We start from the raw sequence: 65,131 nt of genomic DNA, 5'->3' as shown, positions 1-65,131 counted from the left end.
TTTCACAAGCATGTCAAAGAGGGGATGGGAAACGTTGTCCATGACGGCCTCTACTTTGGACACCATTCTCCTCTCAGCCACTACCTCCAGGGGTCCAGATCAGACCCAATGACAGAGCTTGCTCTTCTGATTAACTTGTTCAGCCTGTTACCATCCCCTGCTCTAATCCCAGAGCCCCTGCATAGCATAGCATCTTACTGCATAACTTGAAGGACCTGAGCCTCCTCAAGAAGTAAAGTCGGCTCTGGCCCTTCTTGTAGATGGCCTCAGTGTTCTTAGACCATTCCAGTATGATTATGTGTATGAGTCCACTATCTCCACGCCACTCCCATGGATGTAGACAGGAGTAGGTTGGACCCTTTTCCTCCTGAAATCTATCACCAGCTCCTTTATCTTTGCCACATTCAATTGCAGGTGGTTCTCCCCACACCACTCCACAAAGCTGCTGACCAGTCCTCTGTACTCTTCCTCCTGCCCACCCTTGATACATCCCACAATTGCAGAGTCGTCTGAGAACTTCTGCAGGTGGTACAACTTTGAGTTGTACAGTATTTAATGTCCTTTAACATGAAAAGGAATGAAACACTGAAAACTGTACTCATGTTTATTCTTTAAACCAGTAAGTATGGAAGGAAACCAGAATACCTGCAGGAAACTTATGCAAACACAGGTAGAACATAGAAACTCCACACAGATAGGAATTGAACTCAGGGCCCCAGAGTTGCAAGTTAACAATGCTAACCATCATGAGACTGTGCCACCACACAGTGGAGTTACTCTGGTTTATTTGTGAACTTGAACTAGAACTTTATTCCCATATGTAACCAGTACATGTACTGGTACAATGGAATTCTTACTTATAGAAAGTCTCTCGATGGTTAAAAAAGTGTAAAAACACAAAGTGCAGACAGCACAAGACAATAAACAAACAAACAGATGTTTGTGCTCCACAGGATTACTAGTGAAGCTATCGTTCTGGTGGCCCTGTAGAAATTATCCTGCTGGAGGATGGAGGTGCCTGGTCAAGTAATCCTGCTGAAATTCACTAAGTGCACCTGTCCTTGGAGATCTACAGTACTTTGTTTGATCTGCTTCATTAATCTGTCCTTTTGCTTTGTCCCTGAAAGGAGTTATCCTTGTAGAGATACTGAGAGAGCTGCTAAAATTAAGCTACCAGTTGAATTACTTTCAATGAATTACATCCAAAAAATGCAGCAAAGCACTTTCCCTTGTTTTTTATGTTTTGTATAGCCTTTTATATTATATACTTTATTATGTAAGCTATAAGCTCTATATATATAGCCAGCGCTTTGCATTTTAGCTTGTGGGCTTACTTTCATATATTTGTATGTATCAGTAAATCATACTCTTGTACTTCTAGTGACTAATAAGTTTCTAATTGGTGACTAATTTTTTTGCTATAAATATTTTCTTAAAACAATCCATTGGTTTTGAACTTGTCCTCAGCTTAGTTATGTTTAAAGAAATATAATACAATTTTATGATATGTGTGTTAGTTACAGACTACATTTAATGTAATACTTTAGGTGGGTAGCTGCATCAGCATGTGTAGGCTGCAAAGGAACAAGTAAAGGTTTATTCCATGCTGAAAAGAGACACAATGTTTCAGCTGTGAAGCCTTCTTCAGGTGTGCAGAACTCTGTGTCTCTTTTTTGTTCTTTTCAGCATGGAAAAATATATAGAAAATGTGTCTCTTACCATTTACTGTAGTCTGGAAATAACTAAAGCTAGAAATTTTGTTATGTAGTATTTTTCAGTGTTACGGTGTATTTTACCTGTTAAAGTATAAAAACAGGGGCTATATATGCTTCATAATCAAAGAACTAAATTATTAATTCCATTTACCTCTTACATTTATAGATTAAACACATTTTCAGTGGTAGAACATTTTTGTTTTTCTGAGAGATGATCATACTGTCATGAATGACCTAATAGGGTGACTTCTATTGAACTAGAGTATGACTTTTTAACAGACCTAATGAGATGCCATTTCATAAAGTATGAGTTTGTTTTCTCTCCATCATGAGTTTTTACTTGGGTTAATCTCAAGAAAGTTTGGACAACAATTTATAGAAAACTGCACAGACCTTCAAATGCAGAGACTACCAAGTAAATAAATAATGTCAATTTCAAGTTTTGATCCTGCTGCAGATGGCTGGAAAAAAATAGGTCATTTTTTCAAAATATTGTTTTTTCTGCTGCTTATTATTTTGACACTCACTCCATTGTGTTTACCTTTTTGGCCTCTTGTTGTGCTTTTCAGTCATGTGCATTTCTTCATGCCTATAAATGATTTAATACTTACTGTAAACTAGAATACAATCTATGTTTAAATGTCTCTCTGCAAACCCGGATGCCACAAAATAAATGAGAGCCCATCTCCCTATTCTAAAATGCACCAACCAAGCAGGAGAGGCTGGTTTAATCTGAGGGATTCTTCACTCGGGAACTCCATATTCCCTAAAAGCTACAGAATAGCAAGCTATTTTAGCAAAGGTTCAAATACGTAGATCCAACCGGGTCTTTTCAGAGGACTTCAAACAAGGACCTCTCGGCTAGCACACGCTTCCAGTGTTTCCTCCCCACCCCCACTTCTTGTGGTCTCCTTGTGGTTGCACAAGGAAGTAAACATCTCTTGGTCTGAAGCTCTAGGAAGTAGAAATATTGACAGTAGTTACTGTAGGTATTAACCATTGTGTCTAGATTCCTTGACGACTCCATTGTCACCTTCTTCAGCCTGCAGCAATATGATAAAATCAGATTAAATGAATGCAATTAATATGTAGTATTTACTAATGGTATAAGCCTTAACAAGTGACCTAGAAGCATCAAATCCCGATATTTTTGGTTGTAGAGAAAAACAAGAGATCTGTAGTCCTTTAGACATGTCTAATAAGTGAAATTTTAAATTAAAAAAGTTACATATATTATCTATTGTTGACCTGTGAGGCAGTGTTTGCAGGTCTGAATGTTCAATTCAGTAAAATGCGTTTTTCCTGAATCAAAAGACAGATCTTTTGAATTGTGCAATCAAGAGGTTAAACTGTTTGTGCTTTTCTGGATTTAAACAATCTGTCTGACAGTTTCAGAAGTAATTAAACCACATGCCCAGTTGCTGTATAATCCAAATGCCCTCACCCAAGTCCACATTAAAACCCTTGGCAGACAGAAGACAGACGATGGGAAATTGTGACACTATTATGAAGCAGAATTTCTAAGTAGAATTACAGACATCTTTCTTAACAGATCATGTATTCTGTAAGGTAACAACCACAATTCCTTTGCACTGGTTTGTAGATTTCCCATGCCATTTTACTCATGGAGGAGAAGAGTGGTACTGTAAGTGAAATCACAAGACATATTTGTCTCTCAGACTCTTTTTTCCAGTTAAAAACTACACAGTAACTGCAGAGTATCTGTCCTTCAGTAGTCATGACTAGGCTTGAAATGCTGGAAGTGGTACTGAGAACTAATAGGGCCCTGATTGCTTGTACTTAGAAATTGTACAAAATGTAGCTAGCACTTGATGCATGAGTAATACACCAGTAGCCGATACAATTAAATAGCCTTTTTTTGGAATTAATCAGTGCAGTTCTATTGTCATGTTTAACACACTCATGTATATTATAGCAATATAGTGTTTTACTCAGAATTATTTATTATGTATTAGATCTGACTAGAAGGTAAGGTCAGAATGCTCAAGATTTCTAACACTCTTATTAGAAAGTAACTAAATCCATTTACTTTGGCTTACCAAGTCTAAAAACACAAAGAGTATATTTCAGTCCTTGCAATTAATTAGTCTTTTTGGTATTACTGAAAACATAATTGAGAAAACAAATATAAATTAAGTATAACTCCTTTTGGGGTATTAATCCATACTTGTGTACAGTAAACTCTGATTTGAAACAAATTTTGAACAATATATGAATGCACTCATACAGTATGTCTGTAAGGCACAAGATTGCACAGCACCATTTTAGAGGGGTATAGGCAGTGCAGAGCAGCAGCATTACCACCACATAGCCAGAACCCATCAGATCTCAGTAGCTATGCAAGGCTGGATTTGGTCAGTACTACAATTGGAAACTATCACACCCTCTGCAGCCAGAGGGCGCTCCTTCTCTGTCCTGTCTCTCATTTCCGGTTCTTGGCTGTCCTTCCGGTGTTTCTCTCTCTCTGGGGTTATATATTTCTGGGGCTTTTATTCTGCCTTCGCTCAGCATTGATGTTCGGATGTCCTGAGACCCGCCTAGCACCAGGTCGCCCCACGTCCGCTACCTGAGGGCATAGGTTTCTACACGGCATTCCCTGAACAGCTGAACCCGGGCTAACCTCAGTCTCGCCGCTACGCATAGGGTCTTTCCGCTCTCCTGTCATTCCACAGTTCGTCCTTTCCGACATCCGTGACAGAAACGTCTAAAGAAAAGGAGGTTGTTGCTGTAAGTGGTGTTGGTGAACTGGTAGGTGGTACTCTTCCCTTTACACAAGAATATCCAAACGAATGCCCAGTATGGTGACTGTGCAGTAAGGCGAGCAGACATGTCTTTCAGATGAAATGTTAATTGGAGGGGTGTTATTAATGATCCCATGATACCATTTGAAAGAGTAAGTCTGTTTTCCCTAATGTTTTCCTTATCAATCATGGCCTCCTAATAATCCCCGTCTATGAATCGGCTTCATTACTCTGTTCTCCTCCCCACTAATAGCTGATGTGTGCTGAGCGTTCTGACCCACCATGGCTGCTGTTGCATCATTCAGGTGGGGCTGCACACTGGGGGTGGTGGAGGGGAGTCCCCATTACCTGTAAAGCGCTTTGAGTGAAGTGTCCAGAAAAGCGCTATACAGTATAAGTGTCAGGAATTATTAATTATTATTAATGTCTGCACTAAATTCCAATCTAGCCTTGTCAAATCTGTAAATGCTCCCAATTAATTCAAGTAGTGAAGCAATTTTTCATTTCCTGGTATACTGTATGTAGCGTGGTTGCTGGTGCATATTGGCTGCCATGTGTCACCCAGGTTGATGGTGCACTTCAGAGGTGGAATCTTTTGTTTGTATAAAGTGCTTTGGAATGATAAGTACCATATAAAGGTGAAGAATTATTGCTATCTGTTGTGTCATTGCCCAGTACAGCGCAAGTTAACATGTGAAGTCAACACTTTCTATGCTTATCATGAAGTGTTTACACAGGAGCCCACCAGAGGGGGCCAGGAGGAAAGCACTGAAAGGGTGTGTCAGACGAGAGGTCCTTGTTCTAGATCATCTGAAAAGAACCGATTGGATGTAAGTATTTGAAGCTTGCTATTCTGTAGCTTTTAGGGAACACGGAATTCCTGAGTTAAGAATCCCTCATTTTAAATTAGCTTTAGAAGGCAGCTTATCTCTTCTTTTCACCTCAGTAGGCAATATCTAAGAGTCAGATACTTGGGAGTGGTCTGTCATTTTCTGAGTGGTTGGTCTCTGAAACACCTTGTCTGTAAACTTGAAATGTACACAGAAAACTTGTGTGTTGTATGTAGTGTGGTGTGTGTATGGTCATTGTTAATAAATATTTGTTAAAACTAGTGTGCCTGAAGTATCACTCTTTATTGCAAAGCTGTGCCAGAGAACAAATAATTCTTGTGCCTCTGACTATACCAAGCACTCAAGTATATTCTTGGAGCAAGTCTTACAAGTTGGGGGTTATGATGATTTATTTTACTTATTAATTTATCTACTCAGTTATTTTTGTAACCTCCCATTTATAACAATATGTATCCTTAAGATGCAAAAGGAATTGAAGAAAATGGAAGACTATTTAGTGGACCATCCTTTTCCATCACTGCTTTAAGCTTGTTGTGCATTCATTATTTTAATGAAAGAAACTGAAAAAAACTCTTCTGTGCTTTCCCACTTAGACCGAAAAGTACTCCAATCTTCTTTCTAAAGAACGGTAGTGTACAAGTTCAGCATGGTGTATAAGAGCACTTTTGTCTTATTAGAGTATAAAATATTTTCCAATAATCTACAGCCTTATTATTTTTTGGTAAATGGATTTATGATTATGATGTTTTCTTTTATACTTGTATTTCTTCACAGTTAAGTTCATCTAGCTTGCACCTTATGCATGAAAACCTGTTTTGTGCAACCTCATTCTAGCAGTAATTGAAGTACACTATACATTAGTGACTAAATGCAATAAATGCTCTAGTTTAAAGAAAGGTTGTGGGCGTATAGGACATAATGTCAGGACACATAGCAGTGTCTAATTCATGAGAATGTTTTATAAAAAGGTGTTGGTGAATGCCTCGGATCAATAAACTACAAAAAACTGAAAGAAAGACAAGCCTTGACATTGTGGAACTCTGGTGAATATTATTGCAATTCACTTTGGAAATGCAGGACCTTAAATGCAATTTAATAAGGATGTAAAAGCAAGATTCTATGTATAAATTGTGTTGGCTTACAAATACAGAAACATTTAAATTATACTGTGGTTGGATATCCTTTTGTGCATAATACAATGAGTTAGTGAGAGGCATTGTGATAAATCCTAATTTATAATGCAGAAATTGTACAAAATTAATAATACTGTAGGCATCCTCTCACGAGGCACCAGTAAATGTAGGGGTTTGTGCATAACTGGGACAATTATTAATTGTAGCAGCAAGTCACAAAAATGATTCTTCTGATGGCTATTAGAATCCAGCCTTGCGGGATAACTCAAACAACGCACACACACGGGTACTAATACACGAGAATACATTTATTAATACATAAAATGTGTATATAACATAACAGATCTTATCGTGAGGGTTAGCAGAATACAAAAGGTATATATTCAATCATGAAGCGTTACAAATACCAAGAGGGACATACGTTCAGTATATCATTCATTTAGACCGTTTTGTAAATGAACTTGGTTACAACTTCTACACTAGATTCTCAAAAGCAAGTACAACACTCATAGGAATTAAATTGATATCAACTCTGGTTGAGGTAACAATTGAATTCTCGAGCGGTAATGCAGAATGTTGAATACTCATCCAATTTGTGTGGATTCAGATCTCCTGCAGACACAAAGAAGCAGTGGCAAGCTTGTTGCTGTCCAATCCACGCTCTCTGGCTCGGTGCCAAGCAGTGCTCAGTGCGGCTTGCAGCGATGCGCTGCTGATGCTCTATGAAGACTGGCTAGTTAGTGTTGGCTGAAACGAGCAAAGTTTGTGCACAGGAGAAAAGTGACTGCGGGTCCCCGCAGGTCAGGAAGAAGACCGGTTCGTTCCTGATGAAGCGCTAGTTCTGAATACTGATTCAGCTGTCCACAGTTCCGACCTGTTCACTTGTTGATCAGGTGAGCGTTCGTGGTGGGTTCACGAGGGCTAACCTTGGGTGGATCCTTTGGTTACGCACTGGCAACCTCCGTGCTCAAATATTAGAACAAAGGAAAGTCCTGCACTCGGACACACTGGCCGTTATGTGGTGGTCCGGGCTGAGTCTGAGGATGTTCAGGAGGAGCCCTGAGGCTGAATGTCCAGCAGGCGCGCTGCGAAAATGTCCCGCTCCTGGGAACTGTTCTACAGGCGCTCTGTATTGCCTGTTTTACCTGGAGGAAATGCTGGTTGTTCATTGGTTGAAAGTTTCATGGGCATCAGAGACCCACGTGGGGTTAACCTATCCTACCAGTTTCTGATTGGCTGATGATGAGTAACCATGCACTCTGACCTTAGGGTTGTAAACCAACTTTGAATAACACTTTCCCTTGGAATCTCAGACTTTTAGGCGCCAGAAATGACCATTTGTTAGAGTGGTTGATGTGTCTTAGTTTTGGGGAGTTGTTCCTTATCAGGACACTCTATCAGCTAGAAAAACACGTTAATTGTGAACCAAATGGAATGGCCTCTCTGTATCAAGCACCACTGAGATGAAAGAGAGAGGGACTGGCAAGGGAGCAGAAAACGTAATTCCTGTACTTAAATAAGCCTCACCGCTACAATCCTAATGACCTGAATCGAAAGTACAGTAGGATATAGAAAAGAGATATTCAAATGTGTAATGAAATGGAAAGGGTATAACATTAATACGCTTACAATTTAGTGTTCAGGACATTTTTATAATCATCTTTCTGTTGCCTTGAACTAAAAATGAACCTGGTGTAGCTTTGGGATTCTGACACAAACCATGACATTGTAATTGGGATTTAAAACGCCCAGTAATGAAAATGAATCTCTTTCTCTGAAATTCCCAGAGGGAGACATCTGAAATCTTGGTTACTACTTACTGTCAATTATTTACGAATGGGGCAATGACAATCCACCAATGAGAAATGTATTGGTTGGGGGAAACACTTTACTGTACCTGATGATGACATTAGCAAGTAATGTTATAGGTTATATTTAACAGCATATGGGAAATGCTCCTCTCACTCCTAAACCTGGTAAACTTCAATTAATCTGAGGCTGAGAGAAAAACCTACAGTATGTAAAACAGCATTCAGCCTATGACTTTCTCTGCAAAAAGAGAGGTCTTATAAGATCTCCCCTTTTGTCAACACTCAGAATATTACTGAATAATCAGAGTAGCAGCTACAACTATGAGCAAGCAAACTTTGTTCAGTTTCTTCCCAGCCTAAGTCTCAACTTCGATTTGGACATGAGTTAGCAAACCTGTGCTCAGTGAGAAGTTAGTTATAAATCCTTTATTCTCCCTGCACAACTGGATATCCCTGAAGCAGAGCCAGGAGAAGAGAATGACAACTGCAACCTGGAATCCAGTATTTTCTCTCTCTTTGTGGGATTGTTAAACTTCATCCGGACAAGCTTATTCGCCAGCATATACAGTACTTCTGATGAGTATTTATTCGTTATAACACTGTACTGTATATTTATTATCACTTTGTAACACTGGAGAATCTTTATTTTCTAAACAAGTATACTTTTAAAAAGTATTAATTCAGTGTATCTTTAGAGTAAATATGGGTTTATACATAAGACTGTTTATTTACAGGGCGACTAGTATATCTCCATCCATCCATCTTCTAAACACTTCTTAGGCAAGAATTCAGGGTTGTGGGGGAGTCAGAGCATATCCTGACAAGCAACGGTCACAAGGGAGGACACAAGTTTGGGACACCAGACCATCATAGGGAAGACACAAGAACACAAACACAGACATGCACACCTTCACACCAAGACCAATTTTCCCAGAAGCTAATTAACCTCAGTCCAGACACAAAAAACATGTTTTTGGATAGTGGGAGAAATAGAGGTCACTAAGAGGAAACCCACACAAACAAAGGGAGAACATATAGTACGAATTCCACACAAATAGCACCTCAGGTGTGACATTGAAATCAGGGGCATAACGCTACACGGCAGCAATGCTAACCACTGTGCCTCCTTGCCACCAACTACTTATTTCTGTTATTGTTATTTTTCTCTTCTAATGCCCAAATAATTGATCAGGCATTTTGTGTATCATGGCAAATTGATTTATATACTGTACACTTCACCTTTGTATTGGTTTGCACATGTTATTATGTTTAATTGATCATTAATTGTATTGGTCTGAAAAAAATAGCAGGTATTATGAAAAGTAGGGGGTGTTAAAACTTAATTGTATTTAATTTAATTAATTTTACCCCTTCAAGTCAGAGATTGAAGACCATTATGTGGCACATATTCTTTTATTCTCTGGTACATGTTGACAAAGTTATAATCAGTTCAAACATGAAAAAAACATATATTTATTCATGTGCAGAAATATACAATAATTACCCTGTATATAGCTATGTTAAAAATTATTTAAGAATCCTACTTTCTACACAGAAAATTTCAGAATTATACACTAGAGGCCAACTAGAGAAAACCTAGTACAAATGGATCCTACCTAGGACTAAATCTCCTATTATAAAACATGGATGCCTACAATTGACTGTGAACCAGTTTCCCTATACTAACATTATTTAACTTGCTAAAACAGGAGAGGTGTCTTTGGAACTCAGAATTTCCTAAAACAAGACTGCAAGCTCTCTTGTAATAGTGCTCAGAGTATGGTACTCTTTAGATTGCTCAACGTATCTGATAATATGACTGATTAGAAAAAGAATCCAGTTATATATATATATACAGTATATTTATTATTTACTCCCTGTCCTATTCCTCTACTCTATTCTTTCTTTTTCTCCTCTGTTTTCAGTAGATCTGACTACTAGTGACTATATTTATGCTGTGGTCCACTCCTATGGAAAATACCTTAATAACTGCTTTAGGATTGGCCCAGTCACTGCTGTTAATTGTTTAATATGGTCATCCATATCATTTAATGTGAAGTTAATTTGTTATGGGTTCGGTAATAGGGACCGAACCAGTGAGTGAACCCACTTGCAGGAGCGAACAAAGCCTAGTCGTAGTCCGAAAGCAAACCGTAGTCGTAGGAACGAGCCGAGAGTCCAGGGGAAGCAAGATATCCGAAAGGGAACGAATACCGAAGCCGAAGCGTGATCCGAAGTCGTAGTCCGTAGAGCAATCCGAGAATCCAGAGGTAGCCAGTGATCCAAAATAGAGCGAAAGTACCAATCCAAGCCGAGATCCGAAAAGCCGAAGTCAAAAGGGAAAAACCGCAAACCGAAATCCAAGACAAACACAGAGTAGATGAAGCGCAACCAGGAAGCTCGAAAGGGAAAACCAATACTGAGCAACGAGGTAGGGAAGGACAGGTGTTTAAGTAGGATGAGACGGGGGTGTGGTGGTGAATGGGAAAACTGATAGGTGAACTGATGGATAGGGGCTACACCTACTTCTGCCTCCTCCGTTGCCGAGAGGCAGGGATCGTAACATTACCCCCCCCTCTACGGGCGGCTCCTGACGCCCTAACGGGACGATCCGGGAAGTTAAGGTGGAAGTCTTTGATGAGATTGGGGTCCAGAATATCCTTCTCCGAAACCCACGAGCGCTCCTCCGGACCGTAGCCTTCCCAATCGACGAGATATTGTAGGGCTCCACGAGACCATCGGGAATCCAGGATTTTATTGACCGTGTAAGCAGGGAGTCCATCAATCACTCGAGGCGGTGGGGGTTTTTGTTGCGGTTTAGACAGGGTGGATCTGTGAAAGGGTTTAAGGAGGGAAACATGGAAAGTAGGATGGATCCGAAGGGTAGGAGGCAAGGCCAGTCTGTAAGTTACAGGGGTAATCTGGGCGAGGACACGAAAAGGACCAATGTACCTGGGAGCAAGCTTGCCAGAAGGTTGCTTAAGAGGAAGGTTACAAGTGGATAACCAAACAAACTGACCGCGTCGAAGTCTGGGTGGGATCCGACGGCGCCGATCAGTTACCTTCTTCTGCTGAGCTGAGGTGCGAAGAAGGGTGGCTTTGGCCTTCCTCCAGAAGGTCTTCAGGTTAGAGATATAGTCCTGAACCGAAGGGACCTCTGTGTTGGGGTGGGAGTCAGGGATCAGAGGAGGCTGATAACCTAAGGCACACTTAAAGGGAGACATGCCAGTAGATGTAGTATACAATGAGTTGTGTGCATACTCAGCCCATGGGAGCAAGGACACCCAATTATCATGGGTAGAGGAGATATAAGTCCGTAAATAGGTCAGCAGTTCCTGATTTATGCGTTCTGTCTGACCGTTGGCCTGAGGGTGGTAAGCTGAGGTAAGTGAGACTGAGGCGCCCAGTGACTTACAGAAGGCCCTCCAAAACCGGGAGACAAACTGAGGGCCCCTATCTGAAACAATATCCTTAGGGATGCCATGCAATCGGAAGATATGCTGTACAAACAATTCTGCTAGTTCACGAGCTGTAGGTAAAGATGGTAGGGGAATAAAATGAGCAGATTTGGAGAAACGGTCTACCACTACCATAATAGTTGTGTGTCCATGGCTGGGTGGAAGGTCAGTAACAAAATCTACTGAGAGGTGGGTCCAAGGACGATCCGGGATGGGTAAGGGTTGAAGTAGGCCCGCTGCCTTCATTCGGGAAGACTTCATTTGGGAACAGATAGCGCAGGCCTGGACATACTCCTTGATATCCTTAGCCATAGTTGGCCACCAGAAGTCTCTGGAGATGAAATCCAAGGTACGGTGGACTCCAGGGTGTCCAGCGAAGCGGGAGTCATGACCCAATTGTAAAACTGCCGATCGGACGGGATGAGAGACAAATAACTTGTCCTGAGGACACTGAGGAGGTACCGTCTGCCCAACCAAGGCTCGTCGGACAATCACCTCAATGTCCCATCTTACCGCAGCCAGGAACTTACCAGATGGAATGATGGGTTCTGGGGTCAATTCGGCCTCAGGGGGGTCATGGATCCGCGAGAGGGCGTCTGCTTTGACGTTCTTAGAACTTGGAGTATAGGTGATCAAAAAATTAAACCTGGAAAAAAAAAGGGACCACCTAGCCTGGCGAGGACAAAGACGTTTGGCCGACTGCAGGTACTCCAGGTTTTTGTGATCTGTGTAAATCAAAAAAGGGTGATGAGCACCCTCTAACCAGTGCCTCCATTCCTCCAATGCCAGCTTTATGGCCAAGAGCTCACGGTTACCCACGTCATAGTTCATTTGGGCAGGGGATAACTTCTTGGAGAAGAAGGCGCAGGGGTGAAGAATCTGTTTTTCTCCATGACGTTGAGAGAGAACAGCCCCCACACCATGGCCAGAGGCATCCACTTCGACTACAAAAGGCAAAGTTGGATCAGGGTGTTTTAGGATGGGGGCTGTTGTGAACAGGTGTTTCAGACGCTGAAATGCTTCTTCGGCTTGAGGGGTCCATTTGCCTTGTCTTGGTCCTTTACGGGTCAAGGAGGTTATGGGAGTGACCACCGAGCTGAAGTTTCGAATAAACTTCCTGTAAAAATTAGCAAAGCCGAGAAATCGTTGAATGTGTTTGAGGTTCTTGGGTGTGGGCCAATCAGTAATCGCCGAGACTTTACTCGAATCCATTTCCACACCCTCTGGAGAGATGACATAACCTAAAAAATGAATCCTCGAAGCATGGAAGGTACACTTCTCCAGTTTGACATATAGTTTATTCTTCATGAGCCGGAAGATTACTTCTATGACATGGAGAACATGATCCTGGAAGGAATCAGAAAAAATTAGAATGTCATCTAGATAGACCAAGACAAATCTTTGTAGTAGATCACGAAAGATGTCATTAATAAAAGACTGAAACACCGCTGGGGCATAACCAAACCAAAGGGCATGACCAAATATTCGTAATGTCCATGGGTAGTCATGAAAGCCGTCTTCCACTCGTCCCCTTCCCGAATGCGGATTAGATTATAGGCCCCTCGTAAATCCAGTTTGGTGAAGACTTTGGCTCCATGCACCGACTCAAGTGCTGCTGGAATTAGAGGCAAAGGGTACCGATTCTTGATTGTGATCTCATTGAGACCACGATAGTCGATGCAGGGACGAAGCCCACCATCCTTCTTTTCCACGGAAAAAAAACTGGCACATGCTGGTGAAGTGGATGGACGTATAAGTCCAGCTTTCAGAGAATCCTGTATGTAGACTTTCAGGGCCTCAGACTCAGAACTGGAGAGCGGAAAAATACGACCTTTAGGAGGGATAGTACCTGGCAAAAGGTCAATGGCACAATCATAAGGTCGATGAGGTGGGAGGGTCAAGGCCTCTTCCACATGGGTGGCGCCAATCTGCAAACTTATAATTTCAGTTTGCCATCTAATGAGTCCTGGAGATACGGGGGAGCCGTCGATCGATTGAACACGAAGTGGTGTAGTCACCGGGGTCAAGGGTAATTTCCAAGTTTGAGCGATGGAGGCATCAATAAAGTTTCCTGCCGCCCCTGAGTCTATAAAAGCTAGAAGAGGTCTCCTTTCATTACCCCAGAATAGTGTAGAACGAATAAAAAATCCAGAGGAAAACTGAGGGGATTGAGAAATCTCACTCACCTTAGGAACTTGAGAAGGTGGGCTGCGCCTCAAGGACGAGTATGAGGCAGGGCAGGCCGCTTTAAAGTGTCCTAATTTCCCATAGTACATGCAGCGACCCTCTCGTTGGCGCCTCTCTCGTTCTTCCGGGGTTAACTGGGTTCGGGCTACTTCCCTAGGTTGATCTGAGTCGAAAGATCTGATAGGAGAAAGCCGAGGAGCCTTTAATATTGAGGTCCGAGATCTTTCAGCACTCCTTTGACGAATTCTGATATCCAATTCCAACACTCGTGAAATTACTTCTTCCAAGGTACTGCCCAATTGCGGCATATTTACCAGACGATCCTTTATTTCTTCACTGAGTCCTTGACGGAAAAAAAAAATAAGGACCTCGTCGTTCCAGTGAGTCTCCGCTGCTGCTACTTGAAAATCTATAGCATAGTCTTGTACAGACCGGCGGCCCTGGCGGATGGAGGAGAGGCGGAAGGCAGAGTCTTGACCAACTACAGGATAACAAAAAAAACCCTTAAATTTTCCTAAAAAGAGATCATAATCCTGAATTTCAGGAGCCTCGTGATCAAGCAGAGCAGTAGCCCATTCCAAAGCGCGGCCGGTTAGCAGAGAAACTATGAAGGCGATCTTGTCCTGAGGAGAAAAAAAAGTTTCCGGATGGAGCCTGAAAACCAGCGCACACTGTGCTAAGAAGCCCCGACATTTCGTAGGGTTGCCGTCAAACCTGTCAGGTGGAGTTAGTGGAAGAGGTCGAGGGGCAGGTGTAGTAGCTGGCGGGGGTGGAGCCGAAGCGGCAGCTCCAGCGTTGCTTCCTAGATTGCCGATGGGCGGCATTGCAGACAGGTGCGCAGAGATCTGTTGGACAGAAGCCTGGAGCTGGAGTAAGGCTTGTCCGTGCTGATCCAAAGCCGTGCGAATCTCCTGTTGCTCCGCTGGGTCCATGTTAAATGGCTCAGTATTCTGTTATGGGTTCGGTAATAGTGACCGAACCAGTGAGTGAACCCACTTGCAGGAGCGAACAAAGCCAAGTCGTAGTCAGAAAGCAAACCGTAGTCGTAGGAACGAGCCGAGAGTCCAGGGGAAGCAAGATATCCGAAAGGGAACGAGTACCGAAGCCGAAGCGTGATCCGAAGTCGTAGTCCGTAGAGCAATCCGAGAATCCAGAGGTAGCCAGTGGTCCAAAATAGAGCGAAAGTACCAATCCAAGCCGAGATCCGAAAAGCCGAAGTCAAAAGGGAAAAACCGCAAACCGAAATCCAAGACAAACACAGAGCAGATGAAGCGCAACCAGGAAGCTCGAAAGGGAAAACCAATACTGAGCAACGAGGTAGGGAAGGACAGGTGTTTAAGTAGGATGAGACGGGGGTGTGGTGGTGAATGGGAAAACTGATAGGTGAACTGATGGATAGGGGCTACACCTACTTCTGCCTCCTCCGTTGCCGAGAGGCAGGGATCGTAACATAATTAACCTGATAAACCATTAGGAACAGCCTTTGATCACCGTGTCTTCTTCCAAGTTTACTGGTAGCTTAGGCCAACTGCTGCTGCTTAAATACAGAAAAACAATATTCCTTGCTCTGAACCTTCTGAGTAAAGAAATTAAGGTGGAAAGTACAAATATTATTAAACTTGCAGAAACTCAGCTGCTCCATAAGTTACTTTAAAACTGTAACATATATTTTTTTAAATAAAGCGACTAAAATTGTACACAATTTGTGTACTAATTTTACTGTAAATGAGCCCTGGTTTATACATTATAGAAATTTTAACATTTAATCCCCTGATTTGAATTCAATGCTTTTAAGGTTTGCCAAGTACTGAATATAATTGATTTGAGTGACTGTTGGAAAAGCTGTGTTAATGAATTCTGAAAAATAGATCTTATTCCCTTGAGTATATAAAGACACCATTGGGTTCTGGAGGTCTTTCTAAAACCTGAAAAACTTTTGTTTCTTCTACTCTGATACTCTATGCTTGTACTATGTAATAAAAAACTTCCTCCTGCTGCCTCTGGCATGTTGTCTGCTGCTTCCTTAGTGAAAACCTGAGTGAAATATTCATTTGCCATTTCCATTTCATCATCTCTAGTCATTTACCAGTGCAATCTCAGATACATTTAACTTCATCCTTAATGCTCTCCTTGATGTTGTAGTACTGAAATAACATTTTGATTATCTTTTTTAGCCTCCATTGTATCAGAGACCAGTTAACAAAAACATGCTTGTCTAGGCTGTACAACAGGAATAAGACGGAATCCCACAATGCAGCATCTGCAACCTGGTGCGAGCGTGTGTCACAGATGTACAGTTAATATTGCTGCCAGCTGTGGTCATGCACACTATTATCGCCTATTAAATTATTTATACAAATATTTTGAGGCTAGCAATTTTCTAATGTTCTGAATTTGTTGCAATTACACCACAACCAAAAAGATTATTTTGGTGTTCAGTATATATTTAAAATCAAAACATGGGTAGCGAGACCCATTTGCATTTTCAGACCTTGGACATTGCAGGATCTTAAATAGTATTTAATTCAATAGGTCTAAATTTTGAGGAGAGAAATCAAACAAAGCTCTATAGAACCAGCAGTCATACAGCAGTCTGCAAAAAACTCTTGGACTGAACGATGTGATCGTTTCAGTGTCCTAACTCCAGATGGGTTGATGAGGAAATCTGTTACATGAAAAGCACGAGTTATTTCTGGCCTAGCATACTTGCAATGGACAAGGGCCCAGCTACATGCAGAAACACGATAGCCTTTTAAAATCTCGACATCAAGCCAGACATACTTGGGACTGGGTCACTACCAAGCAATACTCTCTTAATATCAAAACCAATCTTTTCATATCTAGCCTTAGAAAAGGGATATTTAAAAATAGAAATATAATGAATATAGGTCAATGTAGCTTAAATAAAAGCACACAGAAACAGATTATTATTAGCAACTCTAGATATCTTTTTTAAAATTCACTTTCACTTGGTTAAGGACATATACTTTTGTCTGGCATAAACACCATTCTAACCAAAAATAGCCATTAGAGCCACTGGCATTCAGCTTGGCTTGCAATATAGGCATCTGTGCATGTGGCTCTAGAGAAGTTTAGTGGAATGTATTAGAGCTGTTTAGTGTTGAACTTGAACCTTGTTCATTGCTTTAATAGTTCAGATGTGTTTTGCCCCTTTTAATTACCATTATTAATGGGTAACCCTCATCACAAGAACTCTTATTAGGAATTAAGGATCATCCTGTTTTATATACCCCTTAAACAGTAGGTAAGGATAGTATTTTTTTTCCTGTTGCTGGACAGTTGTTTTTGTTGCGTTAAACAACTATTAATATACTTTCAATAATAATAATAGAATATTATTACTATTCTAGGTCTGTATAGGTTTGAAGGCATGTTTACATGCTATTCTGCCAAATGAAGTTTCATCCTTTTATTATATTGAGTATATTAATATTGTGAAAGAATATATCACAAAGCAGATGTTTAAATGTCAAGATTTATTGCTGTGCTATTTACTCAACATTTTGTCATGAAGAAAAACCTCTAACCAGACAAACATATTTTAATAAAAAGCTTTACATGGCTCATTTGCACTTCCTGTTTTTCTTTGTTAATTCAAGTTAATTTTCTTATCCTCTTAGAGCTTCTCTCTTTCAGTAAATTCAATTTTGTGTCAGCACACATAATTTCTGCAGCACAAACTGCCAGTAAAGAGAGTCTGAACAGAAAGACTACAGGAAAGCACCACTGTGTTACACAGGCTTCTGTCCAGAGAATTTCATCACTGCAATTTAATAGGCATCATTTGGCAATAATAAAAATACTCAAATGAAAATAAAAATGTTCATATTTTGATGCATGATAGTAATTAACCATCAAGCAACACTGAAGCTGCTTCCCAGTCTTTCACCAACGTTTCTGTTCACAGTTGCTGTAAAAGATCCCAGAGGCAATCACTTTGCTCTTTTGTCAAACTTCTTGCACTCCTCTCCCATGCAGTCTGAATCACTGCCTTCCTGGTTCGCTGCTCCTGGGTCTGCCTGGTGGTACCTTCCAGTGGGTCAAGGTGGTGTGTCATTGTCCCTAGCTGTTCCTATGACTTAGATGAGCAGCGATGTGGCTCAGTCCCTCTTTGAGTGATCTGGCCGAGCAGAACCCTTTTCTGCTGGGGATGCTGCACATTGGCTGAGACTGCCCTGGGCACTGCCTGTGAGATGAGACTGTAGGGCTCACCTTTGAAGATGCAGCGGTTGTTCATCTAGAAGTCGCTGCTGGAGGTGTAGGAAGGGAAGGAGCCGATATCTGATTGACAAATTCAGAGTGCCATGCTCTGTTGAATGTCCCCTGGCAAACAAATGGATCCTTGATAGTGATCCTATTGGGCCTTGCATCGCCGGAGGAAAACCAGCATCAGGAAGCATGTCTCCATAATGGGTTCTTAAATTGCTGGTTACCTGCTTCTACTATGGCAGTGGTCCACCCATGTATGGGGGTCTCTTCTCCTGTTGCCATACTCAGTTTCAGGTAAGTGGTTTGCAGCTAAGGATAGAAGGCTAGGGTTTACAATAGTCGCCACAGATTTCACGTCCACTAGGGCCTGGCATGGCTCTCCCTCAACTCTATCTGTAAGGTGGTAGTACAATTCAGAATCTATTGTGGGTGTTGGTTCTTGTGCCCCCAGGGATTGCCTGGGGGACCAGTGGTGTCCCTCCTATACTGGTCCCCATCCTTTTCCTTGCTCTGCATGTTTAGTGTGGTTCTGTAGTGTTGGTTTCCTCTTTCCTCTATTGCAAATGGGGTACAGAATGTGATCCATAAATATCTACTTCCCCTCTGCTCACCTTGAGGCCGCTTCTAGATTTTTACCAGATCTGCTACTTGGACCTTGTGCCGCAGGTGGTCAGGGGTGAGCCCGTACATGAAGTGATGATTAGCCAGCTCTTTCTGGGCCTTCCTAGGGAAGAGTGTATAAGCCATGTGCACTAGATAGTGAATGTCTGCAGTGAAGCCCTTGAACCTTATTGCTGATTGTAACACACGGTGTTCAAGTTGTTCACGCAGCACCAGCATAATTTTGGCCATGCCAACATGGCAATCAAAGACTAACAGGGCAATATTTTTTTATTTCAAACTTATTCACACAACAAGTTAAACAGAACCCCTTGGACCTCTCAGCTTACAGTCAAAGCTAACTGTAGATAGATGTGAAGCTTTCTCATCTTCCATCCAGGTAAGCAACTAATTCACACCACTTCCTGAATGCCTCCAACAGGCTTTGCCCTTTTGTAACTCCCCATTGCCGGAGATGCCGTCCGGTTGCAGTCTTCTCTTGGCTTCTCTGCTTCATGATCTATTCCACTAGGTTTCTCTGTGCAACCCAGCTTTTCTTAACTACAGTGCCCAACCGGGTCCTCTCCCCTTTCATCCTTCGCTTTTCCTGACTAAGTTCTAATTATGTTCACTAGCCAATGCATCCAACAGATCCATTATTTCTAATGATTTGGATCGTCTTCTTATCTTTTCTTTCTGGAGAGTACTGTCGCTCTAAAGCCTATTGCAATTAACTCTGCAATCCCAGCAAGGCTCAGGTGTATAGATTGCTCCATTCCACGGTCTTCTGAGCTTCTCACCCATTGAGCAGTCCTGGTGTGCTCCTTCCTTTTTTCTGCATCTTCAATGCTGAAGCTGACTGGAAGGAGCCTGGGTTAATCCATTAACTGACACCAGTGGCAGGGGGTTTATTGACCTTAAGGTTACAGGAATGTAGCTAAGGAAGGAGAGAGGAAGGAGAGATAAGGAAGGAGAGAGAAGGCTCACTGGCCCCAGCCACACCTACACCAGCCAGCCTCAGGACAGCACTGCTAGACCACCATAACTCAGAATCAACCACATCATAGCACAGATCAAACAGCAATATCTCACACACTGGGACACACACAAACACAAACACAACATAAACTGGAATGCTACAGAACCCTAAACAGACAATAGACACTAGCCGGATATTTGACTTAGATAAGAAATAGCAAAACAAAACAGACCCTGAAGAAGTACAGGCTCAGTGACCATGGCCTGGCCATAGAAACTGGGCGACACAGGCAGACCTGGCTGCCCAGAGAGGACAGGCTATGCTCCCACTGCCAGCGGGGAGAAATAGAGACAGAGGTGCACTTCCTACTGCACTGTGACAAATGCTCAATATGTTTACAATATATGTAAACATTTTATGATATGTCTTTGCTGTAAATGTCTGTAATATGTCTGTAGATTTTATTTTATTTTTTTGTTTTGTTTCATGTTTATGTTATTATTTTTATTTGCGTTGGCAACACTGATTGTACCCATCGGTCATGCTAATAAAGCACCTTGAATTGAAAAAAAAATTGAATTGATTAAAGGTAGAGGGAGAAAGGGGGAGCACCGCCTCATGTAGCTCGCCATGCGATCAAAAGAGAGAAGAAAGCTAGAGGTACCCCCTTATGTGCTGGGTGGGAGAAGCTACCAGAAAGGAAGTCAGAGAGCAACCGAACGGTCCAAGGTTCTGGGAGGGATGGAAATGCCACAGTATACACACCAACAGCGTTTTCTATAATTAAGTTTTTAAATGAAAACAATGTATTCTGTGTATAAAGAACATGGTAACATTTAATTTGTGTAACATAAAAGTAGCGCACACCCCAAAGCCTACCAGGTGTTGTTCAGCCTGGCACAAGACTCATGTTAATATACACTGGCTTCTTAGAAATGGGACACAAAGAATTTCATAAGGTTATTAATGGTCTTTGTGAAAGTTTTCTAATTAATATTAATGAAATGATTTTAACGAAATGAACAAAGCAAAGTAAGTTTAGAATTGTAACCCTTCAGGAATCCTTTAACAAAATCCCACCCATCCTGGTACACTTGTTCATGTAAAATCAAAATACAGTACACATTATTTTCTACGTTTCCATTGCCCAGCAGAGTAAATGAGTACTTGTATTATAACTACCTTCGTCTGATTGATTAAGCATTTTCTGTATTTCTCAGACATCCAGTTTAGTTTTCTTGAAAACAATCATCTTACATATTTTTATTTATATTTAAATGTTTTATTTTTCACTTTTTCAACAAGTTTGCTTCCTCTGCTTAATATATCAAAGTGTAGCAAAACGATTCTTTATTAAAATGTTCTGAACAATTATAGTACATCTATGAACATTGTGGAATTTTAAAATATGTTTAGCTTTACGATTAGGAAAGCAAGACGTAGTTCAATCGTTTTGATAACTATTTCTATTAACGCTTCCTCAAGATCCACTAAACAAAGCTCTGTGAACTACAGTACCTTTAACTCTCTCTACCAGCCCCACTTAAAAGCACTCTAAAAGTCAAATTTTCCAGCATCAATTTCACCAGCACTGAGAGCGTTAAAGCTGGAAATTTGGATTGGAGGCGCCTCCCCCTCTCTGACCAAGCAGTTTAAGACTGAGAAGAGCTTTAAATAGCAGGTGTTTGAAATTGTGATCATTTCCAGAGTCTGTTAGTGCAGCACACGGTTTTATCATGTCAGCTACCGGCACGGAAACAAGCACCCAGCTCCCTGCTCCTCCTGGACGGGTGTTTTTTCAGGCAGCCCCGACTGGTGGCTGTACTGGTGCTGGACCCGAGAGAAGGGATGATTCGGTCCAGAAGAAACAGGGCAAAGTAACCGTGAAATACGACAGGAAGGAGCTGAGGAAAAGGCTAATCTTGGAGGAATGGATCATTGAACAACTCAGTGAGCTATACGATTGCGAGGTAGTCTTTAATATTTTAATATTGCTGTAATATTGTCCGTTAAAAGGAAGCTTCGAAATCTGTAGGTAAATATAAATTATTAATTAACAGCCTTTTGTGTTTTTGTGTGCGTGAATTTGGTGTCCGAATAATACATTTTAAATCATGTTATTTCTTCCAGTGGCTGGAAGTGAAAGGTTAATCTGATTTTATATAGTAGAAAATATGTATGGGATATTCTACAAATTGTTCTTGATGTAACATAATCATTATAAGAATTTAAGAATCATTCTTATTTACCGTGAACGGATACAAAAACTGATATGCATAGTGATGATCGTTGTGCCGTAACTTGTCAATTTTAAATGACTGATTAAACCAATTAATCATTCATGTTCAGGTCTGTGCCATCTTTTGCTATAAAATGCATAAAGTTGTTTATTGCAGGGAGTCTCGAGTAGAAGCAGTAGTTCGGTGGTAATATAATTAAACCTTTTTTTCGTATAACGCGATTGCAGAAAATGTTCCTGAGATTAAAAGCTCTTTATAAATATATAGTTGTTTAAATACGATATCGTGATACTACTGCAGTATTACCTATTTGAGAATTTAACTGTGCGCGTTACTTATATCGTACAGCTATTGCATCAAATCTGCGGCTTCGACAGGCGTGAAACGGAGTGTCATTATTGAGACCCCTTTCCAACCAATTATCTTGGCGACAGTTTTAGTTGAGCGTACGAAGTAATGAATTATGGAAAATATTGGATGTGGCGCCCCTTAAGTAGCATTTCATTTCGTATGTATGAAATATAAAAAAAAATGTATAAATTATTTTGTTTTACATTGAAGTTGGCTTTATCGTCGGTGGTCAAACATTCGACCTTGACATTTTAAATCTCCGCTAGATGTGTGAATATTTAATTTACAAATAATATTTATCTGGTGACCTATCGCCACGGAGAAAAAGAAGCTGTTTACTGTAAAACTTCACTTCTTGGTTTGCCAAGCATGCAGTATGTGCTTAGAGTTGGATGATATCACTGTAATTGCTAGGTGACATTAATACTGCGCGCCACTCAGATTTTATGCTACTGTGTTTAAAGAAGAAGTCTCGTAGAGGCTGGTCGTATTTTATTTTTCTGTATCAAAAGTTGAGAGGTGAGGTATTCGCAGAAGGAAAAACAGAGTTAAATGGTATGATATTTTGAGCTGTAAACGTTTCTGTTTTGGGCAAGGACAGTGTAGAAAATTATTCTACTGCAATCGTTTCTGATCTTTAAGAATATTACTGAATATGAATAGTTCCAAAACCATATTCTACAGTAGCCAGTTTTATCGACCCCGGCAAGGGCAACAGTGTTTGAGAAACCCCTTCAGAGACGGGACAATGCTGGTCTTTTGGCAAACACTTTTTTATGGTCTTGATAGTACATGCCTAGCAGTAGCTGGCTGTGTCTCTCCTCTCAAATTGATAACGGGGGGAGTGTGCAATGCACCTGTTTTTTTAACGTAATATATTTAGCAAACTGATTTCGAAATCTTAGGATACTTGCCCACAATGGTTTGAAGCAGCAGTCTCCTTTCATTTTGTTTCTTTGAGTCAGTTTCATTAAATTCATTTTACAGTAGGTAGCTGGTAAATGCTTAAAAACTAGACTCTAGGAAGTAGCTGTGTTTGTACTTGACACTGGACATCTAAATATTTGGCTCTTTGAAAGGACAAACAAATTGTCCTTCCCATCTGTGTAAAAGAACATCTACAATGTTGCTGCTAACACTCTTGGGTGTCATGGAAGGTCCATGCCACTAAACCTAGAATGCTGCTCTTGCAATGTTAATGTTGTGACTCAGCATCTCCAGACTGTTCTTTGCCCATCACTTTGGAGAGCATGTCTGGATATTGGTGAAGTGGTGTTTTGTGATGAAGTGTTTGTCACTGATGTTTGGAACACCCATATGCAGAAGAAGGCTTGTGTAGAGAAACAACAGATCTTGTTAAGGTGTGAGTGGGTACTGATGCTAAATTTAGATGTCAACTTGGCAATGATTGTTGCTGTACAGTGTTATTAATCATATAATGAGATGTTATTACAGCAGGATCAGTGCAGTTCCATAGTCTTTCAACACAATCATATTCATCTCTATACGGTACAAGACACTAAAGACTGCCATTGTAGCAGTTTATGCTTTGCCCTGCTCTGTTGTTGGATCTCAACCCAGGTGACTGTTAAACCCCATTGCCAAACATTGACAGATGATATTGGTGACCTAGCTTTTGCTTTAGAGACAGAACTGGAGGGGAATCCAATGGTGTATTTGCAATGCAATCAGTTTCTTTGTCACTGCATAGTTGTTGTAGCTAACCTAATAATACCTTATCTTTCTTACACCCGAAGAAGGCTCCACAGCTGAAAGTTTTCTCTCCTCTTTTCAGCATGGAATAAACCTATTACTTGATCCTAATGATGCACACTCAATATATTGACTTATATGAGGGTCTTTCACTTTTATATATTATTGTCAGAAACCTGTTTTAGAGCATTTCAACAACTATAAAATGCAGATTAAACAAATGGCTGAAATAAGTTGTTTTTTTTTTTCTTGGGGTTGACTATTTTGGCATAATTTGAAGAATGCATCTTTTGATGGTACTAAATTTACAGGTCTGTTTTCTTTCAGTAGTGTCCTTGATAATTGCTTAAATAAAAAAACATCTAGAACAAAGTCGTTTTGAATTTACAAACTACATATCTGTGGTTGAATATAACATGCACCTTTCACATGATTGTTCTGTAAATGGAAATTCTACTGAATAATAGTATGGGGAGTGAATTTAAATTTTGTATTGTCTATACTTCAGGTACACTTGTTATAATTACAGCTACAAATGATTACAAATGCCCAATCTTTGTGCAGAGTACTCAAGATACCCTTATGTGTCCCTTGTTGTTTGTACCGTGTGTTCTGTAGGTTAGAGAGAAATGACACTGGGAATACCGTAGTTCTGCTTCTTAGTTTCATCAACCCAGAGTAGGTGCAGTTTAACATGGATAAAATAAACACCTAGTACATGTTGAAATACATATTGTACTCTGTTATAAATGAACAGGACAACCATTGTGTTACAAGTGAAATAGTAATGGTTCCTCAAAACTGTTAATGTGGCAGTTTTTAATGGAGGGGAAGCAGTTGGAGAAGATGTCATGAAACAGAAACAATTTCCAACACGTACAAAATAACTGAATACCTACTTTATGAATATACATTTTACAGAAATAAATAGTGGTTCCCAATTCTAGTCGTGAGGGGCCAACATCTCTTCTAGCTCAGTTCTTCATCTTAAGCAAATAAAATATGCTGCAAACAGGAAATTGATTTTTTTCATTGTTGGCTCACTAATCTCACTAAGATTTATCATTGTGCAAATTTCTGAACTTTAGAACTATTCTCACTCAGGTGAACAGTAATCCATTTGACCTCTGGAGTAGAAAGCTCTCGTTACTAGATTTTTTTCATGCTGTCATTCCCATTTTTGTCTGTTCATCATAAATTGATCGTGTTTATTTCTGACATCTCATAATACAAGCGTAAAGTTTTCTCTTTAATAAATTAATTGAGCACACGTAATTTAACCTGTTAACTTAATTAAGCCTGGTTAGACTTGAGGAATTGGAAAGAAAGCATGTCTCACTTTTCAAGAGAACAAAACTCTTGTACCATCTAAATGTTGGAGGTTGGATTAAGTCATTGATTGCCAGCTTTGAACTCTTGATTGCTTCCAGACAGGGAGTAACACTTTCAAATCTGGCTTGGCATTTCAGACAAATCTTCTGTTTTGTAGTTGTTGAAAATTACTCCACAATCTGTGAGACCAGAAGGTATAATCTTCACCAAGACTAATGCAGCTTGGTCTTTGTGATTAGTTTTGCACTGCCAGGTCATAACAAGTAATTGAGGGAAACCCGTCTGCATGGTGGCACATTGAGGCAGGTCACTTACTGCCTTTCTTGTGACCTGATCCTGTCGTGACAGTATTATAATGGCGCAAGACCCGTCCTTGTGCTGCTCATGTAACAGTTTTCTTGTGGGGCGAGAGCGTCACGGTTATGCCCTGGATGTTCTACCTGCCAGACGTGAGCCCCACTGAACATCCATGGGATTGGCTGGGAAGTCACGTGTCATCTTGGGTTCGGAATTCAGTGAAAAGGTTAATGCAGGACATGAGAGGAATGAACCAATCTTCCAAGACAGTATCCACAATCTAGTGCATCTAGAATACAAGTCCTGTATTCCTGTGATTTCTACTGAAGAAGCTCTGTTAAGAAATAAGCAAGTTGTTGCATAAGCTATTAGCTGTCCCAGTGATAGCAAAGCTCAATCAGTGTAACGCATTTCTTTGTCATATGTGATCAATAAATTGATGGTGACAAAACATTTTTGCTCTGACATTTTCCATATCGCCTTACTTTTGAGTTGATTGCAGTTATAGGTCTCTATAACTGAAGTATAAAAATTGGTATACTTCAATATACCAATTTTTAAAATTCATAATTTTGTTGTCAGAATGAACCTTTGAGGTCTTGAATCACTTCATAATTTTGGTAAAAGAATGATTTGATATTAAGGACTTTGACTTTAATTTTCAAGGTGTTTAAGGCTACTTTCCATTACATTTTGCCCTTCATCTTGTTTGCTTGTTGTTGATCTGTTGTCTTTGTGGGTATGCGAGTAATGAGTACAGATAAAAATGTTATTCTTTGTTGGTTCTTTATTTTTTATGTTGAAATGCAGACTTAAATAGCCCTACAAGAACTAGTTGGACTACTGTCTATAGGAAAAACACTTTTAACTGTTACTGTATTAGTAATGTATATTACGCTTCAAATGTTTTGTCACAGTAGTGAGATTCTAAGCTACATCCTGCCAGATCGAAATACCTTTAATTCACGCCTCTTTGTAATGTACTTCAAGCAGAAACATGACAATGACAGGCACTGAAAGATTGTTAAAGACATTGTTCCATCCACATTCTGAATTGTACTGTGGAGGCAGTAATGATGCTCTTAAGCCTAATAATTGAATAATGGCAATTTCAGTGAGAGGAAGCCTCTCTACATAACTGTTTCTTAAATGTGAATCTCTTTAAGGTGGAGGCAGTGCATGTAACCTTGAGATTCTGAATCTTAAATTGGAAGCACGCTGCCACATCTTTGCTTCCTGGACCCCTGATTTAATATTAAAACAGGTAGTCCTGAAAGTGCAGTCCTCAGTACTGTGGGTAGCAGTGAAAATATTTCTGCGCATTTTGTTCAGTATTCTGGAAGATGTGCAATAGTCTCCATTATAACCGCTTATTTCACAAAGTAAAAAATGAAACAAAGTTTAGTTTCATTTTATAACAGGCCTGCACTGCAGGATTATCTTCAGTGACTGCTAGTCATTGGTGACTTTTTTTTTAAATGCAAGTTAAACATTTGTCTGCCTGTACCTCTAGTCTCTATACAGTGGAGATCCTTAGGTTGTCTTGCTCTTAGCTAAAAATAATATTTGAAAGACTAAAGTTATTACAACTCAATGCTAGAATATCTGCATGTTTCTTCAGAAAGATCACTGCTTTGCTTCCATTTAAACCCCAAAGCCAGATTTTCTTTTAATATTGAAAGGAAAATCTTTTGCTTTCATAATTGCTGATGTGACACTCATTTTTAAAAAGGCTAGTTTCTGGTTTTGCACATTTATTCTTCTTGTAACCAAGCCTTGTTTTTTAAATGCTTCATGGGAAAAATCTGTATTATGCTTTTTAAATTTCAGTCACACCATTTCCAGTTGTTAATGTTGAATTGGGCCTGCATCTATGGCTTATTAGGCTCCCTTGTTACCTTTATAAAGTGCTTAATCCTATCCATTATTAAGAGGGAATTTATAAAACTTGATGGCAGATGACTAATTTCATTCATGGGGCATTTGTCAGGACTTGCAGTAAGTACATCAATTGATTCCTGCGGGTTATGTAGGAAAGTAATAGGATTGTATTGCGTGTGGCTTTTGTCTTGATGTAAGGGAAAAATCATGTGCTGGATCTTGATTTGAATGAATAATTTCAGAACATCTGTGAAAATAGCTTAGTGCTTTTGTCTTTATTCACAGCCAGTAGGACGCTTTCTATGTCCATATTTTGCCATTTTAATGTGGTAACATTGCAGATGCTTGTTGATTTTAATATATAGCATTCAGCAAAAAAGCTTCTGTTCTCGTTCTTGTGAAATACAGTATATGCAGTGTTGGTTTTGCATTTGAAACTGATGGCAAGATTGACTCCAGTAGCTCTGCTGATTTAGCACCGTTTCCAATAGGGAAAGTAAGCCTGGCATACAGGTCACCTGTATGGATTTAGGTTTACATACAGTAGCTACTTTAAAAGGGTTCCCAGAGAATAAAAAATGCATAACCCTGAGATATGCGAGGAAGTGATGGTTACAAATTAACTTGGAATTGAATTGTCTGGCTGCATTTTAAGCTGCTGACCTTAAAAATTCTATTCTGTGCCACAAGCTATGTTTATTTTGTTTTATGTGAAACATAAACGCATCAAGAGCATTTCAGTTTTTAAAAGCAGTGTGTTTTTGTGCCAGTAGAATAGTTTTCAAAATGTTATCTCAAAGTGAGCCCTTTACAATAGCTGGATTAAAATAATAATAATTGCTTACACTTTTATATAGCGCTTTCTGGACACTCCACTCAAAGCGCTTTACAGGTAATGGGGACTCCCCTCCACCACCAATGTACAGCATCCACCTGGATGATGCGACGGCAGCCATAGTGCGCCATAATGCTCACCACACATCAGCTATCAGTGGGGAGGAGAATAGAGTATTGAAGTCAATTCATAGATGGGGATTGTTAGGAGGGTCAGGACCTTGGTTTTACATCTCATCCGAAGGACAAGATATAGGCCTAGACTCCAGGATTTAGACTGGGGTAGGGGAATCATTAAAAACATGGTGCAGGTTTAACTTGCAACACCAACAAGAAACCCATCAAAATTGACATGAAATGTAAACTAAGGTAACGTTTGTTTTTGTTTTTTTAGCCACATCAGGCTAAATTTGAACTTGTCTACCTGGAGCAGATTAGAGAATGTTGCTATAGTTACTTGACCAGACTTTGTCAAAAATTTGGCTTTCAAATTTCACGGACTTCCACATGATGGTTGTCTATACAATAAAAATGCTAATCCACTACCATGTTTAACAGTAGGTTGAAGGTTTCCTGTTGCTTTCTCCAACAATAAACCTGTCCAAATGTAGGAAAAACACTTAAGCAATGACGTGTCACACCATATTTTCTTTGTTCCACTGGTCACAAGTCTAGGTTTTGTGCTCATTACACCAGGTTAACCTTTGGCTTTGGTTACAGGTGGTTTCTGTATGGCAGCTCCATCATAAATATCGGCTTTGTGAAGCTCATCGCGTACAGATTTTGATGAGACTGGGTCATGCAGGTGTAGATTCAGTTCTGAGGTTAAGTTTTAGTGGCCATTGCCTTGTGGTTTTTAGCAGTTATTCTGTTAAGTGTCCATCCATCCCTATCGGTGAGCTTCAACTTGGGACAACTGTTCATCTTTCCTGATGTTTTCCCTTGTTTGGCATATACCATCATGATTTTTCACACTGTTGCCCTTGATGCATTATATTTTCCCGTTTCTAAGATGTGCGTCTGAACCTTAGGCACCCTAAGGAGATGACATCTTTCAAAATGCGAGATCTTGCATATTAAAGTGTTGGTTTTAAGATGCCTTTTATAGGGGAAACATTGGTTATTAGTATTGAAATTATGAAAAGTGCAAAATATTTGTAATTTACTAAATCCCAATTACAAGTCCTTTTTTTTATTAGGTGTTTCCATTACTTTGGCCACCCCCTGTACATGACACCTTATATTTGCATATTAGGCAGGCTTTGCTAATGCTTCACTGTACACCCCACTCCTCAGATCACGAAAGGTTTCTGTTCTTTCAGTATTTGTGACCTGAATCTTATGCAAGACGGAACCCTTGGTTATGGCATCAATACTAATGGAGAATTACGTAGCGTGATATTGGAGCGATCCTCACATTTTTGCCCTAGGCATGTCTCCAAGTGAGAAAGGACAAGAGAGCAGAACTACAGGCTCACCAGCACTTATTGTCCTTTTAAAGGCTATTGGGTGTGTGTGCTAATCGGAGGGGGTAGGCAGCAGCAGCTAGGAGTCCTTGAGGTAGGGAGAGAGGACAACTTCCCTGATTATATATGGGAGGAGGGGATGAAACTACACTGAATGGGGGGAAAACCCTATCATTAGAATATTTTAAACCCCAAATACAGCATTAACCAGGAGAAACCCTCAAATTAAATCTAAACATGAGATCCAGAGATCAAAAAGCTGGGAGAGGAAACTCGAACATCACCAAGTCTGAGCAAGGATGTGACATGAGGACTGGTCTAATTAGTGAGGTACTGGAAGTGGTTGTTAAAAATATAGAGGTGTGATTTGTGAATGTGGTTGAGATTCATATGCATTATCTGGTTACTGTAGTTCCTGTGATCTGGTGAGAGTGGGATACCAATTTATTAAAAACAGTACAGCAATTAAACACAAAATAAAATCGAATAACTGGGGTGCTTCACTGACATGATTTCAGTATGGGTTGCTCTCAACTTTTAATAAAAACGCATAAGATAATGTGCAGCTGTTTTCACATGTGTGTGAAAGTTAGTTTGAAGTGTGAAACGGAGGCCTCATGCTTGCTAGTGGCAACTACTCCGTGCTCTTCATCCATGGAAGGAATTTGTCCCACTACTTGCTCTTTCATGTTGCGTGTGTACTGTAACTTTCCGTACCTATTTTTTTATGGTACCCCCAGGAGGGTTTTAGGTCAAGTTGAGTCTTGCGTTACCTGGATTGAGGCTGTACTACACTTTCCATTTTGCAAATGTGCCAGTTGCTCTCTCTTCCCCCCCCCCCCCCCACATGAAGTTATGGGTATAAATCCCATGTGGAGTCAACTAGCAGTACATGAAATGTTTGTAGTACGGCCATTTAAATGCTATATGCTGTAGGTGTGTTTGTATCAATACAGACTTTAATTATCAAGAACCAGGGTTTTTCTTTTATGTACTATGTAGAAGTGAAATCTGGGAAGACTTGGCAGCTGGTCTATGTTGTGGGTACAAGATCTTTCTTATGTATTTGACGAGTAGAAATCCTGACAATGAAATGCTAATAGTCGTTAGGAAACAGTCGAAAGTGCGCTGGACCCAGTTTTGAGACTTTACTTGTTTAATGCAAATAATGCAGTGCTTAAATGGTTCTAATTTATCGTGCTTCCAAAGTCATTACAAAGTATAGCCTTTGCAGTTTAACACTTCATTTTGTGTAAGTCTTAATTACAGTAACTGACTTAATGTCAAATGGAGAAAAAATGCAGTATCCATAATAAAGGTTACTAAGTCTTCTATTAGACTTTTAGCATTTTCATTCTTGGGCAATTTTATAATTAATAATTGCTTACACTTTTGTATAGCGCTTTTCTGGACACTCCACTCAAAGTGCTTTACAGGTAATGGGGACTCCCCTCCACCACCACCAATGTGCAGCATCCACCTGGATGATGCAATGGCAGCCATAGTGCGCCAGAACACTCTTTATGATTAGGACTATTCAGTAGGCTGCCAGTAATTTCTGAAGACACCTGACAAATTACCAACTTAGGTGCGTTTAGTTTCTCGATAGATCTCGGATGACGCTATTTGCAATTTTTTAAAGAACAGCAAAAGTTGTAGAAAGAAAAACCACACTTGAAATTGAGTCTGTTACTGAAACCATTTTGAGTTTTTTGAATTTTGAATTACTGAGGGTGGTAAAACATGCATTCTACCTTTTGAACAAATAGTCTTTAACCAAGCTTGTACTTACTGATTTAGATGGCATATCATATTTTCCCCCTCTCAAAGTTACAGCAAAATGCAAACCAAAGAATGGTAAGGCTTTGATTTTGCTATTGTTAATTCACTATCTAAAAGATTTGAGGTAATATCTTACTAGGTTATTGACTCTTGTATTAATTTATTTTAGGTTCCTAGTAATTGAGAAATGGAATTTTGAAGTAACTACTATGTTACAGAGTCTTGGCTTTGATTACATTAAGTAAAGAGAGCTGTTCACCTAGAGAAATTGTATTTTCCTTAGTTCTTCTTGTTGGAAGTGGATCAGCTAATTTTAAGTTGTATTCACAAAATCGTGTTATGGTTTGATGGGATCTCTTCATTCTATTTTAAAGTAGGGATGCCTGGACTACTTAAAAATTAGTAAAACCAAGGCAAACAGTTTATAAGGTTATTTTATGCTAAAATACTTGTCATACCCCTTTAACAAGATATCGGCTAACATTACAATACATTAAGTATTTTTTTTGCAAAGGAGAAGAAGCTATTTTGTGTGGTAATTATTAGCAGATTGGTCTTAGAATCTCATCCAGATTCAGTGGCCAGCAGCCATATTGACTGGCACCCTACTGAAGCTAAGCAGGTGTGAGCCTGGTCAGTACCTGGATGGGAGACCTGGGAAAAACTAAGGTAGTGGGGCCAGCAGGGGGCGCTCACCCTGAGGTTCATGTGGGTCCTAATGCCCCAGTATGGTGATGGGGACACTATACTGTAAATGGGCGCCGTCCTTCGCATGGTGGTGGCCAAGTATGTGCTTGAGGAAGACAGTCAATTTCCTAATTTAATACATTTTAATGATTCAAATTTTAAGCAAAGCAGTCCCGTCTCAATTACAGGCTTCTGAAAGAGAAAAGTTGATTCTTTCATAGCAACTTAAAAAATGTTGGTGTTCTGCTTTGCTGAAGCACTAAGTTATTACCATTGATTCCAACAGAAGTGCAATCTATAATGAACTGGGTCTGATTCTGAAATCTAGTAAAAAGAAATTGAACATGAGGACACAGTTGTCAATTAGATGTACATCCATCTTCCATCCAACAAAACCAAAAAATCTAAATTTTATATATGGTTGCAAGTAACTAAATCTGATAACTAAGATCGTTGTGAAATACTGTAGCGAAGCATTACAGATAAGTATAATGGAAGGGACAGCAGCAAAAAACTAATGTAAAAAGCTTACACTGTATTGTGCTGTGGAGTTTTAACGTCTAGCATAGTCTGATTTATATTTGAATAGAAATGTAAAGATATTAAAAATTTTGATAATGCCACTTGTATGCACATTTTAATGCTGGTACAGGTTTATCTGTAGGTTTGAATGGTCTGGCAATTCATGGCTGAAGTTAATATTTGTGACCAACATTTTAAAATCGGTTGTCAATACTGGAGTTCTTTTCTGTTTGATTAAAAGCTTCACTTACTTCTTATCATGTATTGTTAAATGTTAATTTTAATGTGGTGAAGACGTGTGTGTGTGTGTGTGTATATAACATTCACTACAAAGATGTGCTCCTGTCACCTCTAAACATGAGTTCACACCTTCCAGTCCTTATAGTGAGGATACTGAGAAGTAACAAGTTTTAGTCTAGGAGACACCAGGAACTTATTTTGCAAAAAATTGACCTATATCCTAATTAAATCACTTCAGTTTTTTGGTAACCGATCTAATGACCTCATCCTTCATTCTGTAGTAGTTCTTTCCTCCTGTACTCTTCTTAAACCAAATGTTCATTATGCTTAAATGCATTTTATACCTATGCTGTATGAATAGAATTAGGCTAATAAGCCTTTTCATTGATAGCCCCCTAGTGAGAGAGCTATTAAATGGCTTTCTTGCCTAATGCACTTGCTGTCAACTTCACACAAAGTCAAAAATCTATAATCCATAAATAGAAGGCATAAAAGCCTTCATGTGATTCCCAAAGGCATTGCTTTATCCACTCAATTCTCATTTACTGTCTTTAAACTATTCCTTTTAAGCTGTAGCTAAAATAATCGATTTTACTTGTCAGAGTAGAACACTCCATGGGACCCATATTGGCAAACTTAGAGGTGCATTATTTGAACTAAAATGGTGAGTTTGACCCTCCATCTTGTTGCATGGATTTGTCGGATTGTCATTCCTGAGTGATGGCTTGTTGGCAAGGTTTTGCCAGTTTTATAACTGGGCTAAATGTCAGAATTCAACTTTGCTGCCATTTTGTGAGTGTTTCTAGTCCTTTTGTATCCAAATAAGTTCTGTCATTGGCATTATGACTTCATGGAAGGCCATCGAGTCATTATCTATTGATAGAATGAAGTTCTATTGCACTAAGATTTTGGTTTTGATGGATGAAGTAGAAAGGGTCAGAAGATGCATCCTGGAAATACAGTACATAATGCTTGGCACTAAACTGTGTGCTTCATGTACTGTAGCAAAATATAGGTTGGAACCACAAAGTAGGAAATGCGGGTGTATGGGGCACAGCTTTTGCTTGCACTTTTTAAATGAACCAGACTATACAAACTGAAACTGAAGTGTTGTAGTTGTTTGATCATAGATACTAGGGTTGGTTTAATGTCTTGAAAACCCCATGGTATTTATTGAAAATAATTTTATGGGAATTCACTTGTGGACAAATCTTATTCACTGATTCCTAATATGGAGTCGCCTCCCTTCCCAGTTGTTTTCATTGCCCTGAATAAAAATTCCTGTTCTCCCTGTCACGTTAATGCCACTAAATGGTTGTTCTCAAAATGTTAAAATGGCCACCTGTACAGTCTGTTTACGGACTTAAATGGCACATCGGAGGGAAGCTTTTCTTCAGATCCAGTGTTGTCTGTCTTAGATCTTTAGGTAGAACAAAATGCACACAGTGTGTTTTAGCTTTTTAGTTCTTGTCTTTTACCTGATTTTTAATGCTCACCAGTTAACTTTATTTCTAAATGTCTTAAATTTTACAGCTTTTGAGTGTGTACAATGTGTACACTTTTCTGAAATGCTTTCAAAATCTGTGGATGTACACAATTACTGTAGTTTCCTTGAAAGAAAGGAAAGTGTGTTCGTGTATGTACAGTATAATTCATCACATGCTCAATATGAAGAAATCGTATGACCTGTTTGGATCTGTGGTGGACTAGCAGTTGAGCCAGAAATACAAAAAATGTTAATGGCAAGGCTATTGTGAAAACCTCTTGGGACCTTATTAGAGTATTCACCTTTTAACATTGAAAGCTGAATTAAAATTCTTTAGAGGTTTGAATTGGAAATGATTCACTGTTGGAAATCATTTTTGTGTAATATGCAGTGCTCAGCTGAGGGGTGGAAAGCAGGGGGGATCAATGGTTTGTGAAGTATACATAGACTAAAATCTCTGGTAAGTTGAGTCATAGGTGATTTTGAAGTAGGGACATGTGGTAATGATGTAAATAAAACTTAAGTGCTCTCCTTTTCCATAAAGTACTCTTTAGGTTTGAAGAAGGAAATTTTAATTGCAGAAAGTGTTCTGTGATGTCACATACAGTAGTTGACGCTATCAACTGGTGTCCTAATGAAAATTTTAAAAACAAACCATATGCAGAATGGAGGTTTCAGGGCAGTTGGTTTCCCTTTGAATAAAAAAAGAGCAGTTTAGTCTCCTCTCCCTTCTCTTTTTAAAATGTCAAACTTGCAAACATTGTTTAATGAATTAATGTCACTTAAAAGCTTCATGACAAGGTCCAGAAGGACTGTATGTAAAAATAATGCCAAGCACTAAATGACCAATCCACAGGAATTTACTGGCTTGCAAGAAATACAGTATCTTCAGCCTGTGTGTCCAGGTCAGCCTAAATCTTTTATTCTCTCCAACATAAATGATTTAAATGCTGGAAGGCTCCATGGCCCATCTGTCTCATTTGGTAGGTAGGAGCTATCTGATCTGATGATATGTAGCCACTTCTTAACTTGGTATCTTGATTCATACCCCTACAACCCTTTAGGTAAAGAACTGCCTCCAGTCTTTGGTATTCATTCTGGACAAATCTACTGGGTAGACTTTATCAATGCTTTAGATTTTGAATACTTTGTATCCAGTTCCTACAGAGTCCCCGAGTCTTCTCTCTTATCAGTCTTATTAATCTTATCTCTGATTATCAGTATATCCCACCTTTTTTTTCCATTTTTCCCATTTTTTAATAAGTAGTCTCTTGTGTATTTTCCATTTTGATATTCGTTTTTTTGCTTTCTTCATTTAATACTCTGCTGATGTCTATATTTAAGTATCTGCCAGCTGTTTTCCCTGTCTAGAACGATCTAAACTTTTTTGTATTTCATTTGCTGCTTCTAAAGTATTTAGCTTATATATAATGTGTAGCTTACATTATATAATGTGTTAGCTATACTCAACGTTTCCTATACGTTGACCAGTTCACAATCCATATACTGTAGCTGCATTACTCTGCATTCCTACCACCTATGATTTGAGAATCAATCTTTTCTGAGGAATTTGATAATCTTTTGAAAATTCCATTAGCCACATACAGTAAGGTGCTTGGTGTATGACCATTATTGTTTCTGCTTGTTAAAAATCTTTCTGGCAATCCTTTACAAATCTGTCTGTTCTCTTGGATCTTATTTCCATATTGATTTAGCTTAGTTCTAAAACCAAATCAAGCACTTATTCGAATGGGTATGTGAACAATGAGTAGAAGATTTTAGAGTTGTTTAATTCTTCAAGACAAATACTACAATACTTTGTTTTTAACAGTGGCAAGCTATGGATTTTAAAGCTTTAATGGTATGGTACAGAAATATACATTTCTGCTTTCTTGAACAATAAGAACAGCTTTTTTTTTGTCTTGTAGAGAAGAGTGTTATTTTGGAAAACAAATTTGCAAGACCCTAATTTGTATCTGTTGAATCCTAATGAGGTGTTTGAATCGCTTTTCATTTGAATTTTTTTAAATAAATGAAGTGAGTTTAACCCTTTGTCCTAATGATTCATAAAAGAAACATATTGTACTCTTGCATTCTCGGAATAAATCCTTACCTTTGAAATGAAATGCACCATCTCTTCACCTGATTTCAATCTGTGCTTTGAATGTTTACCAAGAGTCTGCCTTTATGCATTTCCTAAAAAGCACCACCTTATGATTAGAAAGAATTCTGCCTGGTTATTATAGTCAGTTCATCTTTTAAACATGATGCTCTAATATAAAAAAACACAATTTGAAGTGGCCCATAGAGAAACTTTGCCAAGTGTTTGCCAGTTTCCAAAGAAAGTAGAAATGGGAGAGACAAATAGGAAATGCAGTTAGACCTTTTCTTCCATTATCCAGAATTGTTGCTGCATCCTACCTCAGAATGTTCTTATTTTTTTCTTAAGATTGCCTAGTTATATTATAAAACATAATTGGACTGATAGAAAAGATTACAAGTAATGTGACCTTTAGTTTGATAATCAAAGCCGTAATAGGTACTGCTTTTTATTTAAACATCCCAAATGAAGCAGCCTGGATTTTTAAAGATCTGTTAATTTAAAGAAAAACTGAACCAATTGAATTTTTTTTCTTAGAGACTACAGAAAATGCAGTTTGGAGGATGATCTTTTGTTAGAACTGGTGCATGTTCTAATAATTCAGAGACTGAATGTCTGAGCTGCACTTAATTTAATATAGCTTCCACACTTTTGGTACTACACTGCTGCAAGCCATTAATCAAAATGTCTTGCTGCAGATGATGCATACAGTATGTTTTCTCAGAATCTGCAGTGCATTGTTATATTTAAGCCATAAATGAAACTTGTTTTTGCTGTATGTGCTACGTGTGTCTGAATATAACTAGTGTATGTCTTGCCTTTCTATTTATCCACCACTGTCATGGTACTTTGTTTTTAATTAGTGACTCAGAGTTTAAAGCCTCTTGGCCATCTGGTCCTATTTGGGTTAGCAAATGGCCAGACAGAGATGATATGTAGGCCAAAGGCTTATAGGGGTGTCATCGGTTTTAGTGACCTCTTAGCCTTGTTGGATTGGTCTAGATTGCTACGATACCCGTTTCTGCCCTGGGAGGGGGACAGTTCACCAAAGAATTTATAAGCTTTCTGCTGGATTGCAGACCAGAAGCTCTGTTCTGGACCATTAATATCCCATGTGCCAAATGTGCAGATGGTCAGTGTTTCTAGCATATGTTTCTCCTTTACCGTTTTAGTGTGTGACTTGCTTTAGCAAAAGTTCTGCAAAGTTATTGTGCAAGCCAGAGGAATAGCAGAGTAAATCTAATGATTTCCCAATTAAGGGGGCAGTTAGAAATGTATTTTGGCTGCTCTGCCCCACCAGGGATGATAGTGCTTTAAATTTGCTGTGTAGTAGAAATAAGACTTAAAATTGCTCTGTCATGATAAGTGTCATTTGAATCTGCAACACATTTGTAGCTTTTCTGTAAGCTCTGTGTCAGACTCCTCTTCAGTGAACAAACCAAAGGGGGTTTTTATAGTATTGAGAAATCTTAAAATAAGTTCATCACTCCCTGACCTCGCTATTAAAACTTAAGACTAATTCCTCAGTATTACAATGCTAATGATTGAAAAGTGAAGAAAGTGGTGAAGAGTAGTTTTTCCAAGATCCAAAGTATTTTGCCTTGCAATTGGAGAATTCTCCCTTAAAATCTAGAGGTCCTTGACCAAGCCAGCAAAAAACTCTTCATATTACATTTTAGCACAAACTTTCCAAGTTGATGACACTTGATTCAATTGATTAGAGGTATAGTTTATGATGAATCCTTTTCTTCCCCTTCTCTTTTGACCTTGAAGTGAATTGTTCACATTAGCATCTAATTATGATGGAACCATCCTCCATCTCTCAGGGAATTCTATACAAGTCAAGCTGCTATGAGGCTGTCTTTGCTTCATGACCTATAATTTTAATGTAATTTAGAACAAGTGACTAATCTAATATTGAAGATGACAACTGATTTTATATATATATATATGAGTGTATTAAATTTGAAAAGGAGCTAAACTTGAAATATCAAGTTCTTGGGGCGGGGGGGGGGGAATACAAGCATATGATGTCCCATTTTGTTTAATCCCCAGTGATGTGTCCGTTATTTTAAAGTAGCAGTTGATTTAGAAATCTTCAAAACCGGATGATTCCATGGTTGAAATGCTTATTGTTGACAAAAACTGCAAAGAAACGAAAAATGTAAAATACAGATCAACAATCGTCAATCTTAATATACCTGTGAAGCCTATTATGTTGGATATTCTATTTGTTTCCATCACAAGCTCAATAAATACTTTTCTACTTTTTGTGGCAACTCATTTGTTTTTTTAGTTTAACCCCCATATATAGTAGCTGTACAGTTTTTATGTTCTTTACAAAAATGGCATTAACCAAGCAATTTCATAAATGCTTAGCCTTGTGCTTAAAGTTGTAAACATTGTTTCAAATTTTTTTTTAATTATTGGCAAAAAAGAATGAATTTCTAGCATTCTCTTTGTTGGCTATATGTACAGTACACGCTTGAAGAAACAGCAGTTGTTTTGAGGAAAATTGTTGTGCAGTTTCCTTTTTAGATACAACTGTGCGGGTTAAATATTTTCTCTTTAACAATGCATGTGGTTTTTAGGACCTTAGTACCGATGTTTTAAATTCAGGGCGTTTTGTTGGGTTGAATACTTTGCCTGACTATGTTTCCATAGAAACGCTCAGGAAGATTGATGCCAATTTGCATTCAAGTTAATCCAGTGTTTTCTCTTGGGAATTGCCATATTGTTTGTGCAATAAAACATCAAAATGCAATCCATGCCTTTTAAAGTTATTAAAAGTAAATTCCAACTTAATGACGGTACCTATTTAATTTTCACTTTCTCCTTTCACCCGAAAACTAAATTAAAAGCATAATACAGTAGATCTCTGTCGGATAATGAATGAGTGCATAAGATTTTTCCTCTTTTCAGCTGTGCAAGATTGCTACTGTAAAGAGGAATTGCAGCACAGAATGTTTCTGGACTTGTGACTGTAATACATGACAGTCTGTATGCTCCTTTAGCATCACTTAGTATAGCTCTTGTCTTCTATATTCTGATATTCCTCCAGTAGAAAGGAAGTTTCCGTTTATTATGCAGTTTCCCCACAATTGGAAAGTGTTTGCTTGATTGTTTTAAAGTGGCAGGGACATGTCATTAAAATGAATTTAAATCTTAAGTGTAATAAAATCATAAATGCACCTTTTTTTGAATTCACACAATTAGAATTGATGCTGACTTTGAGCATTTTCTAATATACAGTACAACACCAGTTTAAGAACCTCCTAAACTGATTTTCATGATCTTAAAATCAAATATCTCAAATCGATTTCTCTAGTATGTGTGTAGAAATCTTTAAGTAAATATATTAAGTGTTTGTAGTATTGGACCTTTTTCATTAAATGCTAATGAGGTAGGACAGGAGTGAATTTACAAAGCAAGATCTTGTGGAGACCTTTATTCACTATGTGTGGTAATGAGAACTCGGTCTTCTTGCAAACATCCTAATATACTGGGTTGATAGGGCAATTGTCAGCCTTGTTGAGGTTACGGCAACTCATGACTGATGCCTTTTAAGTGTTCCATGTCTCCATTTCTCAAGATGTACTCTGTAAAATCAAACACCATCTCATTAATTTTAGTTTACAAGCTAGAAGTCTTACCTAGTTTAAACATGGTGTTGGTGATTCCTTATTTTCCATTTACTGTTTTGATACGGCTGTGTCAAGGGACAGCCATGTAATCTGGATCATTTTTTGCACTTCTGTATTTGCAAGGACTTCCCATTCACTCTCATTCTGCTTTTCTCTACTGTTTTGTAATTACTGGGGGTGAAAGTAGCCCCAAACAAGCAGCATTGGGACTTTAAGATGCTAAAGATGCTGCTACTTAACAAAGATTTGCATGTGAGGTCCTGTTTTGTTTTTTTTTCCCAGGCATTATGGTCTGTAATACTGCACATTTGTATTACACTGGTTCTTTCTCATTCTAAGAAAATAGATGCAAAACCTCATGTCATTTGGTTTATAAAAGTAATATATGTTATGGTGATTGTACCAAAATCTGTCAGAAGTCCCCTCATTAATTAGTAATACATGTTAAGACTTTTGACTGCTGTGTACAGATTGTGCAAACAATGTTTTCTCTTTGCATAGGAGGAAGAAATGCCAGAAGTTGAAATAGACATTGATGACCTTCTGGATGAACCCAGTGAAGATGAACGGGCCACTAAATTACAAGTGAGTTTAAAAGCAGAGCACACATCTAGACTCTGTCAAGTCAGTTGTACTGTAAGTAAGTCAGTATGGGCCATTTTAATGACTGTTACAAAAAAAATTCTGAATGGCAGAATACCCTGCAATGAATAATTCTGGAAGTTAAGTAATTGAAATTGTGAGGGAAGCCGCAGTAGTTCTATACTGAGGAGGTACGTCATGATTTAATGAGATGTTTTCAGGCTGATAAATGTGTATCAAACCCTTTCGAAGTTCTTTTTTGGTCTCGAGTAAAGAAATGAAATTAAAATTATATGCTTATCTTCAGAGGCAATACAACCTAAGGTTTGTGCCATTACATCGTTACAACATTTCGGGTCCTATAAAAAAATGGGAACCTCACCTGTCAAACCCTTTCAGATTCCTCCAGTTCAATTTGTGGTTCACACACGGACATTAAGAAATTATAAGCTGTTACTTATTAACTATTGCTTTGTGTAAGTAACAGTTATAAGTACTGTATAACATGTAACCACAAGTTTACAAGGGCTTAAACATTACCACAGTTTGGTGTGAGATTCAGCATTTTGTTTGCCTTTTCAACAAATTATCAAGTACTGTATGTTTGGTTCTTTTACTCTTATTGATAAAATCAGATTACTTAATTGGCCATATACAATTTCTTGTATTAGGAATTCGTCTGTTTGCATACCCCAACTTGCTTTCCATGAGATACACAGACAGGAAGAGAAGCTTGGGGTCAGAGCACAGGGTCAGGCATTTATACAGCACCCCTGCAGCAGTTGGGGTTAAGGGCCTTGCTCAGGGGCCCAACGGAGTAGGATTCCTCTGCCGGCCACAGGATTTGAACCGGCAGCCTTCCAGCCACAGGCACAGATCCTTAGCCACAGAGCCACTGCACTGATGTTTTGTGCTGCATGCATTCAGTTTACATGGAGCAAGTTTTCCTTTAATACTGTTATTTTTTTAATCTCTTGAAATGACTTGTATTCCAGAATGTATGTACCTTGAATTTATCCATCAAAGAAAAATGCTTTGACTTTTCACAAGAACATTCAAATCGGTTGGCCTTCAGAAGGAGCATTTTTATGACGGTTTTGAAAATAAACAGTATAAAGTAACTTGTCATTCTTGCAGGCCAAATGAAACATAGTGCTCTTGTCAGAGGTTTTATCAGTCAATACAGTACAGTTTATCTTAGCAGTAATAGTGAAGGTCATCTGTCAGTGATGCTGACACTTGAGAGTATTAAATTGTGCTTATCATTGGTTAACTCCCCAATTTCTGAATTGCTGTTTCTGGCCTGCAAGTTTAGACCCTGGAATACGCACTTAATTTCTGGAGCTGGAATGTTAGTCCCTAGACGTGTCCCCACCTTTGTTTGCTGCTAAATGATTCCTTGTAAAATGTCTAAATGTATTGAAAATGGAATTATTGCTCTGATGTGCACCAAACCTTGTACACCTTATAGGAAGGCCATTTTACTGCTTACAACAAACTCCTTATTCTGTTCTGTGGAATGTAGACGGTTGACTCAACCAAATAAAGGCTTAATCATATATGCATTTGTCCTGTTAGACCTGTTGCTCTGAATGTTTCAACCTTGTGCAATGGAAATATTTTAAAAATAACTCTGGTGAAAGAGTACATTTGTCCTCAAAGAAAAATATATTTTGGGAATTCACATTCAACTAAGTCATCCTGTTAAAACCCGAACACCTTTGTCACAAGTCATGATCACTTTGGAAAAACTCGTTTTGTTTTCTTTGTTTCTTTTAAGGAATCGCTGATAGACTGTTATAAACCCACAGAAGTAAGTATTTTTTAATCACTTTTCTCATTTTTTAAATTGATAAAGGAATTTAATTATCTGAAAGTGCATGTTAAGTACAGAAATGCATGTTTTTCTACACCAAAATCCACCTGCCTGTGCTGAGGTGAGATTGGACTATTGGAAATGCACTGGACTCGAGGGTTATCACATTCACTTAGACAAGTACAGTATTTATCTCTCTAATTTCCTTATTTTAATGCTTCTCAGTACCCAGGTCTATTATGATAAGCAAAAAAAAAAAATGGAAGTGGATGATAGCTGTTATAAGATATAGAGTCGGCGTTTTCACATTGATTTTATTTTTTGAATTGCCTTTAAATAACCATAACTTTTGTAACTTTTAGTGTCAAGATATCATTCCAAGTATCTTTTTAGTTATTGTAGAATAAGATGAGTTTACATTACATTTGAAATCAAATACCATTATCATTGACTAGTCAGTGAGATGGGCGTTTCAGCACCTGATCATTTGTCTTAGTGCTTTAAAACTGTATTGTGTGAGTCATCCTATTCTTTTTTTTTTAAAGTAAATTCTTTTACATTTAATAACCTGTTTGGTATTAATGGTGGAAGGTTCTGCCCTTTGTAAACTCAGAACAAAGTTATGACAAAGCTATGTTCTCTTTTAAAGAAGATGGAATCTGTTTACTATAAAGCCTATCAGTTTATTGAATCATTAAAGCAGCAAGTGGTGGTACATATGAGTTATTGCTTTCTTGGGAAATTGTCCAAGACCCGTTTTATAGAAGCAATTGGAATATTTAATAGATGATTCCTTTAGTTTGGTTTTTGGTTAAATAATCAGTAACCAATCCATTCCAATCAGCACTATATTATGTATAGGTATACAAGGGTTTTGCTAAAGAATTAACTCGATTGCTTTCATGTAGTGTCATTCTCATAAATGAAGTTTATATAGTGTAATGAACTGCCATAGTATTGCATAATTTTATTAAAGATCTGCACATATGGCCTTCAGTTTTCATTTAGTACAAAATAAATGTGTTTAAATTGATTTGCTCTGTTATTATTTTGCACTGTGATAACAGCAAATTAACTTTGTAGATTTTGTAACATAGCTTTTATCTTTGGTGTTCTGTATTGTCAAAAATAAGGGGTGGAGAGATTCAGCCCGTAAGGCAAAGATGCTGTGCGCCCATGCAGGTGGTCTAATTTGACCTAAAACGCATTTAATTTAAAGCAAACAGTTTGCCTTTGATATTATTATGTTGTCTTTTTCCCTTCCTTGTCTGTCTGAGGGTTTCTGAGGGGGGGACAGAAGGAGTTTGTCTAGTCAATCGGACACCTTTTGTGCAACACTTTTAGTGGTTTTCTCTTGCCAGATGCGGCACATTTTATTCAGGTCACTCACTAGCATTGAATCCATGAAAGAGGTAGTCTGTCTGGTCTGACGTGAAAGTCTTAAGAATGGGAAGCTGCCTGATCACACATCTCATGCTTCAGTCAGCCACCATTCTGCAGCAAACAGCTCAACTGAAACCATCTCCTCAATGACCTAATTTATAGTATCTCTTTTCTGTGGAACTGTGTGCCATGAGGGAAAGGCTTTTAAATGTCACTTTAGTACATTTATTTTAAGGGAATGTGTTGTACTGTGGTTTTGTTTAGAGTTTTTATACATAAAGGATCATTCACAGGCAAGGGTAAAGTCATTTGTTTTAATGAAGTATTATGGTTTTAATTGTTCTGGAAAGTGTTAAATTCACTTCTGCTGCACCAGCTGAAACTGTAGTAGACCTAACTGCTGCTTTGTCGACATTTTGTGATGCTGTGAAATACTCCAATGGTCTGAGTGCTATAGGAATCTTTTATTCATTTAATGTATAAATGTTTTTTATTATAGGCATTCTTCATCTTTGTTCATTAATTTGTAGATAAGGATTGTTGTAAAGGTGTTTGTCTAAATTATTTTGTTTGCCTTTAGTTGTATTGCATTATCCTGACGTTCTGCATTGAGTTTAGAGCAGCTTGAGATAAATTTGAATAATTAAGATGTACTGTATAGCCTTATTTATTCAGCAGTCTAACTGAAAAGTGAATCTGTATGTTACAAACTCACAGTAATGCAACTGTAATATGTGAGTTTTGTGGCTTGGCTAGATGGCTTTGAAGTTGAACATTAAGTTTTCACAATGTTACTGTTTAGCCCTTCTAGTCCATATCGTTTTGGATAGCTGGTTGGTTTAAGGATTTCATGTTGCTGTTTTATTGAAAGACGAGATTGGTTGATTTCTTGTTCCCAATTCCTACAGCCCTTTATTTTTCAGAAGTGGCTCTTGTTTTAATTGCACTTTTTCTCCATGCATGTCCCCAATTGGTTTTTCACTGAGTCTGATGGAGTTCTTTTGGTTAATTTTGGCAGTTCCACTGATGACCTGATACTTGAATCAAGTCCCCTAATAGTCTTCTCGGTTTGAGACTAAAAGTTTTTTTTTTTAGTCTGTCAGAGTAATATGTTCCCTGGTTGTTCTTTTCTAGAAGGACTCTAGAAATATATTTTGCACTGTATTGTAAGTGAGGTCTTGCATAGTGCATTGTACAGTTTTGACTTGAATCCTACACTTATCCATATACGTATATGTTAACATTGTTTTTGCTTTACATTGCTTCCCCACAGTGAGTAGAAGACAAATATGATGGATTAGCACAGACTCAACTCATAAGCACTCATAAAGCTCATTTGTATTATTAGATCTCAAAAACAAAGCTAGAAGTGACTGCATATAACATTGTGAATGTACAGTACTGTATGTGACCGAAGTAGTGTATCCAGGTGGATGCTGCACATTGGTGGTGGTGGAGGGGAGTTCCCATTACCTGTAAAGCGCTTTGAGTGGAGTGTCCAGAAAAGCGCTATATAAGTGTTAGCAATTATTATTATTATTATTAGTATTATTAGTATTATTATCTTGATCAAATATTCTTGAATTCAATCTGAGTTTCTTGGACTTCCCTTTGCAGCTGCCATGGTGTATAGCATCTGAAAACTTTTAGTTTGCTACTGGAATCTAGATCAATGGTGTGATTTAGAGAGAATAGAGGTTCTAATACAGAATCCTAGGATCCTCCACTAATAATCCCAATTTGAGCATGCAGCCCCAATGAATTGTCTATCCATTTCAGCAGTTTTCATTCAAAAAATATGCACATCCTTGAATGCCTACCACCTGCAATTTTAGAATTCCTCACAAAAGATTAAAATTTGATCAAAAAATATTTTCCTACTTTAAGTGGTAATGTACTATATACTGTACTCTGCTTGTATGCGTTACTGCTGCTGGGTTTTTAAAAGTGCAAACCATCTGTTCTAGGGTCTTGCTTAAGTATGGCTCAATCTTTTCCCCAAGTAAAACAATTTAAAGTGTATGAAATGCAGTGTACTGGCTGTATCAATGTTATTTTTTTCCAATCATTTCGTAAGTATTGCTAGTCTTACAAATGAACTTGGTATTTTATTCGGATTAAGAAATAAGGGGAAGCCTCACTGTCAAAGGAGGATGACTGCTTTTACTTTACATAGGTCATGGAAGCTTGAAGGAGATAAATGAGATATTTGAGATAAATGTTCCTCTTTTTCTTTAGAAGGTTGAGAGGTTAGCAAAAATACCCAAACTAATTACTAATACTAATTACAAAACAGTTTAATGGGGGAAAACAAAACATAAATTGGTGTCCGTTTTTAAAATTGGGTCATTTCCACAGCACAGTTATAAGATGTTAACCGTGCAAAAAAAACGAAACAAATTCTGTTCTCAAAAGATCTGTACCAAGGAAGAGGTTGAGCAGGAATCCTGCATTAACTGGAATGTTGATCACTTGCTAGTCACTTAGTGCTTACCCCCAAGGAGACTTGGGAAGAAATGATTAAACACAGAGCAGTGATGAGGAATTCACTGCTCCACTGGGCTCCATGAACTCCACATGCAGTGAACAGGAATCAGTTGAGGCTTACCTAATGGGACAGTTTTTTCTGTAACTATAACAGATGAGCACTTAAAGCAGGATATGGTATGAAAGGGCTATTCTAAGCCACCTAGGACATCATCCAGGTAGATGCTGCACATTAGTGGTGAAGGAGGGGAGTCCGCATTACCTGTACAGCACTTTGAGTGTAGTGTCCAGAAAAGCACTATATAAGTGTAAGGAATTGTTTATTATCTTTACTCAAGACAAATATGGTGTTTCAGCTCAGAGGCTGAATCTCAAATGAAAAGTTAGGCTACTTGTATTTTATTATGATGGTGGTAGTGTGAGGTCAGGGGAAAGCAGAAGAGTTGTTGCACAATATCCCAGTGCCACGATTGCATTGGCACAAAACACTGTAAATGAGGGAACTCAAGAAAGGATGCAGTTGCAATCAAGAGAGGTATGCAGACATGCCAGTAAACACGCCGCAGTAAAGCAAATAATTGGCAATTACCCATTGATGAATGAATCGCCTTTGTTCATATCTTCAAGTGAAGACACAATTCCCATTTCTCTTTGTACTGTAATTGTTTTGCTTCAAGTATGTGTTTTTGGAAGAATTTGGCTCTGCTTAAACTGGATGCTTAATAGTCTTCATGCAGAACTACGACTGAAGGTTTTCTACAAAAATAGACCAAAAACAAGTCATTGAATTTTGCTTTTGGCATCTTGGTGTTTTTTCAGGATAATGATAATGCACAGCAGTCTTGTCTTCATCCTGTCATAACCAACCTAAAACAGAAGTTGAACATGCATATTGCTTTTGTATGAGGGTCTTCTTAGTTACAAACCATCAATGAGTGATATGTGTAAAAGTGGTACCTGTGTGTTAATTGGCTGATTTTTGTTTCATCACACTTAACATTTAGGATCTTGTTTAAAACGGGTGAGTTTTTCACAAAATACTTCAGAAGTACATATGCTGAAATCTTAATTTCTCTACATTTGTACAGCATTTAAGTAACTGCACATTTCATGTTGGTGTCATAAGCAAGTACTTGGTACTATATTTCAAAATACAGACCAGGAGTATGCTTCAGATTAGTGTTCCGATTCTTTGAACTTAAAATAATTTACTAGGTAACAGACATTGGAACATCATGTTCCTGAATTATGCACTTTCATTGTCTGTCTTTAATTACTTCTCCAGTGGGTATTGTCCTCGAATATTAAATGTTAATTTTCAATTTCTTAGGAATCATTTGGGGAAAGAGGAAATGTAGCACTTCTGCTAATAATAATGATAGGACAATGGAACATTTTATAGCTATAAACTCCGTTTTATGTTAAAACAGAAAACAATAAAGCCATCAATTGAAATAGCAGTCAGTGTCGTTTTTGCTAGAGGTGCTGCAAGGTCACTGTGTGGGGGGCTCACTTCTGAAGGAGTCTGAGGGCGGATTAGAGAACAGTAATCCTCAAAGGACATAGCTGCTAAGAGTCTGCATCTGTGTCAGAGCTTCATTACCTGCGGACATGCATTGCAGTTGAAATTTATAAAGTAGGTCATGGACTCAAGGTACTCATAATGTCTTGCTACGCCTTTTGTTTCGATTGGTTTTATCATTGTGCTGGTCTTCAGTGATTTGACAGCTGATCTGAAAGTGACTATTTTAATGAGGGTGCGAGTTGATGGGCCATCCTCCTGACCCCAAGCTCCACTGTTTTGCTTAGAGGTGCCCGAGAGTGTTGCTGTTGTTTTTCTTAGTAAGAGAAGCTTTAAAGATCAGCAGAACATTGTTAGAAGGGGAGTCAAAAAAACAAGCACTCTATAAAAAGGAAGACCGTTTTGCTAACTAGTGTTCATTTTTAAAAAGGCAATATACTGTAACTATTGACTGAGCACATACTGTACTGTATACAGACACTGTTGTCCTATACTATGTGTAGTACATGAATTGCTTTCTGGCATCGATGTTTGCATGTAATCAACAAAGCACTTTTATTCCTTTTTCCTGTAAATAGAACGGTTCTTTTAAATTTTATCTGATCATAATTAGTCCCTGCACCAGATTAATATTCTTTTATTTTCTATATACTGTATAGCAAAGACCATGCTTCAGATAGAAGCCTTTTTTTGGTTAAGGGCTTTTCTCAAGGGTGCAATAGGTGGGACACTGCAACATTGCTATTTGATTGGATTTTTGTTGCCTAGCACTGCTGCTTTTATTCTATCAAGCCATTAATTTCCTGCAAAGGGTGATTTCGGGACTAACACTGCATTTGGTTTCGTCTTTGTGGATCAAGTTTGTTATAATTTCCATTGCCTTTTTTATTGAAAGTGCATTTATAGTTTTTTTTGTTCCTATAATTACCTTCTGCATGATTAAAGTTGGTGCTCATTTTTTTAAATGCAATGTGGCTGTACGCAGAGACTGAATTCGGGCAGTGGTGTCATGCACAATGAAACTTACCAAAGCCAAAATACTGTATATATGCCCGTAAGACAAAAGGGCAGGAAATAGACTCCTGATCTATGGATTGTGAGTTCAATACTCAGGTAGGGACACTGTCACTAACATTGACCAAAATAAACAGATTTCTTCAGTAAAAACCCAGTTTTGCATCTGTACAGTAGGTACCAATATTTGTTTGAAATTGTGGAAGTTGCATTGAATACAGGAATCTGAAAAAATAACAAAAGGGACTAGCGATCTGGTGATGTGTGGATGCACAGGTGGACTGTCCAGCTTAGTGTAGTGCCATTTTGCCCCACAGAATACACTGGTTTCATGTCCACCTCTGAAGTATGTAAGCATTAGTGAATGAAATGCCACGACTGCTCTTATTTAAAATGAAACTGATGATGAAGTAATCTGTATGATTTGGGATTACTTTTTCTCTGGGGTGCTTGAACAATTCAGGGGTTGCACATTTTTTTTCCCCTCAATGAATTTATTTGGATGATAAAGATGCCTAAAAACCATAGGGAAAGGTTATTTCTTTTCATTCTGAAACTGTTTTTTGTGTGTAAATTGTCTCTTTGACCCAAGTCAGTCTGTCAGTCAGGGTTATGCATCTCTCATCCAGAACGGATCAATTTACTGTACAAAGGACAATAACCTGATACCTAAGCAGACTTTGCAGTTTTGCAAAGAAAATCTGAAAAGATTTAAATCCAATTCAGTAGGTATACACATGGCAAATTTAAATGCAAATAAGTCCTAAATACAAGTAGAAAAAAAACTAAACTATAAAAGAAATGCAGAGCTTTGAAGTTGATCATGGGGGGAAAAAACTTTGGGTGTTTGACGGATCATTTTCATCGATGCGATGTGAAAGAGCAATACAATTTTAGAATACATCTTTAAAAGCCGAGATGTTAAATTTGATTTTAAAATTTGTGCAATGCAAAAATAAGGCTGCATTTTGAATATTGCATCCAGTGTTATGATGCAAAGCAAAAATGTTCCTGCAGTTTTGGAATGTGTCCAAATAAGAGCAACTAAATCTTAGAGGAACGTCCTACTCTGGTGCACCAAAAATTTCAGTTTAAATATTAACAATTATCAAAGACTCTGACAAAGTCAAATCGTGGGACTTCTTCAGAACCAACAATGAAATGCAGAGGAAGTGGGCACTATAGGACAGTACATTTAAAATGGAAAACAGGAGTCTCCTCTATACACAACGAGTTGTAGGAGTTTGGTTTGTGATCATGCAAGCACTGTAAGATGCAGGAGAAATGGAGAGTTTAATCAGTTTCTCACTGGGTCTTTACAGCCCAGCTCCCTGCCCCGTGCTGCAAAACTGATAACCATGCTGTTGTATAGATGCATCTTGAGCTTTGTTGAGACATGAACTGATAACAAAGGGATGGCAGGCTGACAGGAGGGGCAACTACTCAAGTTTATTTTCTGCCACACATTTCATGGGTGGGGCTGTGGTGCATGTGGAACCTGTTGCCAGCACCCCCTTCTGTGCAAGATATCCTTAGGGTTTCTACAATTAGCTACAGTAGGTGATGAGGTGGATATATGCTTTCATTTTGTTTTTGTTTTTTTCATTTAAAACTTGTGTTGTAGAAAATATCTCTCTCTCATACTGATGCAGGCTAAGGAAGAGCAAAGTTAGGGGGATTCACTGCACATTATAATAATATGGAGACCAATATAAGGATCAGTTATGACACTCTAATGGTAGGTTTTTGTTCTGTGATCAAAGCATTCAGTCCAGATGAGCATCGGAGGACACATTTTTATGTAATACCTGTTGGTTCAGATACACCCAAGTTTGCAGCAAGGTATAATGATGCATTTCTTCAGCTATTTTTCCTTCCCTTTTTAGTACTGTCATCTGTATTCGTTTCCCAATAATAGCTACCAACAGTAATTAGCAGCAGTTTACCAACTCATTTTCTAGCTCAATGCATTTTTTAAAAATTGTTCTCATATGTACAACGCTTCTTGTGTCTTGCAGGAGTTCGTCAAAGAGCTGTTGTCACGGATAAGAGGGATGAGAAAGCTAAGTGCTCCTCAAAAAAAGGGTCTATAATAGTGGCCTGACAATGATCAACAGTGCATCAGCCATAAGCCAGAATCAAAAACGCAAAATGGACTCTTCATTAAGATCCTCAAATGCCTTTTTTGGTTTTGGGGAGCTATTTGTACAAGAAAATGCTATCTAAAGGACATTTTTTAATTTAACTGTGGTGTTTTTGAGGTTTATGATTTAGGTTTTGCCAGGAAGTCAAGTCTAGAGCCCATTTGCTTCCCATATCTGTCTTTTTTTTAAGTTTGGCAAAGCTGAAACAACAGTGATTGGTATTGCAGTTATAATGCAGTTCGTTTGTGGATTATGGAAGAGAGGACTTGGTACAATTATTTGCTCGATTATTATAAAAACACTTCCACTGTGATCTGTACAGGCAGTGTTAAGAGGCTTCTTCCCTATTCATTTTAATAGTAGCACACTTTTTTTTTTAAATAAACACATATTGGCTAATATACTACTAATCATAAGGATTGAAAGCATTTGAGTTATAGGATCCTTGCAGAAGCTGAGTTTCCCCATTTTGGTCTTTTCAGAGGAGTTTAATTCTTTGCATCATTAATCTTTGCTCTAGATTTGTTTTATTTTGGAAACTACCTAGTTAATCTTTTGATGGTTAATGCAAGCACAAGATTTTCAAACACCTCCTGTCAGCAAGCGTGTGAAGTTTAAAAATCCACAGAATTGTACAAGCCTTACTTTACATTTCATACAAGGGTGTTCAAGAAGTGCTGCCAGATTTGGCCAAATTAATTTCAATAATACCAGTAAATATTGATGTCTGGCAGTAGAACAAAGTTATTTGTGGAGAAAAGCATGTACATTTATGGAGAATATTGCAGACAACTAACAACCGTTGCACGTTCAAACTCGTGGTTTGAAACCATGTGCAGTGTGTTTTAACAGGCTGAACAGTTATGCAGCATACAGTAACTGTTCAGCCTGTTGTCATGAGGTGTGTTACAACGGGGATTATAGGTGTTGGAATTCCAAGCACAGGCCAATGGATATTCCTTATTTGTGGCCATCAAAATTAAATTTTCTAAACAATTGACTATGGTATGCTGCCAAAGATGATGCAGGACAAATTAACTATTAAATAAATGGATGGAACCTTCAATTTTGGAAAACATTTGCAGATAAGCAAAATAAAACTAAGTGAACCCACGATTGCTACCATTTTTTTATGGAACACTGGACGTGTTTTTATTCATACTTATTTCTTCCATTTTAAGAAATTTTAAATTTGACATCCTTGGTTTTATTTATTCCTGGAGCAGGATGTTATAAAGCAGATTTTTTTATTATTCCTCAGACAGAATGCCTTTCTAGGACAAAACAAATGGTGCTGATTTAGTTTTATTTTCTTAATACAGTTTTTATTTTCTTTTATTAGACTGTTTTAGAGCTTCAGGGGCTCTAAAATAGTGTCTTGACAGTATTTAAATAAAACTTCCATATTGTTCAGGAAAGTTCATAATCTGTAAGACGTCAGCTCTAATGGGGCAGACGATGGCAATTTTATTTTTGAAGGATTTCCACACTACTGACATTTTGGATAAAATGTATGGCATTTTGAAATTGCATGTATTCTTAAGTACAGTAAATTGAAAGAAGGATGTGTAACCTGGTTATCTTTTATACCTTGAGTGAATTGAACAGATTTCTACAGGGGAAAATGTTTTTGAAAGTTTGTTCTGTACATCTGCAAGCTTTGGTTTTATTTTTAATGTATGGTATTTAAGAGTTTTTTTTGCTGACAATAAAGGCAGAAGAACAAACAAAACAGTTTTCAATGTTAAGTTTTCTCAAATACCTTAAAAGCTTTTGGGATAAATGGTACTAAGGTCTTTAGGTTGGATGGTCGTGTTTTCACAACAAACAGGTATTTTAAAGAGGAAAAAAAAGGAGGGACTCCAATCTTCACAATTTAATGCAGTTCCTCATTTGGATATATTATCTCCAGAAGAGAACCTCTAGGTTCAGTGAAGTACAGCATGTCTAAACAAAGGAATACAGTCATTTTAAAAGGTGGGTCTGTACTTGTCTCTCTCGGGGTTTCTTCATCTCTTCTGTATTCTAACTCTACTGAAAAGACCACTTTGTGGATGAGTTACTAAATGTCCATGGCACCAGTCTTATTAGCTGTTGATCTTATCTTTGTCATCACTTAGGTACTGGTGGCTAAAGTTCTTGGACCTGCTTTTCAGACTGTCAATGATCAGCCTTCAGCACGTTAATAATCTGCTATGTCCCCATTTAAGAGACCAACCAGAAAAGATATTTTGTATTCTTTTATCATCCAATTCTGGTCAAAAATAATATTGACGGCTGGCTTTAAGTGTTGGGGAAACTTCTCAATCTTCTGGTGTGCTCCAGGAATCGACTGGACAGAAGTAGAGCACCTTGGAAGTGTAGGGAAGCACTAAGTAGTCTAGTGCAAGGCAGAAGTCAAAATGCCATTTAAGTGGTTTAAGCGTCATGTCTTTTAATTAATGAACTGATGTGTCCATGTTAGTACCTGTATCACCGAGCTTTTGATGTAGTTGGATTTAGCAGAGTGAATTTTTTGTATCATGCCTTCACCCCCATTGAACTTGAATAGATAAAATAATCATGGAACATTCTCCATACTTAATAAGGGGACTGCTGAGGACATCCAAATGAAAATGGATGTCTGGGACGGAGAAGGAAAAGTGGGTCAAGTGCAATTTGTGTCCTGTGAGGTGATGTTTATTGTTAAAATTGATTTAATGTTAGAGACCAGGTTATAGTCACCAAATCTGCAAGTTTTGGTTTAGCTTCTCATGGCTGAAAAGCTAAAAATACAAAATAATTTTGAGGTGAGTGCATAATAAACCCGGGTGGATGATTGAATGTTTCCTTTTGAGCTCGCAAAGAGAAGATGTTTTTGTATATTTTAGTAAAATATATGGTTGTGTATTTTGTAGTATGTTTGCATGATTCCTAATCCAATTTCAGCAGCCTTCAATCAAGCTTTCCATTTTTTTCCCCACAGTGGACTATCTTGGCCAATGAATCAAATAAGTACAGTATAATTAAATTATTAAAAACAATTGCTCATCTACTGTGTATGGTGATTTTCATCCCGAAGGACTTTCCACTTGATATATAATAAGTGACCCACTTCACCCATCACTAAGGAGCAGCACCCATCTGCATGACATGTGGCAGACCCATTATACAGCAGATCAGGCCGAGAAAATGAGAAGGTATTTGATCTGTGGAATTAAGGGAGGACAGATTGTGTTTGAGGCTTATAGAGGGGAATTTAGCCAAGGCACTCAGGTGACTACCCCTGCTCTTATGAGCTATACCAACATCCCTTCAGTTCAACATCCCTCAAAGGAGAGTACCTCCTACAGCACAGTCTCTGGTGGTCATATTGTAGCATTGGTTTGAGAATTTTGCTTCAGAGGACCAGCCTTGCTTACTTTTGAGACCTGAAGATCTCATGTTAGAAGGTGGTAATACAGTACTGCTGTTAAATGTGTTGGCAGTAGATTTTTGCCTTTGTAAGCACAAAGTGGCATGAGGTTAGAATTTGGCTTTCCAAGTTTTAAAGAATATTAATGTGGGAAAATCAATACAGTTTTGGTTAATAGTATCAGGATGTGTATAAAAGTGTATTAGAATGTGTATAAAAGAGAAATCAACACGGAAAACCCACAGGTAATATCCACTGACCTTTGAAATGACCAGATTTTAACATGTTTTGATAACCCATCATTTTCAATTTAGATACTTTTTTAAAAAAATGCAACAAATAAAAATAGACCACTCAAATGGCCCAAAGCACTTGACGTGTACAACATCAAACCTGATTTCCAGCATGTTCCCCTTCATATGCCCAGTCAACCAGTACTTAATCTGACCTCTCCTGTGTACATTTGTGTTCTGACAAATTTAGAACAAAAACGCATCTCTGTCTACTCGTTTTTTATTCTGATGTGAACTGCTGGAAGTCCTACTTTAAAAAAAAAAAAAAAAAAAACAAGCCTGAGCTGTAGATCATGCAGCAATGAACAGTCGGCGTTCACATCTACCAGTCTGTTCTGTACGTCGGCACACTTAGGGTGTTGATTTCTTTGGAAAATTCCTTTGGTCTCTTGCAGAATCTGTTATTTTGTTAAATTGTTTTGGTTTGAGAAACCGAGGTATGAGTGTTTTTTTGCAAATTTGTACAGTTATGTCCGCAGGATAATTGAGTGATACAATAATAGTACTACTGAATGTTTAGTGTTTATAGCCAAAGGAGACATGCACCTTCACAAATAAAACATGTTTTCCTCAAGTCATTTCCCAGTCATTATTTCATTTGAACAATTCAGGGTAATTTTGGTATCCATTTCAAAGGGGAAAAGAGTAAATCTGATATTCCAAGTCCTAGTATAGTTGTTCTGCATATTTTTCTCTAATTTTGTACATTTGTGTTCTCATTGTGGCTTATCAGTTGAAATTCACAGAGAGGGAGGAATTGATAGAACACCCATTATGGAAAGTCATATTGGCTTAGCTCATGTGCTCCAGTAACCCCTGGAGTACAACATTAATATTCACAACTGGACAAATACTTAGCAGATGTTGGATGTAGAGAAGTGCAGGGTATTGTAAACAAGGAGCAAAAATAATCTGTAACACAAAATGGGAAAAGGAGATGTTGGCATGTCATTTCCTTTTTTTTGCAGGGGGAAGCAATAAAAAGGGCAAACAAGATATTAGCATTTGTCATTAAAGATATTTTAAATCAAGAAATGTTAAAATTGCATGATGTACTAGAAGGATTACATTTAGAATATTATACAATTTTTGCCACTATACTATTAAAAAATACTGTTGCTCTGAAATCACTCCAGAAAAGAGCAGATGCAGTCCAGAGCTTAAGGAAATCAAGTTAGTGTGTGGTTATTAGTGGAGTACCCCAAAGATGTGTGTTAGGAACACTGCTTCTTAATTTTGTCAATGATCTACATTCCAGAATAGTTGATACACTTGCAAGTTTGCAGATGACCCTAAAATAGGAGGATTACCAAACACTGTAGACGCACCAAATGAAATTCAGAAAGATTTGGATGACATTCAAAGCTGGACCAACACTTGACAGGTTGTTGAATGTTGACAGGTGCTGGGTTTTGCGTAGAGGTAGTAAAAACTACAAATAAAAATGGGAAACACTGAGGCACTTATGAAGAAGACTGGGGTGACTTATCTCTTAAGTAGGAAAACAATTAAAAGGATTAAATGTGGAAAAGCAAACTTAAAGCAAACAATTTAACTCAATTAATGCTAAATTCAAGGTTTATGCAGCATCTCTAAATAGAGTTCGCTTTATTGAAGTTTCATTAAATTAAAATTTGTGAGCATATGAGCTGTCGGTATCTAATATTTGTATGTTTTACCATATTTACCATACGTGTTTATAGGATTCACCCTACATACTGCATATAAAACAAAATCAAGCAGCAAGATCATTTACATGAAACCAATAAATTCTTATTAGTCTTAGTGTTCTAAGACATGAAGTGTTCTAAGACATGATTTTTTATATACGATATGTTTAAAAGACTTTATATCAGAAAATAAAAATATCTAAGCAAGGCTACAGAACATGCAAAACTGTATTAAATAGCCTAAAGACTGGGACATTACCATGTTTTTCTTAAGTGTTTGTGACCTCATAAATCATTATTTCTACAGTAGTGGCTGTTTGACAAACATTTGCTTACTTTATGTGCACAGCCAACACAAGGGTGTTCTTTCAGTTTTCTGGTATGAATTGCAGGGGGGACACATTACATTTGGAGAAGTCAGTCATACTGTGAATTTGGAATTGCACTCTTCTGTGAGGGTGCAGCCTTCGGTACCTTGTTGTTGATGAATACCCAAAAGTCATCATTGTGCCTGCCAAAAGGACAAACGACAATCATATTGTAAATATTAAAAAAAGCCTTAATCTTAGATCTGTTTGTAACAACTGCATTTTTTTATTGTAGCATTGATATTACATAATTAAATGTTTTCAGCTACATTTAAGTTAAATTAAGCCAGTATTATAATTTGTAACCAGGATAACTGTAATTGCAACATCTGGCATGTACTTAATGAATTTTTTTTTTTCCCCATATTTTCTCATGCGATATAAAAATGGTATGAGGGAAAGTGTTTTGTGTGTTTATATCCCTCTTTTATGCTTTTTTGTAATTTAATTTATACTGTATGAATATAATTAATCTCTAACTTCCAAAGTACTAGAGAGCAGAAGCATTTAAAAGACCTCCGTTTCTGCTTTGGGTATTTTAAGTCAAACATTTCCACTTATTAGAGCTCATCAGAGTGGTACAGCTCTAATTTGACAAGTTAAATGGCTCTTAACAAGACAACCTTTCTGAATAAAGGTGATTTTATGAAGACAAACAAGTAAATAGTCATGGAATACAGTGCCTTGCGAAAGTATTCGGCCCCCTTGAACTTTTCAACCTTTTGCCACATTTCAGGCTTCAAACATAAAGATATAAATTTTTTATTTTATGTGAAGAATCACCAACAAGTGGGACACAATTGTGAAGTGGAACGAAATCTATTGGATTTTTGAAACTTTTTTAACTAATAAAAAAATGAAAAGTGGGGCGTGCAAAATTATTCGGCCCCTTTACTTTCAGTGCAGCAAACTCACTCCAGAAGTTCAGCGAGGATCTCTGAATGATCCAATGTTGTCCTAAATGACTGATGGTGATAAATAGAATCCACCTGTGTGTAATCAAGTCTCTGTATAAATGCACCTGCTCTGTGATAGTCTCAAGGTTCTGTTGAAAGCGCAGAGAGCATCATGAAGACCAAGGAACACACCAGGCAGGTCCGTAATACTGTTGTGGAGAAGTTTAAAGCCGGATTTGGATACAAAAAGATTTCCCAAGCTTCAAACATCCCAAGGAGCACTGTGCAAGCGATCATCTTGAAATGGAAGGAGTATCAGACCACTGCAAATCTACCAAGACCTGGCCGTCCCTCTAAACTTTCAGCTCAGACAAGGAGAAGACTGATCAGAGATGCAGCCAAGAGGCCCATGATCACTCTGGATGAACTGCAGAGAACTACAGCTGAGGTGGGAGAGTCTGTCCATAGGACAACAATCAGTCTTACACTGCACAAATCTGGCCTTTATGGAAGAGTGGCAAGAAGAAAGCCATTTCTCAAAGATATCCATAAAAAGTCTCGTCTAAAGTTTGCCACAAGACACCTGGGAGACACCCCAAACATGTGGAAGAAGGTGCTCTGGTCAGATGAAACCAAAATCGAACTTTTTGGCCACAATGCAAAACGATATGTTTGGCGTAAAAGCAACACGGCTCATCACCCTCAACACACCATCCCCACTGTCAAACATGGTGGTGGCAGCATCATGGTTTGGGCCTGCTTTTCTTCAGCAGGGACAGGGAAGATGGTTAAAATTGAGGGGAAGATGGATGCAGCCAAATACAGGACCATTCTGGATGAAAACCTGTTGGAGTCTGCAAAAGACCTGAAACTGGGACGGAGATTTATCTTCCAACAAGACAATGATCCCAAACATACAGCAAAATCTACAAAGGAATGGTTCACAAATAAACGTATCCAGGTGTTTGAATGGCCAAGTCAAAGTCCAGACCTGAATCCAATCGAGAATCTGTGGAAAGAGCTGAAAACTGCTGTTCACAAACGCTCTCCATCCAACCTCACTGAGCTCGAGCTGTTTTGCAAGGAAGAATGGGCAAGAATTTCAGTCTCTCGATGTGCAAAACTGATAGAGACATACCCCAAGCGACTTGCAGCTGTAATCGCAGCAAAAGGTGGCTCTACAAAGTATTAACGCAAGGGGGCCGAATAATTTTGCACGCCCCACTTTTCATTTTTTTATTAGTTAAAAAAGTTTCAAAAATCCAATAGATTTCGTTCCACTTCACAATTGTGTCCCACTTGTTGGTGATTCTTCACATAAAATAAAAAATTTATATCTTTATGTTTGAAGCCTGAAATGTGGCAAAAGGTTGAAAAGTTCAAGGGGGCCGAATACTTTCGCAAGGCACTGTATATGAGTGTAAATAACCTATTAATCTTTCACAAAATGAATGACATCATTTACTTACTTTTATTGAATGTATGCAAAGCTGTATTAGACAACTCTAGACTGAAGAAAGTGAACCATTTTTAGCTAAACTGTTCAAAATATACTGTATATTGTAACAACCGTGGGGTTTCAGTACAGAATGAAGGAGGCACAAGGCTCGGATATGAGATAGCAGCACCTTTATTAACCGCCACTGAAGAGGATTACACACAAGGACTTGGTGAAGAAAGCACAAACACCTACACAGACACGGAAGGGAAGAGGGCGCCTCACAGCCCCCGTCCCATTATATACAGTCCGGTAACCCAAGTCCCGCCCCTCAGGTGCTGTTCCCAGCCTGCCTTGCGTGTGCATGGCTAAAGGAGACAGAGCAGCTGCTAAAGCATCCCCGTGGATGCTACAATATTATAGTATCACGATGTGCCAGTGATGCTACTGATTAATTAGGTAGAGAACATTAATGTTCTACAACATTTACACTCATTCGTAATTACTTTTTTAACATACTGTACCAACAAAACAAAAAGCTCCACATTCCAGCAGAGAGTCTTTGGCAGACGCCCAGATCACCCCCAGTGATGGACAAGCCACAGCTAGCCTCTCAACTCAAGGAGTGGCAGGCAACAGTTGCGGGTTAGCAGTGCCTGTGTAGCTACAATATAAATGGCCATTCCAGCCCCAGGAGGTGGTCTGGGTCTTCATGTCTATGATAGGTTACTGCCCAAAACTCAAATGGGTGGAGCTGTGCACAGTTGTTGAGCTGGTGAAGGAAACTAGCTACAGAGTATGCCAGCCTCCACAGGTCCATCTGGTTGTACACCATCAGGATGGATAGCCCTCTACCAGGGGAGATGGGCATCTTTTCACAACCACTCTTGACTACACCAGCCCAGTCCTCAGGGCATCTGCCAAGAGATCAAGGTCCTCAGGACATGTGTTGATGAAGGTGAGTCTTCCTCCTTTGCTTTTTATCTACCATCAAAACAGTGTGGAGTGTTTGCTTAAGTTGAATGCAAAATTGCAGTTTCCACCTATGTGGTGTTGCCCATCGTCAGTTCAATAAAGCAGAGGAAATCCTTCCATCTTGTGGTCATCCTGAGTGGTGTCTATCCTTGAGCAAAATTCCACTTCCAGTGAACCCACAGCACTTTAAAGAGCTAAAGTATTGTCAGGCTCTGCATGGTAATTAAATAGCATAAGTAAAGGTTTAGTACTTGATACATCCTTAAACTAGTTCCATTTCCAGGCAAACTTAAAATTCTGTTGTTTTAAAATATCAGGGGACTATGGATCCAGGTTGTAGCCATATAAAAAAACACCAGTGAAACCTGTACAAATGATGAAAGGGCAGGTAATAATGGTTTCAATTACCATACACAATTATTTTAGGGATGGAGCAGTGCTTGTAGAATAAACTGACAAGCTTTCAAAAGTGCCACTAAGCTCTGATTCGGCACAAAAGAATCAAGAAAGCTGCATACCAGTCAAGGTATGCGAGAGTATCATAGGCTTGTCATTGTAGCTTCTAATGGTTCTGCATTCCAGAGTTCTCAGTGCAAATATTCATATAACCAATAAATGATAGTGACTTCTCCTACTGTAGTTCTCTCTCAACATCTGAGGTTCTGTTAAGAAAGAAAAACTATATATATCGTAAGCCATTTGCAAAACCTATTATGCAGTTCAAAACAAAAAGTGTCTGTGTACTCTATGTTTTACTAATCTTTGACATTATTTGTATGGCTCTGTGTAACAGACTGTAAATTCAATTCTAAGGCTGTACAGAACTTTGGAAATCCAAATTATCAAGAGTATGTGACAGAGCATAAATGAACACTTTATGGTCGCTTTTATGGTGATGATTTTGACAAGCAGTTAGAATGGAAAAAGATACAACCTGAAAACCTTTGTTGGAATAAGGAAACTGACAAAACCTTGAAACAGTACTTTGGTTTTACTGAAACCAAATTAAATACAGTATGCCAAGAACTTGGCAGAATGTTGCATAATTAAATAGGTTTTATGTATCCATAACACAAACATGAGGAATGCTAAAAAAGAGGTTAAATTGATTAAAACATTGACATCATCCCACTCCTCAACATAAAGCCTTTAAACATTAACATCATATGACTTTTAGGAGAATATATACCATTAAGATAGCAGAAATCTGAACTCATTGCCAGGCCTTAACCATTTATCATGTAAGATAGGCTTGATGTTAGAGCACAAATGAAGCAGAATAAATATACTCCAGGAAAGAATTAAGATTAGATGGACAACATAATGATTATACATCACCCAAGCAAATGAAAGAACGCCTAAAGTGTACGCATCTGCTGTATAACTATAACTGTTATGATGTGCTATGAAGGAGGGACTGGGACCATGGTCCAGGAGGTAGAAAGAACCCAATGGCAGGGCACAGTGGGGCTGAGTTAGGCTCCCCAGTCACCTCCTGCAGGGGTTGAGTACCAGGGGTTGAGATTAGGACAGACAGAGTAGGAAAAGGTGATCATTTAATCCAACTTTATCCAACTGGCTGTGATATTTTTTCCTCAGCCATTTGCACACTGGGCAGGTTATCGGAACACCGACATAGCCACTGGGACTGTCCTATGCCAACCAACACTGCCTCAGATACACCTTGGACTATGTTGGAAAGGACAATAACCTTCCTGGTCTACATATGCCAGAATGAGGGATTAGTGATGTCATTGTGAATGTAGTTCCAGAGATACTAGTACAATATTCTGCACATAGTTTTATTTAATATTTATGGAAGCATAAAATTGATAGTAATCAAAATTAATAAAAAATGTATGTGTTTTCAGATATATGAAATCAGGACACAAAAAGTATAGCTGGTTTTAATCATGATGCTGCACAGAATTTTGGATCTGCTAATGTCTTGTGTGTTTATTTTGGGCTATGTCTCTGGGAAGTGTTTGATTCCATTCAAAATACTGTACTTTATTCATCCCCAGGGGAGTACTTTAAGAAATATGAGTTTCAAAGGTAATTGTGAGCCTTATACAGTGTCATGTTTGTTTAATGTTTAAATATTTGTGAAACTTTTGAGGTTTTTATGGCACTTCATGCAGAAAAGTCTCCATCCTCAACCCGTTAGCTCAGCAATGTTAATGTTGAAATATCCTGGAGTGTTGCCAAGCTGTGTGTATAAAAGCTAGAGGAGCATAAACTAAGCAAGAGAAATTTCAGTGCAGAAATCACAGAGGGAATTATTGAAGTGTTTGTATCAAAATACTGTCACAATTTGCAATCTGTTTAGATGTAATTTTAATATAAAATGCTGCACATTAAATTACATATTTAATTATAAAAATTCCCCCGACCCAGTGAATCTAATTAAACAAACATTTTAAAAATCATGTAAAAAACAAAAATCAGAGAAGCAAGATGCCCTCAATTCATCCATGCAGTGTTTTTATTATATCACATTAGTTTTTTAAAATTAGTTATATTTTGAGTTGCCATAAATATTAAAATGTATGATATACATACTGTAAAATGTATATTTCTGTATATCTATAAGAATAAGTTACAGTATATTGCTCAGGTTACATCCTTCTCTGGGGAAACCCACATAAATGTATATTTATGGAAACCCATATAAGTATTGGTACAGACAGATTTATATGGAATTCTTCTCATTTTTTGTTTGTATTTTTTATTGTCCTTAATAGTTTTCTATTATTATGAGAGTCTTACTTCAATTTTTTAAGATGAGAGATGTTGAATGAGGGTAGACACAAAATTGCTCTGCCCAGTGGCACATTCCTGAAGCGCCTATGAGAATGGAATGTCACACTAAGAATAAGACATTTGCCCTTGATGTACTGTGGGTAATTACTTCTCGAGTTTCTGATTCAGGCTTTATACCCTAGATACTTGGGTCATCTGTTTTTTGCTGGTTCCAAGATACAATGAGGCCAGACATCCTGGGCTGGTTATATAAAAGAACCTTAGGTTAATCATCTTCATCAGTCAGCTCATTTTACCAACTGCTTGTTGCCCTTGCTTTTTTTTAATTAAAATAGGAAAATGCGTATTAACTTTTTAGTTATCAATTTTAACTGTTATGAAGACAAAGATTTTTGGATTGTGAAGAAACTTAAGAACACCTAATTCCACAATGTCTGCTAAGAGTTCGAGTTAAGAGTAAAGTCACAGTAGACCGTTTTAACCTAGATCTGTCAACTGTAATAAAACAAAATAACCTATTTCGGTGAACTGTTTTATAGACTTTAAGAAACACACTGATTGGCTACCCTTCAGTTGTTTAATGTAGAACAAATGTTAAACTGCTAGAAACTCTAAAATTAGCTTCTAAGATTCTAACCCCTTAAAAAATCTTGGGAAATTTTGGAAATCAGTTAAATTTATTGAGAACATTATCAGTTTAAAGAAAAAAGTAAATATTTCATTAATTTTTGTTGTATTTTTTATATGTTGATATTAAACAAATATGGTTGATTCAGTTGAGCTTCATGTGCACAATTTCCAGAGTTCCTTCAGTTTTACCATACAGTACAGTACTAAATCAGAAATACTAGCTCAGCTTTGAGCAATGGAGAGTAATAACTCTGGTACCGAGCCATGTTCTTTAAAACGTCCTACTCATTTAACATCTGCTCTGCTGACCCATTTATTCAATCTCTTTTCACAATGTCTGAAATTCCAGCAGACTGGAAGTCCACCCATGTTCTGCTTCATTTCCAAGCTGTTGATAAGTCAGATCCTAACTTCTTTAGACCTCTGTCCATTTTGCCTTAACTTTCAAAGGTCATGGGAAAAACCTAAGCTCTGTTTTAGACAGTAATTCTGTTTTATATGATTACAGTCTGTTTTTTTAACTCTGGGGTAAGATTGTATTATAACAGGTTTGAAAGATGTCAATGATCTCATTGATATCAATGACCGGTGACAGAAATCACATGTATGCAGTTATCCATATATTTGTAGCTAAGGCTTTTGATGCTGTCAATAACTGTGTTCTGCTGTAAAAGACCCATAATAGTGGTCAAGATACATTGTTACGCCCTCACGTACTGTAGTTTCAAAATTACTACAAAACCGTATTACAGTATCTAATCTTTAACAGATTTGTTTCACAACCTCTGTCAGTTACCTAGAGAGTTCCACAAAGTCCTTTCATGATCCTTACTTCTTTAATGACTGATTGTCACATTGCCATATCACTTTACCTATATTTTAATAATAATAATAATAATAATAATAATTATTATTATTATTATTATTGCTTACACTTATATAGAGCTTTTCTGGACACTCCACGCAAAGCGCTTTACAGGTCATGGGGACTCCCCTCCACCACTACCATTTTGATGGCTTTACTTTCTTTCATTGCTTTATCTTTTATGCAACATTTCCCTAAAACATCCTGACATCATACCCAGAGCTGACATTACAGATAGACTGTAGGTTTTTTAAATTATGTTTATGATTATTCATACTTAAAATGTAAATTTAGAACTGTCAGCCACTAATAAAGCTAATGTACAGTCAGCATAATTCAATAAAAATGTTTAAAATTTGGGCAGCATGTTGGCAGGATGGTTAACATTACTGCTTCATAGTGCTGTTGTGCTCTGGTTTCCTCCCGAAGTCCAAAAAATGTACCTGTAGGTTAGGTGGCTTCTGGATAAATTAGCACTGCTGTGAGTATGTGTGTTTGTCTATGTTTGTGTCTGCCCTGTGTCCCATCCAAGGTGTATCCTGCCTTGCACCAATTGCTTCCCAGAATAGGCTCCAACTTCATCGCAAAT

The 65,131-nt window shown here is 38.2% G+C and overlaps 1 protein-coding gene across 1 annotated transcript; it reads left to right on the top strand.

The window, feature by feature from the left end:
* The first annotated feature begins 21,415 nt into the window (after positions 1-21,415).
* On the top strand, positions 21,416-55,181 carry ppp1r14c (protein phosphatase 1, regulatory (inhibitor) subunit 14C). Its single transcript, XM_088625236.1, has 4 exons — positions 21,416-21,696; positions 40,804-40,887; positions 42,665-42,697; positions 51,125-55,181. Exons 1-4 carry the CDS (start codon positions 21,463-21,465, stop codon positions 51,197-51,199), a joined length of 426 nt encoding a protein of 141 aa, XP_088481362.1. The 5' UTR covers positions 21,416-21,462; the 3' UTR covers positions 51,200-55,181.
* The last annotated feature ends 9,950 nt before the right edge of the window (positions 55,182-65,131 follow it).

This window comes from Lepisosteus platostomus, chromosome 3 (genome assembly GCF_059453375.1).
Source record: "Lepisosteus platostomus isolate fLepPlt1 chromosome 3, fLepPlt1.hap1, whole genome shotgun sequence".
Lineage (NCBI taxonomy): Eukaryota > Metazoa > Chordata > Actinopteri > Semionotiformes > Lepisosteidae > Lepisosteus > Lepisosteus platostomus.
This window is presented reverse-complemented; position numbering and strand designations above follow the sequence as displayed.

Excerpts from the sequence above, each read along its gene's own strand:
- ppp1r14c (XM_088625236.1), top strand. The coding sequence starts at position 21,463 with ATGTCAGCTACCGGCACGGAAACAAGCACCCAGCTCCCTGCTCCTCCT. Across the intron at positions 40,888-42,664 it reads AACGGGCCACTAAATTACAA|GAATCGCTGATAGACTGTTA; the intron begins GTGAGTTTAAAA and ends GTTTCTTTTAAG. Across the intron at positions 42,698-51,124 it reads ACTGTTATAAACCCACAGAA|GAGTTCGTCAAAGAGCTGTT; the intron begins GTAAGTATTTTT and ends TGTGTCTTGCAG.